General features: G+C 41.1%; 1 long non-coding RNA gene across 1 annotated transcript; it reads left to right on the top strand.

The window, feature by feature from the left end:
* Positions 1-14,071: 14,071 nt before the first annotated feature.
* On the top strand, positions 14,072-50,875 carry LOC141568439 (uncharacterized). Its single transcript, XR_012491553.2, has 3 exons — positions 14,072-14,172; positions 29,597-29,726; positions 50,630-50,875. It is a non-coding gene; the product is annotated as an uncharacterized LOC141568439 (long non-coding RNA).
* Positions 50,876-72,089: the final 21,214 nt, after the last annotated feature.

Here is a 72,089-nt window from a genome sequence, read left to right on the forward strand (position 1 = left end):
CACAAGACACTGTGGGTTGGGGGTTCCGGGTTGTGCTGGGAGTTGATTGGTCAGGGGTGAGGTAGGGGTAATAAATCATTTCTTCAGGTCTCGAGGACAGTTCTGAGATCTTTTCCAGAGTTCCTCTGTCAGGTTTCATGGGAAAGCAGCCAGGAGGTCATTCCACCTTAGGGCTTAGGAGCCAAAACACAACTTAGGTCAAGATGTTATCTTTAGCCTGTCAGAGATCTGAGCTTGTAATTATTAGTCAGGTCCAGGCTACGGTCTTCTGCTACCTGGGGTTGTTGATTATCTGGGGAAAAGCTAGGTCTCTGAGGGATATATATACAGAGGGTGCCAAAAAAATGTATATACATTTTAAGAAAGGAAAAAGTTATGCTGATGGTTACCACTTGGAGCACCTCTTGTTTTTTTGTTTTGTGTGTTTTTGTTTTTTAATTATTTTTTATTAGTTTCAGGTGTACACAACAATGCAGTAGTTAGACATTTCACCCCTCACAGAGTGATAACCCTCTCCCCCATTCTATTGCCCCTTGACATCGTATGTATCTATTACAATCCATTGACTCGATTCTATGCTATACCCCATATCCTGTGACTATATATATTATATCACAGTTGACATACAATATTACTCAACTTCAGCTTCCGGGAGCACCTCTTGTAATTGCAGAAGTCAAATGTGACTTGTATTCATCTTTTGTTTTCGGTATATATTGAGTATTACAATTTTAATACAGTTTTTTCCTGTCTTAAAATGTGTATACATTTTTTTGGCACCCTCGGTATATATAGAGAGATGATGCCTAGAGCGAGGACTTAAAGCTCAGTGTCATCCAAGTCACCAGGACCCTCTGTTTCATCACCTCTAATTTCATGTAGAGTGCTGTCCTAGATCATTCGGGCTGCTATAACAAAGTCACATGGACTGGGGGGCTTATCAACAACAGAACTTTATTTCTCACAGTTTTGGAGGCTGGAGATCTGAAATCAGGGCACCAGCACGACTGAGTTCTGCCAGGGGCCCTGGGCTTTCTTCCGGGTTGCAGGCTGCCCACTTATTGTGTCCTCACGTGGCAGAGAAAGGGCTCGAGGGCTCTCTGGGATCCCTTTTAGAAGGGCACTAATCCCATTCATGAGGGCTCCACCCTTCTGACCTGAATATCTCCCGAAGTCCCCACTGCCTAATACCATCACATTACGGGCTAGGACTTCTACACGTGAATTTTGGGGGACAAAACGTTCAGTCCATAGTTGGTGTGTTATAGTCTACATGTTGCCCCGTCTCAAGAATTCCTCTGTGGGGTCCATGGTTCATTCTCAGAGGGTTCGTGGGCTTTTGAAGTGGTAAAACAAGACTTTAAATGTGTGTTTTTCTGGCTTGTTTATCAAAGTGGTCCTTGACCCACTGACCCATCTGGCTGAGCTAAAAGACCTGGATGTAAATACATTGGCTCAGGAATGATAAATTTAAGTGTGTGTATGGGGGGAGGGTACAAACAATAAGAGAGATTGTCTGTTTGTAGATTCCTGTGGGACAGGAAGTTCATGTGGGAAGGAAATGCCTGTTACTGAAGTGAGTGGGTGATGGCTGAGAGAGTTGCTTCCTGGACTGTAAATGAGGAATTGTTCCAGACTGGGTTTCTTAGAGCCCTGCAGAGTTCTACAGAGGTACCCTGAGGCTCTCCTTCCATCACCTCTGACTTTCAGTAGAGCTGTCCCTCCTTTTATTTGGGGGAGGGGAGGAAAGGAGAAAGTTTCTGCTACTTTAAAAAAGTGGGGAGGAGGGGGGAGAATATTAGACCAATCCCAATTGAGGGACATTCTACAAAATACCTAATTAGCACTCCTGAAAATCTTCAAGGTTACCCCAAACAAGGGAAGTCTGAGAAATTGTCAGTCAAGAAGACAGTGAAGGAGACATGGCAACTGATATAATGGAGTATTCTGGATAGAATCCTGGAATAAAGAAAGGACAGGAGGTAAAAACAAAAGAAATCTGAATCAAGTGTGGACATGAGTTAATAATTCAATATTAGTTCATTAATTGTGACAAATATACTAACATAAGATGGGAACTCTATCTGCATGATTTTTCTAGAAATCTAAATCTACTCTAAAATTTAACTATTTACTAAAAATAAGGCGGGTGTGCTGCTGACTAATTGGTCTCTAAGATCATACCCAATGCTAAGATTCTGTGAACTGTTTGTGAAATTGGCCTGAGCTGAGGGCTGGCGTGAAAGGCAGATTTCCAGAAGTCTGAGTACGGAATCCAGGGGTGTGAGCAGCAGGGATGTGTGGAATATGATTTGAACTTGATCTTGGGGTCCTGCCCTTGCGTTTAACCAGATAGGAGGCTACTTTCAAGAACTGAGTCTGAGCATTATAGAACCAGAGACGTGACACACACTTTCATCTTTTTCTGTCTTTTTGTCATTGAACATCAACCAGCACCTCAAAAACAACTTTGTCCAAGACTGAGCTCAGCATCTTCCTGCCAGCCCCTCACCTCCGTACCGGCTCCTCTTCCCGTGTCCTCGTAAATGGCACTGCCTTTCCCCAATCGCCTGTGTGGCATCCAGCACGACATCCTAAATGCCTTCCTCTCTTGGCACCTCCCTCACTCAATCAGTCATAGCATCCTGAGTTTCCCCGCTCAGTATTGCTGGTGTCACACACCCTCTCCATCCTCACTACTGCTGTCTCAGCTCGGCCTCTGCCATTGCACTCTTGTGATAACAACCAGCGGTGTCAGGTTGCCAACCCTTCTAATCCAATCTTTTACAAAGAATTATGATGAAAGATTCCAGACAGATCAAAAGGTGCAGATACTAATGTCCTGAGCCCACCCCCAAGCATAAGAAACAAAATCATGCTGATAAGAGTAACCTCTTGTGTACCATGTATGGCTCGTTCCCCACCCTCCAGCTGCTACCTGTCCTGTTCTCATACATCTTGCTTTTGTCCTCAGAGTGGCCTACTTTGATTATCCAAGTGAAGACTGCAGTCGTCCATATCCCTCCCTCCAATACCTTGATCGCTTTTACTTTTGCTTGTTAAAAAAAATACTATTTTGTTACTTGATAACATGCTACAGAATTAATTTATTTATGACATCTGTTTTCGTTTGCTCGGGCTGCCATAACAAAATGCCACAGACTGGGTGGCTTAGGCAACAGAAGTCCATTTTCTCACAGTTCTGCAAGCTGAGACGTCGAAGATCAAGGTGTCCGCAGGTTTGCTTTTTCCTGAGACCTGGCTCCTTGGCTTGTAAATAGTGTGTTTCTCTGTGTCCTCACGTGGTCTTTCCTCTGCGCCCACACATCCCAGGTATCTCAGTGGGTCCCAATTTCCTCTTCTGATAAGGACCCCAGTCAGTTGGATCAGGGCCCACCCTAATGGCCTCATTTTAACTAATCACCCCTTTAAAGAACTTGCCACCAAATATAGTCCTATTCTAAAATACTTGGGGTTAAGGCCTCAACATGTGAATTTTGGAGAAACAGTTCAGCCCGTAACAATGTCTCTTGTTATTTTCTGACTTCCTTTACTACCACGTATGCCGAACGCTGTTTTCTTCATTGGTGAATCTTAAGCCCTGAGACCTGCTCTTCCACATAGTAAGCACTTGATAAATATTTGTTGGATTGAATTTTCACCTTGACTAGGACCTCCCAGACATTGCTAACTTGAAGCAACGATAGAAATTACCTTTATTGTCTTGCTGACTCCAGTGGAAGGGGTTTTAAAGTTGGCCATTAAATATGAGTGTTTGCTTCCGTATTTCGATAGGTGTACCTTTTATCAGATTAGGGAAGTTCTATTTCTAGTTTGCCAAGAATTTTTGTCATGAAAACATTTGCATTTTGTTGAGTGCTTTCTCTGCGTCAGCGGAGTGGGTTTTGCAGTTTTTGTCCTTTAATCTGTTAACATGGTGTTTCATAGAGCTAGAGATCCTTGTATTCCTGGGATAGCATTGCAGGGTTTCAATCAGGCGATTAACACGATCTGATTTATGTTTTGAAAAGCTCACTCTGGCTGCTACGTGGAGAATGCATTGTAGGGAGGCAGGAGTGAGAACAGGCTGATCAGCCAGGAGGCTATTTCGGTCATCTGGGCTGGAGATGATGGGAAAAGTGGAAATGGAGATAAGTGGGAGGATTAGGAATATATTTTTGAGATAAAATCAACAGAACTTGCTGATGGGTTAGATGTGGGGAGGAGGGAAAGGGGAGAATGGAGGATGACTATGTTTTGGTGCGAGCAAGTAGGTGGTCTGGATTTGCTTGCTGGAGACCATAGGGAGGCAGGAATCAAAGATTCACGGGCCTGTTAGACACCCCAGCAGAGATAATGAGCAGGCAGTTGCATGTGTGAGTGTGCAACTCAGGGGCAAGCCTAAGCTGAAGACATACCCTGTTTCCCCAAAAATAAGGCCTAGCCTGACAATCAGCTCTAATGCATCTTTTGGAGCAAAAATTAACATAAGACCCAGTCTGACATTATTATATTATTATATTATATTATATTATATTATATTATATTATATTATATTATATTATATTATATTTATTATATTATATTATAGACGAGGTCTTATATTATAGTAAAATAAGACTGGGTCTTATATTAATTTTTCCTCCAAAAGATGCATTAGAGCTGATTGTCCAGCTAGGTCTTATTTTCGGGGAAACACGGTAGATGGGGGAGGTATCAGCTTAGAGCTGGTATTCAAAGCCACAGCCATGGATGTAGTCACCAAGGGGGAGAGTGGCATAGAGAGGAGGGCCCAGGACCACGCTCAGGGCTTTCCAGCATTAGCCAGGCAGCGAGCCAAGGGCCAGCAAAGGAGACTGGACAACAGGAAGGCTGTGATGTGGGAGAACCCTGGAGAGGGGCGTGGTGAAGGCAGGAGTGGCCATCTGTGCCAATGCTATTGAGAGGTGAAGCAAGATGAGGGCAGGTAAGTGTCCGGAGGTCACCAATGGATTGTATTAAACAAACATTTCCAAATTGTATTATTCTGTTTGCTTAGTTATGTGAGAAGAAACACCAGGGACCATTTGTACATCATACTGAATAAATGGAACACATCCTCTATAAGATTTTCTGGGGGCAGGGAGGAGTGATTTTTCTAAATGCCACCTCCTCGAAAGAGCATCTCTAAATGTGCCTTTAGGTCAGTGATTCCCAGCATTTTTGTGGCTGTGACACACCACGTTCAGTTCCATGTAGCTTGACTCACAGAGTTATAAATGCAACAGTTTCTCCACACATTGAACTCATCTTATGCATAAAGCTCCCTAAAGGGCTGTGGAGTTCACAGAGAGGCAAAGTCTCACCTCTGCCCTGAAGGTCCATGTGAAAAAGTAAACTGAATTTAAATTGCCTCCATTGAGAGAGTTTCACGACACACCCTTTGAGATAACATTTATAAATAACATTGGGAATCCTTGCTGTCATGTCAAAACAATGGCTGGCACCGGTTTAAGGTATGCACACAGGTTACCAGAATCTGGGAAGACAGCTCTGCCTTAAGTGGGTGGCATTCAGGCTTCAAGTTTCTGCCTTTGGGATTTGAGTTTGGAGGAGAAAGTGGTGAGGGCCTCCTCTCGGCCATGCTCATTTAATTGTTCTGATTTCACAAGCCCTCCCTTTCTTAAACAGCCAAGATGATTCTCAGCAAAGGTAATTTTCTGCTTCTCTGGCTCAATTCAATTTATCTTTTTACAAGCAATTACAGTAGTCCCCCCTTATCCGTGGGGGATATGTTCTAAGACCCCCAGGGGATGCCTGAATCTGTAAATAGTACTGAACCCCATATACACTTTGTTTTTTCCTATACTACTTACATATACTTTATGGCTGCTCTTTGGCGTATCTGAATTGCCAGCATCACTACTCTTGCTGTCAGGCTTGTTGTAAGTAATAAGGGTTACTTGAACACAAGCACTGTCAACACTTCGACTGTCGGGTTGATAACCAAGATGGCGACTAAGTGACTAATGTGCGTGGACCGGGGGACGCGTATACAGGCACCTTGTTTTATTGTGCTTCGCAGATGTTGCGTTTTTTATAAATGGAAGGGAAAACCCTCCAAAAGCAAAATGACTGCTGCTCATTCATCGTGACGCTCACTTTTGTGTGGTGGCCTGAAAGCCAAACCGTGGCATCTCCAAGGCCTGCCTGTACAGCGTGGGTGAGTGGGCCAAGGAGTGATTCACGTCCTGGGTGGGATGCAGCGGGACAGCGTGAGATTTCATCGCACTACTCCGAATGGCATGCCATTGAAAACTTATGAATTGTGTATTTCTGGAATTTTCCATTTAATACTTTTGGGCCTTGGTTGACGGTGGGTAACTAAAACCACGGAAAACAAACCACAGACTACCATATTCCTCTTTAGAGTTCTTTTATGCCCGACTAATTGTGCCTTAGTTCAAGAGTTAAAGCTTCTCTATCCATTTAGGCAATGACAGTAATCTCTAATTAAAATACAGGCCAGACAAAAATGCACATTTTGGATAACACTGTCTCCTTAGCTTCCTAAGTATTTAAATTTCCACCAGTGGGGGAAAGTGGGGGATCCATTTTTATTTTAAGGCATTCTTGAGAAGGGTATATTTCCAATTAACTGAATATCAGAGGAATTGGAAACTAGCATGGCTAAAGGACTTAAATGGGCACGAAGAAAAATTTCCACTCCTCCTTTGAAACTAGTTGGTAGGCACATAAGTATCAGAAACACTATGGAGCTTGTATTTTTCCTTGTAAACCACACTACCTCTTTACTTCAACCCAGTAAGGCAATCTGGACTCCCCAACACGTGACCCAATTAGATCCTTTTACCCTGTGGACAGCTTTAGAGACGTTCCAGGTGTTATGGGGAAACAGCAGGCCCTGGTATGCTCTTTGTTTCCAGGAGAGAGACCCTTTGAAAGAGAATCATAAAATTTTAGAGCTCAAACAGTCTTAGAACACAGTCCCCCATAATTTTATAAACCAACAAATTCATTAATGGCAAATGCAGGATTTGAAAAGGTGATTTTTTTTTTTTTTTTGCTTTTTAAAAAAGATTTGTATTAAAAAATATACCTAGCATATAACATTATATCAGTATCAGGTGTACACCATAGTTGCTCAACATTTATAGACCTAAAGAAGTGACCACCGTAAGTCCAGCAACCATATTACACCGTACCAAACTATCACAATATTATTGACTATATTCCCTATGCTTTACTTTACATCCCCATGACTTACTTGTTGTATACCTGGAAAGTTGAACCTCTCATTTCCCTTCACCTTCCCCCCCTTTTTAATTTTTCAATGACAGTTAACATTCAATATTATTCTGTATTAATTTCAGGTGTACAGCATAGTGGTTAGACATTTATATAATTGACAAAGTGATCCCCCCGACTAGTCTGGTACCCACCTGGCACTATACATAGTTACTACCATATCATTGACTATATTCCCTATGCTTTACTTTACATCCCCATGACGGTTTTGTAACTACCAATTAGTACTTCTTAATCCCTTTACCTTTCTCACCCAGTCCCCAACCCCCTCCCATCTATCACATGATAAATCTTGTACCCATCTACAACATACACAGTTATTACAATATTATTGACTATATTCCCTGTGCTATACCCTACATCCCCATGACTACTTTGTAGCAACCAATTTGTACATCTTAATCTCTTCCTGTTTTTCACCCATCCCCTCCAACCCCCTTCTATCTGGCAATCATCAAAATGTCCTTTGTATCTATGGGTGTGTTTCTGTTTGTTTGTTTGTTTGTTCATTTTGTTTGAAAAGTTGATCATTTTATTCCCAGCCCATTGGTCTTTCTACCAGAGCAGTGGGTCTGCATTTCTTAGCTCATGGAAATCACCTGGGGGAGTTAAAGTCAAAAAACAAAAACACAGGAACTTCCCCAGAGATGGAGCTCTAATTGGTCTGGGCAGCAGTCTGGGCACTGGGATTTCTAAACACTCCTTTTCTTCATTCTGGGTAGTGGAGGGAAGGAAAAAGCAACATAATTGCAAGGATCATACTAAATATTTGCAAAGTATTTACTCCTAACCCATTGGACCTCACCTATCAGTGGGATAAATTCCTAGGTTAAAAGTGGCTTTTATTGAAATTCAACCCCGTACTTTCTTTTTGCTTTACAACATATACCAGTATTTTCTTCTTTAAGTAGAGGGCGCCTGGAACAGATTCCCACCTGGCTCCTGAGCTGGTGTATTCATTTGGTAAACAGAGAATGGTTTGCAGAAATTCAGAGGTTGTGGAAGCCAAAAGAATCATCTCATCTCCTAGGAACCAATTAGGATTCCTGAATGGCAAGACTCCCATTTAAAAGCAAAATCACAAGGCACTCCGAAGAGGCACACTTAGAATTACTCTGGAACTTTCCACTGAAGAAGTCAGGGAGGGAGGCTCCTGGCCAGTTTGGCATAAAGTTGGGCAGCAGTTTGATGCTAAAGCAAAGAGGAGAGGAGATGGGGTGACCACCAGAGCCCAATATCATGACGCAACCTGCGGCAGGCAGACACACAAACATGATGTATTGATTTTGGCAATGGTTTCCCATAATTTTTTTTATGTCAGAAGCCAGCCAAGTTGGAAAACCATTGGCCGCCTAGGTCTACAATTGAACTGACCGTTGGTGGGTCCAGTAGACTGCTGGCTCAATTCTGTTGCCTGGCATCTGTTTTGGGGGGTCTAGCTCTTGCTGAAAGCATGATAGAGCCATGAAACCTAAGCCCCCAGCTCACTAACCTTTCCCAACAAGCCAAGTAAACCATTCACCTGCCGAAGTTGAAAGTTTCCTCTGTTCAACTGAGTGGTGAGAAATAAAAAGAAACTCCCTCAACCTGCCCAACTGGTTCTGAGACTTGAAACTTGTCCAGCTCCTTTATATAATATATAACCTGGGATGTCAGTCCCAACTCCACTTTACTCTTGGTTCACAGGAGCACCCACACCCCACAACACACACCATCTCCCCAGATATATCGGCCTCTCCTTACCAAGTCCCAAAGATTTTAGGGTTGCACGTTTTTCTTCAGGATCCATAGGAAAGCAAATAATTTTAAAAGAAGCATTTTCTAGTAACAAAGCCTAGGGAAGAGTTGCCTACGTGAATGACAAGCATAGAAACAGCCAATTAAATGGTAAGTCCCTGTTGTCAGCAAGCTGAACCAGAAATGAGTGCGGGAGGAGGAAAAACAGCTGCAGCTCAATTAAACTCGGTACCTCAGGTGCCTCGGGAGGATTCTCACTCTGGTTTCTCTGAACAGATTTGCTTTCGTAGACATGTTAGGGGACTGCTGAACAGAAGCCCAGACTCTCGTGACTTCCTTCTTTATTGCTGTCGGTAACTGAACTGATAGATGCATATAAGCAAATGGAGAGGATGGAAGGGTCACAAGCCTCAGAAAACATGCTTTTCTTGGCATCTGGGTAGAAGGGATAGGGGACAGCTGGACCCTGCAACAAACCAGACTAAAGCAACTGTGCACAGCTCAACAGCGAGAGGAAAGGGAATTACAGAATTGGCACCCACTTCGGAAGTCTCTGGGAATCCAACTGATCTTTCAATTAATGAGTTTGGAGACTCCAGAATGCCTTGTTGTGACATGGGCTCTGAAGAGATGATGACATCAGGCAACCCTGGGTGATTCTGGTCAGACCCCTGCAATACTTCTCTTTGCCAGTTATTACCATGCTTGATCTTTGCCACATTTTTCCATATGGAGTGAATCTTCCAACTTCAGTTATGGATCAAAATATAGTCTTCATCTTAAATCAATAATGCCTATGGAGGATGTGTCCACTACCTAGGACTGTGCTGTGCTACAGCTGATCTGGTCCTGGAGTGTCTGCATCAGAATAACCTGAATTGCTTGTTTAAAACACCCCCAATCTAGAATCAAAATCTCCTCGTTTCCCTAAAATCGGCACCTTTTTTTAAAAAAATTAAAATAACTTAAATGAACCCTCATACACTGTCGGTGGGAATGCAGACTTGTGCAGCTGCTACAAAAGGCAGTGTGGAGGTTCCTCAAAAAATTAAGAATAGAATTACCATACGACCCAGCAATTCCTCTCCTGCATGTCTACCAAAAAATCTAAAAACATTTATCCATAAAGACATGTGTGCTCCAATGTTCATTGCAGCTTTGTTTACGGTGGCCAAGACATGGAAACAACCAACGTGTCCTTCGATAGATGACTGATAAAGAAGATGTGGTGTATATACACAATGGAATACTATGCTGCCATAAGAAAAGATGAAATACTGCCATCTGCAATAACATGGATGGATCTTGAGATTATTATGCTAAGTGAAATAAGTCAGACAGAAAAAGTAGAGAACCATATGAGTTCACTCATATGTGGGATATAAAACTGAAAGCAACAAATGAACATGGCAAAGAAACAAAAACTCACAGACACAGACAACAGTTTAGTGGTTACCAGAAGGTAAGGAGGGAGGGGGCACTAGAAGAGGGTGGTAAAGGGGGCCAAATATATGGCGATGGAAGGAGAACTAACTGTGTGGTGAGCACACAATGTGATACATAGATGATGCATTATAGAATTCTACGCTTGAAACCTATGTCATTTTACTAACTACTGTCACCCCAATAAACTTAATTTAAAAAAGAAAACAATTTAAATGATTTATCATGAATATGTTTAAACATATGCAACATTAGAGAGAATAGTGTAATAAACCCCACGTACCCACCATTCAGCTTTAATAATTACCCATATTCCATTATTCTTGTTTCAGTTCTACCCACGTATACCATTTTTTTGGAGGGAGTGGACTGGAATATATTAAAATGAATCTCAGATATCTTATCCTTTCACCCATCAGTTTCACCCAGTATGTTCATCTAACAGAAAAGGACTGTCTATTTCTTTTTTAACCATCATGCCATCATCACACTCAAATTAACTATAATTTCTTAATATTATCAAATTCCGTTAATATTATCAGCTTTCCATAGTAGTCTCAAAATTTCTTTTTGCATTCCACACATTGTGTGTGTTTGGTTGGCATGTCTTTACTTTTTTTAGATACAAGGAAACTGGCATATCCTATATTCCAGTGAGGCCTACGCACTAAATGTCAGGGCAATGAAGACTCCAGTTTTGTTCCACCGATTATAGCATATTCATATGAAGGGGTTGTCGGGACATGGGACATGACTGAGCATCGAATATATGGAACCATGAATAACTATAGTAAGTTGAATACCAGCTTTTAGAAGACACTGTATCTATACAAAAGACAAATGAGAAGGAAAACTGCAAGTAAATATATTCAGTGAGATTCATGGCCATTTTCTGTTCATCTGAGTTGTCATCTATGCTGCTTTTAGTTTTGGGTTTCCTGTAGAGCAGTAAAGCTGTTGAATTTTGCTCTGGAAATTGAACCAAGAGAGGCAGAATTTGTTTCCTTTTATTTCCCTCTGAGAAATGTTGCAGATGATCGTGTTCCACGAATAGTAGTTACTTCCACAGTAACAGTCACCGTTGTTGGGTTCTGTGTCGCACAGTGTGTGTGAAACCATCGGTGTCACCAAAAACAAACCTCACCGTAGGTCTCACGGTTGCCAACACATGAGTGTGCTGAGAGTCAGACTCCCCCAAACATCATGAAGCAACCTCTCTTAGAAGAGAATGTTGCTTTCATCAGGCCTTTCTTTCCTTCATCCACACACCTGACGAGCAGCTCGTGTCCAGAACTGCAGAATTCTTCTTAAAATACACAGCCAGTGCTGAATCTTCGCTGTCAAATGTCTCCTCCAAACGCACACTTTCTAAGGCTTCCTATGGACTTACTAAGATGAGACTGGCCCCTACTTGATCTATCTGTACCCTCCATCTTCCTCCCACACGTGCTGCATCTGTCATCATGTCCCTGTTGCAAAGACCACAGAGAAGCAGTGGAGTCAAGCGTGACTCCAACAGTTTTGACCTAAGCAAATGAAGGATGGCGTTGTCACTAACTTAGATGGAGAAGGATGCCTCAGAAGCAGGTTTCAGGGGGGAACGAATGAGGGTGGTCAGAGCAGGAGTTCAGTTTTGACCATTTTATTTTGAAACCTCTATTATGTATACATGTGGAGATGTCAAGTAAATAGTTGAATATGAGACTCTTGAGTTCCTGGAAGAGGTCGGGGCTGGAGATATGTGTGTGGTAGTTGTCAGCAGATAGACAGTATTTGAAGCCATGAAACCAGATGTCATGACCAAAGGAGTTAGGATAAATGGAAAAGAGAGAAGGAAAAGGAACTAAATTCTAAAAAATTTTTGAAAATGGAAGAGGTAGGGGAGATGAGAAGGAATAAGCAATTAGTATGTTTTTATTAGAATTCATTTGCTTCTCAGGTACTCTACATAATTTTTCCCCCAGATAATTATCTATTTATTTATAGTGACTGGAAAAATAATCGAGACCACTTTGAAAAAGATATGTTTTCTACGTTTCTCTTTTCCATCACTTCAGTGACACTCTAAGAAATACCTTAGTCACATGGATTAATACTTATAAGAAAGAAAAGTGTACAAAACTATTTTAATTTTTCTTTTTTGTTTTTTAAACATTCAACTTATTTAAAATAAAAAAACAACCATTTATCCATTTCTCCCATCCCCCACTAGTGTGTTCTTTGTATCTGTGAGCTTAATTTTTTTACGTGTATGTTTTTAAATTCCACATATAAGACAGATCATACAGTATTTCTCTTTCTGACTTATTTCACTTAGCATAATGCTCTCGAGGTCCAGCCATATTGTTTCAAATGGCAAGATTTCCTTTTTAATGGCTGAATAATATTCCTGTGTGTGTGTGTGTGTGTGTGTGTGTGTGTGTGTGTGTGTACAATTTACAATTTCATTATTCATTCATCCATCGATGGACAATTAGATTGTTTCCATATCTTAGCTATTGTAAATAATTCTGCTATGAATATAGGGGTGCATATATCTTTTCAAATTTGTGTTTTTATTTTCTTTCGATAAACATCCAGGAGTGGAATTGCTGGATCACATGGTAATTCCATTTTAAGTTCTTTGAGCTACAGCCATGCTGTTTTGTATAATGGCTGCACTAATTTACATTCCCACCAACAGTGCACAAAGGTCCCTTTTCTCCACATCCTTGTGGAGACTACAAATGGGACTACATCAAACTAAAAAGCTTCTGCACAAGAAAGGAAACCATCAACAACATGAAAAAGCAACCTACTGAAAGAGAGAAACTATTTGCAAATCATGTATATGATATGGGGTTGATACAAAAAACATATAAAGAACTCATACAACTCAACAGCAAAAAAAACACACACATACACACACAAAAACACACACCAAACAATCCAATTAAGACATGGGCAGAAGATCTAAATAGACATTTTTCCAAAGAAGACATATAGATGGACAACAGGTGCATGAAAAATGCTACATGACTATTATGGCAATGCACATCGAAAACTCAATGAGCTATCACCTCACACCTGTTAGAATAGCTACTATTAAAAAGACAAGAAATAACAAGTGTTGGTGAACATGTGGAGGAAAGGGAACCCTTGTGGACTGTTTGTGGGAACGTAAATTGGTGCAGCCACTATGGAAAACGTATATCAAACACCCATATAGTACTCAGCCATAATAACACTACAGGCTATCTAAGATTTCTTGTTGTGTAAGTTTGTCCTCAGGATACTGTATTTTAAAGTCACTTAAAATAATTCTTCTCTTTATGTTTATAGCATCAACTTAATATACAGCTAGATTTATTTGTTCCTGATTTTTTCAATCAACTTTTTACTTTAGAACACTTTTAGATTTACAGAAAAATTGTAAAGATAGTACAAAGAGTTCCTATATACCCCACATCCAGTTTCCTTTTACTGAGATCTTAAATTAATGTGGTGCTTTTGTCACAATGAATGAACCCATATTGACACAGTAGGAACATCCACACTTTATTCCAACTTCTTTAGTTTTCACTTAACGTCCTTTCTCTGTTCCAGGATCCCATTCCGGACACCAATTACTATAGACATCATCTATCCTGCAGCATCTCTTGGCTGTGACGGTTTCTCAGACTTCCCTTGCTTGTGATGACCTTGGTACGTTTGAAAAGTACTGGTCAGGTATTTCATAGCATGCCCCTCAATTGCGATTTGTCTGATATTTTTCTCACGTTGAGACGGGGATTATGTAATTTGGGACAAAAGACCACAGAGGTAAAGTGCCATTCTCATCACATCATATCAAAGGTACATTCTATTAACATGACTCACCACTGTTAATGGTGATGTTGATCACTTGGCTGAGGTGATGTTTGTCAGGTTTCTCCACAGTACAATTACCCTTTTTTCCCTCCCTTCCATATTGTATTCCCTGGAAGGAAGTCACTATGCACAGCCCACACTTAAGGAGTGGCGGGTTACGTTCTGTCTCCTTCAGGGTGGATATCTACGTGAACTATCTGGAATTCTTTTGCTGGGGTCATTGGCCTCTTCTCCCGATTGATTGATTCAGTCATTTTATATCAACATGGATGCACAGACGTTTATTTTATATCTTGAATTATAATTCATTCTACTTATTTGATTGCTCTAATTGGTTCAGTTTTGGACATTGGGAGCTTTTTAGTTGGCTTTTGTGTCCTTTTGACATGACCCCACAATTTTTTTTGAGCACTTCCTTTCTTTCTGGCACTACAAGATGCTCCAGGCTTATCCTGTATATTTTCGGCTCCTGTCCTAGAATTGAACATTTCTCTAAGGGGCCCTTGTTCCTTCTGTTGGAGAATGGTATTAGAAACCAAGATTTCAGTGTTTGGTGTGCCTGTGGTGATTGGGGTGTTATTGCTTCCAGGCCCTCTCAGCTGACAGACCAAGGAAATACATGCTAACTTGTATCTGTATACTGACCTGTATTTGCCTACATACCTGTAAATATTTCTGTGTGTAACCATTTGTATCCATATTGTCCAATGCAATTTAGCTAACATTAAGCTAAACATGACTTCATACTAATGCCTCCAACTCGAATTCACTGCCCCGTGGATCATTCTGGCCTCCTCCTCTCACTTATCTGTAACCTCCCATTCCAACAGGGAGAAATCTGGCTCCCATCTAGTCACTTAATTGTTAAATTCCACTATATATGTATACCTTTCTAGTTTGTTTCTAATGTTTTCTTTTGGTTTAATTTTGGTTTTGAATTTTGTAAACTCCTTGGTTCCCAGTCAAAACTATAAAGCAAGGGACATTCAGAGAGATCTGTCTTCATTCCCATTTCCTCCCCACTGACTTCTCCCCATCACAGATAATGACTTTTATTAGTTTTTTAGTTTACTCTTCTATTGTTTCCTTTTGAAAAAATAAGCAAATACGTAGTTGCATTCCTATCTTTCTTACACAAATGGTAGAACACTGTACACATTTTTCTTTGCTTTGTTCACTTAATGGACCATCCAAAGCCATCTGTAGCAATCCCTCCTCATTCCCACACAGTATTCTTTTATGGGGATGCGCCATGTCTATTCAACCAGGCTTCTATTGATTGGCACGGGTTTTTGGTTATTTTTTTTTTCAGTCTTTTGCATTTACGAATAGTACTGCAAAGAGTAGCTTTGAACATACAGCATTTCAGATTTTTGCCAGTGTATCGTTAGGATAGATTCCCAAAAGTGGAATTACTGGGTCAAAAGGAATGCACATGTAATATTGCTAGACACTGCCAAATTCCCTTCTGTGGGAGTTACATTGTTTTGCACTCCCACTAGCAATGTAGCAGAGATCCTCTTTCTCTACAGCCTTGTCGTGGGGATATGTTGTCACACTTTAAAAGTTTTGTCTGACAGGTGATAAATAGTAACTCAGTGAGGCTTTGCATGTCTGTTATTATAATGAGGTCCAGCATCTTTTCATACATTTAAATGTTGTTTACATTTCTTATTCTGTGGACTGTCTGTGGATAGCTTTCTGTACTAAAGTTGGAGAGCCACTGCGCTGGTGAACACAAGAACAGTTTGAAACACAGACTGGACTTATCCTGGAAGGAACTTACAGGGGCTTCCCCAAGGGACATGCCCCAAATGGCAATAGCGAAACAAATAGCACAGGTTCAAGTTTTAAAGTCCTTAATGTGGATTAAATGTTTTGGGAGTTCAGAGACTAGGGATAACTGTGAAATACTCAGGGAAGGCTTCCCAGAGGAGGAGGAGTTTGCGCTGGGATAGGAAAGATGTCTGGGGTGGCATAAGAAGAGGCGAGGAGGGCAGGGGGACATGCCGAACATGGGTTGAGAGCAGACTATATGCCTGGAGCTAGAGGATGCAGTATGCTTAACTGTTAGGATTGTGGGCTCTGGAGTCAGACCGTCTGGGTTCCAATCACAGCCTCACCATTTGTTAGCGATTTCTGATTCTTCATCTGTAAAATGGTGGTAAGAATAATTATATCTACCTCAAAAGTTGTTGGGAGGATTAAATGATGTAACTCTTAGCACAATTAATGTCCCCAAAAATATTATCTGTTATTACAAAGCAGAGAGGACCACCTGACTGGAGTCAAATGTTCCATTGGGTTGGGGGTCGGGGGAGGCTTGGTTGAAAAATATACGCAAGATCAGGTAATAGAGGACATCGAACTCTATGCTTAGGAGTTTAGATTTAATCTAAAAGGCAAGAAAGAGGCGTTGAAGGGAGTTTTTAAAGCATGAGAATGACAAAGCGAAAGCTTCTTTCTTCTGTGTGTAACCAGAATGTTGAAGGGGGAGAACTTCAAATGTAACCAGAGAAAAACTTGATTTTGAACTTACACTGTGTCTTAAAAATGGGGCAAGTTCTTCCCTTGTTCACCCTGAGTCTTTTTAAATCAGTTTTAATTCAATAATTAAATAATTAGCCTATTAATTATTGGTCCAATATGGAGAAGGAGGGGTGTAGTTTCTCTTTTGCTCACCTACTACTCTCACCTCTCCTCATCTTTCTAGCTAAGAGGGATTTCTGGCCTCTCTATGGTTGAAGGGGACAGGGGATGACAGCTAAAGGAAGCAGGGAAGTCCTTAATTGACTAGACTGTTTCCCCGAAAATAAGACCTAGTCGGACAGTCAGCTTTAATGCATCTTCTGGAGCAAAAATTAATATAAGGCCCGATATTATATTATATTATATTATATTATATTATATTATATTATATTATATTATATTATATTATATTATATTATATTATAGACCTGGTCTTACAGTAAAATAAGACCGGGTCTTATATTAATTTTGCTCCAAAAGATGCATTTGCTCCTAGCCGATTGTCTGGCTAGGTCTTATTTTCGGGGAAACACAGTAGTACTATCTTAATAGGGCTCCACTGTCTGGGGACCTATTTTTAAAGCTGACCCTCTCCTGGGCCTCTTTGTGGGTTCTTGGGAGGCTACCATGGGAAGGTTCAACAGCATTTCCTGTGACAGGTGATATGCTCTTCCCCAATGACACCCTCCTCCACCTGTTTCCTAGCAGCCCTCTCTACACAGACTTCCAGGTGGTTCTCTTGGGCAGGACTCAAAATGGCTCCAAGCCAGCCCTCATCCCCACACGTTCCATGTGCGTTCCATGAGAAATAGCCTCCCGTTCTTTGCCCCCACACACTCTGCATGGGCAGACTGCCCAATGCAGCCCCGTGATCCTCAGAACAAGTAGCCAGCCCGTCTTTACCTTTTAGGTTTTCCAGGCAGGAGTCAGACACCCGTCTGTGGTGTCCCCCTAACTCTGGTGTCAGACATCAAGCTTGCCCAATGATCCTTTCTCTTGGCCTGGGGTGAAAGGGGAAGCAGCCCTCCCTCCACCCTTGGAAGGAATGGGATTCACAGCCAGGTCACACATTGTCCTTTGCACAGATCTCTCAATCTCCATTCTCAACTCGTACATATTAAAGATAGGGGCTGGGGCGGCCGGATGACTCAGTTGGTTAGAGCGAGATTCCCACATGGGCCAGTGAGCTGCGCCCTCCACAACTAGATTAAAGGACAATAACTTGGAGCTGATGAGCCCTGGAGAAACACACTGTTCCCCAATATTCCCCAGTAACACTTATTTAAAAAAAAAAGATAGGGGCAAAAGGTTACGGATCTTCTTGGCTACTATCTTTGAAGTTTTTGCATGGTACGGTAGTATTTTTAAGAACTGTTGTCTCCTTGCCTTGGCAAAAACTGAGATAGAAGAATCCACTTTTTATCATCTATTCCATATATTTCCCCAGGGCAGTGCCTAGCCCTTAGTGATTGATAACTGGTGCATTAGGAAGATGGATCTAGCTGAAATTTGCATGATAGATTGAGATGAGGTAGAAGGAAGATTAGTTTGAATCTGCAGTGATCCAGAAAAAAGAAAGAACTTGAGTAAATTATGGATATTTCGCTCAGAGGAGACAAAACTTAGAAGGGCATAGTAGTTCTCCTCAACATAAATAAAGCAAAGGACTGTCATGTAGGAAAGACTTAATTCATTTTGTTAGAAGGAGAAGAATTAGGATGAACGAGTAGATTTTCAGGGGAACAAATTTGGATAAGTCTTTTCTAACATCAGCGGAATGATAGCCTGTCCCTGCAGTGAGTGTCTCATTATTAGGACTGTACAATTAGATAGTTGATTCTCTCCACCCACCAACCTATCCCACCCCAGACTTCCCCGTCTCAGGAAATGACATCACTGTCCACACATTGCTTGAGCCAAAACCTAAGAGTCATCCTTGAGTCCTCCCTTTCCTTTATCCCTGTATCCAATCCATCAACAAGTCCTATCATTTGTGCCTCCAAAATATTTTTAGCGTATATTTGCCCACTTGTCTCCACATACACTGCCCTCACCCAGTCTAGGTCACCACGGTCTGTCAGCGAGGCTCCTGCCACTGCCTCCTAATTACTCTCCCTCTCATAAGCCTCACAGTACATTCTCCACACAGTAAGCAGCCACAGTGTTCTTATAAAAAAGCAAAACAAATCACCTTCCTGCCTTGCTTAGAATCCTCCTCTGGTTTCACCTTGAACTTAGAATCACGCTCCAACTCCTCAGGCCAGCCTAAAAGGTCTCATACGGCCTGGCCACGCCTGCCTCTCCAAACTCATCTTTTTCTGGCCTTCCTCTTAGCTCACCACACTCACACCACACCAGCCTTTTTTGTGTTTCCCAAAGAGCCAGGTTCATTCCCAAGGGCCTTCACAACAGATGTCCCCTGCCTGGCGACCCCTGAAGCTTAGCATGATCGTCTCCCTCTGTTCGTCTGTGCCTGAATGAAAATGTCACCTTTTCAGAGATGACTTCCCTGACCATTCAATTTGGAGAAGAATTCCGTCCTCCCTTCTCTGCCATGACTTTCTGTATTACAGTGTGTTTTGTTTCCTGTCTACCAGTTATCACTATGTGAAATGACTTCATTTCTTTACTTATTTATAGTCTCTCTGCCTGACTACAATATACACTTTATGACAGCAGGCATTGAGCCTTCTTTGTCCAGCAGTATATTCCCCGTATATATAATAGGAACACAGTAAATATTTGTTAAATGAATGAATGATTGAAGCATCTTGGCCAGGGACATTAGAGAGGATTGCAGTCATAGGAGGAAGGGGAGGCTAGACCTCTGAGGTCACTTCCAAGTCTGTGTCCTAGGTGGATGTGTTGCTAGGAATGAGGAAGAAGGAAACATCTGTGGCTTGCTTGAAGGACAAAATTGACGAGACACAGTGTATGTGGAGCATAAGAACAGGGCACAGTAAAAATTAGCTCCATGCTTGGGAGCATGGGGGACTCAAGAATAGTAATACTGATAGATATTTGGAAACTGAAAAGGGATTTAAGAAAAATATGGGGCCGGCCCGGTTGCTCAGGTGGTTGGAGTGCTGCCATGCTGTGCTCCTAATGCCGAGGTCGCAGGTTCGATTCCCACATGGGCCAGTGAGCTGCGCCGGCTCTCCCTGGAGCTGGGCTGCTGTGAGCAGCCAGAGGTTGGCATGAGCTGCTGTGGGTTGCTGTGGGCTGCTGCAGGCTGCTGTGGGCTTCCATGGGCTGCTGTGTGCTGCTGTGGGCAACCATGTGCCGCTATGAGGGGCTGGTGGCCAGCATGAGTGGCCGGCAGCCGGCGAGAGCTCCCGTGAGCTTCAGCCAATGACGAGCGACCGACTGCCTCAGCCGGGGGAGCTCAAGGCTCATAACACCAGCATCGGCCAGGGAGCTGTGTCCTACACAACTAGACTGAGAAACAACGGCTTGAACCGGAGTGGGGGGGGGGTCGGCAGAACAAAGGGGAAAAAATATGGTAAAACACATAATCATTAAATTTTTACCACCTTAACCATTATAAAATTACAGTTCAGGGGATTAAGTACATTCACATTATTGTGCTATCATCACCACCATCTTTTCACTTTGCAAAGTGAAACTGTACCCATTAAACACCAACTCCCCATTTTTCCCTCTCCCATCCCCTGGCAATCACCATTCTACTTTCTCTGTCTGAATCAGACTATGTTAGATAGCTAATATAAGTGAAATCATATAGTATTTGTTCTTTTGTGACTGGCTTATTTCACTTAGCATAATGTCCTCAGTGTCCATCCATGGTGTAGCATTTGTCATAATTTTCTTCCTTTTTAAAGCCAAATAATATTCCATTGTATGTATATACCATATTTCGTTTATCCATTCGTCCATCAATGGGAAATAACTTGGGTTGCTTCCACCTCTTGGCTAATGTGAATAATGCTGCTGTGAGTGTACAAATATTTTTTCAAGTCCCTCCTTTTAATTCTTCTGGGTATTTACCCAGGAGTGGAATTGCTGGGCCATATGGTAATTTTACTTTTAATTGTTTTGAGAAACCTGAGAAGATATTTTTATAGGAAAAATTTTGAGCTTATTTTTAGACATGACGATTTTAGGTTGGAATTATGACAACAGAGTCTGGGAGAGAAGTTTGGGCCAAAGGTGTGGTTGAAAATCATATGCCAAGAGTTGGGAGGCCCTGCTAATTGGGATTGTTGACGATGGGAAAGTAGATAAGCTCCTAAGGAGGTGACTCGGCCAAAACGATGAGCCAAAGCTGAGTGTCAGTCAGTGCCCGTGACGAGGGACCAAGAGAAGGAGAAAGAGCTGCAGAGAAGATAAAGATTATAGTGATCAGAGAGGTGGGAAGAGAGTCACGGGAGATCAGGCTTCTGCAAATGAAGAACACGAGTTTTAAATGAGAGGTAGAGGCAAAATAAGGAAAAAGCTTTTACAGGTCACACACACGTGCACTCAAAGAACAGGGTGAAAATCATAGGTGATCTTAAAGGGAAATTTCAATAACATGACAGAATAAAATCATATGGCAAGAGATTAAGGAATGAATAGCTACAATATAGAAGAACAGATAAAGAAAGTTCCATGCATTTAAAGATATAGATAGAAGAAGAGATATAGGGAAAAGACTGGACCAGCTGCATCACAAGGCAGTTTATGGTTTACAAGATTGGAAACCTGTGCATTTTTAAGAAGAGTAGGAAGGAGACTGGGGTTCGGTGTGGGAGATCCTTCTGGAATGGTAAAAAATGTGGTCCATAACTTAGGTTACTTTCAGAAACAAGAAGGGTTTCCCACCAGAACCAGGACATTGCTGCTGCCCAAATCCCCTGTTCTTGTCCCAAAGCACCTTTCTCCTGTTCCTCGGAAAAATGTTCCAAACCTTCTCTCGTGTCCTGACATCCTCTTCCCCAGCTACCCCTCGTTCTTAGCACATGACTTTGCTTCTTACTTCACGATGGAGAATGAGGGCCTTAGACTCTTCCACTCAACTCACTCCTTCCTGCTCCCACACCGCCCCCCCCCCCCAGAGTCACCACGGTGTCTGTGGATGGGGGCTCTCCCTCCCATTTGGGCTCAAGCCACTCCTGCCTCTCCATTTCATGGCCCTGGCATTCACACCTCTGTCATCGTCTTCATTCAAGGCCACCCAACCCCTGTGACAACAGGGTGAAATATAAATGAGTTAATATATTAATAAACTAAAAATAAGGTAAATCTCACCATCTCCCCGCCAAAACCCCCAGCCTTTAAAAATATAAATCACACCGTATAAGTTTCCTACCTAAAATATTTCTGTAGCCTCCATCTAGACTGGAAGCTAGTCTCCTTATCATGACCTATAAAGCCCCACACACTCTGGCCCCAGCTGCACCACCGGGCTCCTGCCCACACCCACCTTCCCACACACTGGCAGCACTGCCGCCACACCAGCCTCCCTGCTGTTCCTCCAACTAGTCAGACTTGGTCCAGCCTGAGGGCCTTAGCCCTTGAAGTTTCCTCTGCTTGGTGCGCTGACACCCACATCTTCCCTCCTTTCAGGTCTCTGCTCAGATGTCCCCTCCTCAGAGAGGCAGGGCCCAGCTACATAATTTGCAGGGCTCAGTGCACCGTGAAAATGCAAGGCAGTGCCCCTTGTTCAAAGAGCAGGAAGAAAGGCTTGTCCCTTCCGTCTGTGGTCTTTCTTGACCTGTCATAGTATGTTTACTTTGCCATTTAATGTCACACTCCTTTGGGCACAATGCTGCCCCTGGGTTAACATTCACAGATGCTCTCACCCTATGCCCACCCCGACTCTCCCTGTGCTTGCTCCCTGGCTCCCACGGGGGAGCGGTGGCTGCATTTGCTTGGGGCCTGCGGGAGAGGGCAGCCAAGAACCCAACGGAGGTGGGATCACAGGAGAGCTGAGGCTTCCAGCCCGTAGCACATGCTCCATTGTCCCATCAGACTTCCCTTACAAATCACAACTCAGAAATGTAATTAAAAATTTTAAGATGGTGACAGCAGAGGATTAAACCCCTAGCACAGAGTCCCCATTTGAGTGTGGTGGCTTGTGCAACAGTGTGGTCACATATTCATGAAGCTGTCCCTACAGAGGGGACTTTCCTGACCACTATAACCTAATAGGTTCTCTCTATCCTTATTCTTATTTTTCTCCATTACCTGAGTCCACTTTATTTTCTTATAGCACTTGTAACTACCTTGGGTCATATTTGTATATCATCCATCTCTCCTACTAAGTGCAAGCTTCGTGAGGACAAGAACCTTGTCTGCCAGGAATGTAGTAGATGCTCATTAAATAGTCGTTGAATGAATGAATGAATGAATGAATGAATGAAAAGTTCACAGAATCAATTTACACATTTGGCCCTCCAGTCACACATTGCATCACCTCATAAAACCATCGTGCTTTTTTTTTTTTTAAATAACATTCATCATGACATATTTTGCTACACTTGAGAATTTTTAAATTTTCAGATCTAAAATATGTTGCTTCTTTGCCAGGTCCTCTTTCCCATCTTTCAAAAGGAGATTAAATACTGAACTACTTACCCAAGTGAGGAAACAGTAAGAAAGACGATCATATTATGTTCCATTTCTTGAGCACTGACAGTACCTCAGCAGACAAGCCAAGAAGAATAATTTCCTCTCTTGTTCGTGTCCCCTGGCATCACCTTATTCGTTTTGGCTCTGTCCACACTGGAGCCAGGGGTCAGGGTCAGACCCTGGAAGGCTCACCCTGCAGGAATCCAGCCACAGTCCCATAGCCACACATCTCCATGACAACACTTACTGGTCTAGATAGGATCACAACTCCTCATTCATGTTTCTCATTCATGGCTCCCAGCTCTATCGGAAGCTTTGAGAGAGAGACCATACTATCTTTTACCTCCCAATGTAGCTAACTCCCAATGTTCCTCAAGTAGCTCACTCCTTTGGTTCTCAGCTTGAATATCACTTCCTCAGGGAAGCCTTCCTAGAACGCTCAGAGCAGACCCTCATGCTTTCTCTTATCACCTGCACAACTCTTACCAATTTCCACGATTTCAATGAATTACTTAATTGTGTGATTTGTTTCATAAGTGTCTCCCTTACCAGGCTGTAAGCTCCATGAGGGAAAGTGCTCTAGACTGAATGTTTGTGTTTCCTGAAATTTTTCTGGTTGAAATCCCAGCCCCAGTGTGATGATAAAAGAGGGGGGACCTTTGGGAAGTGATTCGGTCATGAGGGTGGTGGCCTCTTGAATGTTATTAGTGTCCTTATACAAGGGACTTTGGAGAGCTCCCTTCAGCCATGTGAGGATACAACGAGAAGACAACCATCTATGAACCAGGAAGCGGGTTCTCAGGAGGCACCGAATCTGCTGGCACCTTGATCTTGAACTTCCCAGCCTCCAGAACTATGAGAAATAAATGTCTGTTGTTTATAAGCCACCCAGTCTGTGGTCTTTTTGTGATAGCAGCCGGCATGGACTAAGACAGAAGGGATTATCTTACTCATCACTGTGTCCCCAGCACCTAGCCTACTCACTGCCTGACAGAGACGAGGCAGTCGGTAAACGTTCGATGGATGACCATGGGTCCTGTGGTGCCTAGTGGTGGTGTTTGATAGACATTCTATAGGCGTTTGTTGAATTATACTGAAAACATTTTTTTTCTCTCTCCCCAATTATGACTTGTTTAGAATGAGATTTGTCAAAATAAAAGACAGCTTGGATAACTGGCTGGAGGGAACTGTCCAGAGTCTCTTTTATAAGGACACTAATCCCATTCATGAGGGCTCCATTGTCATGACTGACTCACTTCCCAAAAGTTCCAGCTCCTTCACCATCACATTGGGGGTGGGATTTCTCAAAAAATGGTCTTTCCTAACTGGAAGACCAGGCTACTAAACCAGGTGGCAGTAATAAAAGAGGACGACATCGTGGGAAACGTGCAAAGCTCAGGATTGGCTCAAGTGAGGGCTGTTTTCCTTGTGTTATTCATACCATCGCAGACCCTCCTTTCTCTGCTTCCAAGCACAGCCGCTTGTGCTCTGTATTCAAACCTATTATCTAAGGCCAAGCTTTGTATCCCTCAAATTCATTATGTTCCAGCTTTTTATTTGATATTCCATTTGATATTAAATGTTCCATTTGATGTTCCATTTGATATTAAAAGTAATTAGAGGCAGACTTCTGAGACCAAAAAGCCCCCTAATTCCTTTATGGTTTTTCCTATCAGAATACAGACTCTAGAGGTGAGGATTCAAATGAGACAGAAGGTTGCAAATTGTATTGAGAGGGAGGATAAATCATTCTTTGTCAAGGCAGTGATCTTCCTGTCACAGGCTGAATCAATAGTGACAAATGGCGAAACCAGAAACAAATGCTTTCTTTGCTCCAGTGTCCAGGCCTCGTGGTAAATCCCAGTAGAAGATTTATCTATTTTTGGTGATTGTTATTTCTGCAGGTCTTTTGTGTTTTAATCTATTGATTCTGCATTTAGTAATACGGCACTGATAAATAATGTATGTCAACAATATTCAGGGCAGCGCTTAATGTTTTTCTGAAGTGTTTGGTAATTTTTTTGTGTGTGTTTTAATATAAGCTAAGCAGGTGTTGTCTACCAGTCATAAAGTCTGAGGGTATTGGCCCCTCAGGCCAAATGGCAAAGCGGCTGCTGTCACTATTGTCTCTGTGTCTCGTGTGCTGCCACCCCTCCTTTCCTTGTCTTCACCTTCGTCACACCTTCCCTAGTGTGATATTAATCACAGTGTGCCTTGCCAAGTGGCTTTGTGGAGAAACCACACTCTATGAAACGTAATTTATGGCCTTAATACTGTTCACCGCATGACATCCTTTACACCAGTGTGTGTGTGTGTGTGTGTGTGTGTGCGCGCGCGTGCGCGCACGCAAAACAACTTATTTTCATTTGAGTTTCCATTTTATCAAGGTGAAATGAATCATTCTCCTCATCAAATGCAATGTTATCCTGTTTTTCCCCCTAAGACATATAACCAAGTTTCCTTCCCTCTAAAAGTCTCATTTAACAAGTCTCCCTCTGATTCAGTATCCAGATCCTGGAGCCACCCTGACAGGCTCGAGGACCTGGAGATGGCGGTGGTGGGCGATGAGAGAGATGGAAACTGAGCTCAGATCCTCCTATGACGAAAACTGAAAGACTTCAGTAAACATCGTTAGTCTTGCTTTGGCTACTCCCCACGGTGACAGCAGAGTCAGATGACAATAAGAATGTAATGTCATTTGGGTTGGAACACATCTGAAATGAAAAGCGTTGATGTAAAAACAGATGATGCTAAAGTCAGATTCAGGAATCAAACCCAGGTTTAAACAACTGTCCTGCCGACTGTAACGGACTCAAGCTGCAGCACGCTCTTTGCTCCTACTAGCCTTTGAGCTCTGGGAAGGAGCAGGCTGTTTATGGCCAACTCTTTAAAGCCTAGCACAGGGCCTGGTATGCAAGGTAGAAACCACATGTTTACTGATGAGAGGATAAGTACCTTGGAAGGGTTTCCTTGAAGATTCGGCCTTTCCTTTCCTTTTTCCTCATTAATGAAAGTCTTATTATGGAGAATTTAGAAAATACAGAAAAATAGATAGACTAGTATAATGTACACCAATTCATACATCCACCTGTGGCTAAGCCTAACCAATCACCATGTTATGCTCTGCCCGCTCATATTGTTTTGAAGCAAATACAGATGTCATATGACTTCATCTCTAAATATTTTGGTTTGAATCTCTGAAAGATCAGGGCTCATTTTTTTCTTTTTTTTAAACATAGCCACAATAACATCATTGCATCTAAAAACAACTCTCTATAATTCGTTAAGGGCATCAACTATCTAGCCAATGTTCACATTTGTAGTATTTCACGGAAGTCACAGGTTTTTATAGTTTGAATCAAGATCCAGTTAAGCACACATCGCAACTGGTTGATGTGTCTCTCCGATCTTGTTTCATTTATAGGTTTCTGTCCGTTTCTTTTCTTTTTAACTCTCAATTTTCAGATAATTGTGGATTTGCGTGCAGTTATAAGAAGTAATGCAGAGATCCCTATACCTTAAACCCAGTTTTTCTCAATGTTAATTCTTGCACAATTATACTACAATATCACAACCAGGAAATTGACATGGACAAAATTAATCTACCAACCTTACTCAGATTTCACCAGTTTTGCATGCAGTCATTTGTGTGTGCATGTGTGTTTGTGTGTGTGTGTGTGTGTGTATTTTGTTCTGTGCATTTTTATCACATGTAGATTTACCACCGCCACAGTTAAGATACAGGATGGTTTCATCACAAAGATCACCTGTGCTACCTCTCTCCTTCCCCCCTCTTCTCCCTAACCTATGGCAACCATTCATTTTCTTGTCTCTATAATTTTGTCATTTCAACAATGCCATATAAATGGAATCTGGCGGTAGGTAATCTAATGGGATTGGCTTTTTCCACTCAGCATGATTCCCTGGAGATCCATCCAAGTGGTTGTGTGTATCCATAGTTGGCACTTTTTGTTGCTGAGTAGTAGTCCATGGAATGGATGCACCACCATTTCTTTAACCATTCACACGCTGAAGGACATTTGGGTTATTTCCGGCTTTTGTCAACTACAAGTAAAGCTCCTGTGAATGCTTACATATAGGTTTTTGTGTAAAGTTATTACTTCTCTAGGATAAATGCTCAAGAGTGCAGATGTTGGGTTGTTTGGTAAGCACATGTTTTGTAGGAAACTGCCATACACCTTTCCAAATGGCTGTACCACTTTACATTCTCACCGGTAATGTAGAAGAAATCCAGTTTCTCTGCCTCTGCACCAGCATTCAGTGTTATCACTGAGGAGTTTCTTTTTTTAAAGCCACTTTGATAGTTGCGTAGTGGTGACTTGTAGCTCTTTAAAATTTTTAATGTTAGTACAAAAACTCATTTTTTGTCATAGTATAAAAGCTTATTGTGAAAAACATAGAAACCAAGACAATTATAAAATTATACAAAGCAAATTAAAAATCACCCATAATTTCTCCACTCAGATGTAACTACAGTTAACATTGGTGTATATTCTTCTGGGGTTTTTTTTGTTGTTGTTTTTTATAAATATCTGTCTACTATCTATATTTTATAAAATTGGAAACATAACAGAATTTTGCATCTTACTATTTTTCATAAGGTTATGTGAGAAATATTTTCTTATGTATCCTATGAAATAGTCTTTGAAAACATGTTTTGTTTCGTTTTTTTAAAAACACGTTTTTAATGGCTGTATGATATTTTAATATGTGGCTGTATAATTTACATTTACGTTATTTTCAAATTTTTGATATTATAAATATTTATTTGAATGTCATCCTTATATATGGACTTTTACACATTTCTAGTTAATTCTTTGTAATAAATGACTAGAACTGAGATTACTAGGACAAAATATATAAAACACTTTAAAGACTTTCAGTACATACCGTATATATACATTTCCAAAGTGGTTTCCAGAAAGATTATATTTCATACTCACCAGAGTCCCTATCTTATTAGGCCCTCAACAACACTGAAAATTGTGTTTTTATCTTTGCCAAGTTGATAGAGGGAAAAAATATCTCATTGTTTTAATTTGTATCCCTTTGATAATAAGTTAAGTTGAAATATGTTCATAAATGTTATTGATTATTCATTGTTTCTTCTTTACTTACTTGTAGAGAAGAAATATTTTCTATTGTTTGCCTGTTTTTCTATTTTTATGTTCTATGTTTATGTTTATGTTTTTCTATTGTTATGTTCATACTTTCCTTATTATTTGAAAAATATTTGTATATTATGGGTAGTAATAATTTCTTTCTGTATTTGTTGAAAATATTTTTCCCTGTTAATCAGTTCCCTTTTATTTTTGGCTGTGGGATTTTTTTTTTTTTTTTTTTTGCTATTCATTTCTTCATTCTGTAAACATATATTGGATCTAGTTTATATACCAAAGAGTGTGATTTAATGGAATTTTTAAAAAATTGAACATCAAAAAAAAAAAAAATTGAACATCAGATTCTATGTCCTCAAGGAATTCAGAGTTTAGTAAGAAACATACACATGTAAATAAGTGTTTGCATTATGCCACTTTGATAAGCGTGTCGGTGAGGAAAATACGTGGAACTCTGGCGTCTTAGAAGAGGTGATATTTAAGTTGGGTCAGAAAGGAAGAGTAGAAACTGGCTAGGTACAGAGGTGGAAAGGAGATCCCAGGTAGAGCGAGTGTGTGTATAAAGGAGAGTGGTCATGAAGGTACACGGTGTTTGCAGAATGGCGTGTGGGAACGGTGTTGATGGAGCACAGATGGGAAGTGAGATAATGAATACTCCTCTTGTTTCTGAAAATATCGAAACTAAAGAAACTGGGGCAACACAGTAAGTGATTGTACATCAAGAATATAGACAGAGTCCGTGTTTTTTGTCTGTGGTGTAACAACTATGAGGATGGTCTATTACTCAAGAACAACCCACTCTTGCATTCACCCCCACACCCCACCTTGGCCAAGGAGGACCAAGGCTGAGGAACCCAAGAGATCGAGCTAAAATCATAGCAATGGATCTGCTGCATGGCCTTCCGTTTCTCTTACATGGTTAAACATTTGGGACAGACTGGGAAGGGGAGATGGACTCTGGCTATGGTTTCTTCTCTACTCTTGTCCCTGCTCTTGACCATGCATCTCATTGGACTCAGGGTGAAGACCCAAGAAGTTGCTGAACTTCAGCGATGCAATGAATGACAGGCACACGTGTTCCCAGTGACAGCCGAAGACTGAGCTGAGCTGTCTCAGTCTTCATTCCACGGTGAAGCATTATGGAGACAGGTAGGACATCTGCGGTTGTGTGGCATTGTACAACTTTCCTTGCTTGTTTGTTATCTCCTTCCTGTTCAGACCTTATAACTCAAAAAGGTAGACTGTTACCAGGATGCCAGCACCTCCTCTTCCTTCTAAAATTAGTCCCTTGATAAATCAAGCTGTAGTAGGTTCACAATTGAGGAAATTGGTGTATGGCCAAACACCAAGGGAATATTCAAAGTATAAAATGTATACAGTGTCTGTCTCTTCTTGTCATTCATCTTTGTCCTCTGCACTCAACAATGCCAGTGCTGACAGCAGCCATGACACAAACGAAGAGAGCCAGGAAAGGAGAGGGTAGAGTGGGAACTCCATGCTCATTTCACTGGAGTAATTCACAGCAATTCAGGTGTTACAATCCACCACCCCTCCCTGACACACCTGTCCTTTGCATCCTTTTACAACCTCAAGGACTCAGCCAATTCACTGTCTTTGAAGTTCAATCGTGTTTAAGTTTAATTTTAAGGTGTACTTTGCATGCTTTTTAGACATCCAGGTAGCTGTAACCATAAATCCTGGTGACTTTTTCCTACAGCCGTTGTCACACATTGATAGACTGGCTCATAAATAGGTAGGGCCAAGTGGTATTTATCTGATTCTGACATAGTTTGTATGTACGTCCCTTGGGAGCCTGGAACTCAGCGTCCTCGTCAGTGATGGGGGCAGGGGGAAAACTTCACAGTCTCTAAACTTGCCCCTGGCTCTAACCATCTCCAGTACCTGTGACTCTCAGTGAGGGCTTGTGGCTGGCATTTGTTGGCAACACAATGCTACCTACCGCACAAAAGTCTCCCAGGAATACCTGCTTGGGCTCCTTCACTTTAAACGAGACTAAAAATCACATACCTGGTAGTCCCAGGCCTTTCTCCTTTCCAGTGAGTTATGTTTTCAGAGAGCTTTCATTCTCAGGAATTTAATATCCGGATATCAGTTGCAAGACAGTGGAACAGAAAGACAGCTGCACTGAGATCTGGGATTTAGAAAATAATCTAGGGTCTTTTTTTTTTTTTTTTTTTAAACTTGAGTTTCCCCCTGAAATAACCTTGGCAGAAAACAGAGTCTCCTCCCCTGAAATTGCTGTTTCCTAGTGGAAATGAGCACATAAGATTCTCCAGTGAAAACATCGAAAGTAAATAGAATAACCCCCAGAGCTCTGAGCTGAAAACAATAATCCAACATGTTGGTGCTTCAGAAGCTTCTGAGAAAGACAACCTGGGCTGAAGGAGGAAGAGAAATAGGATGAAAATAATTGTAAGAAGTCAGGGAGAAGCTGGTACTTCCTACCAGTTATTTCAGCTTCTCCTCACAGCATCCTAAGAGAGAGGAATGATCCCGGTTTCACAGAGGAAGACACCAACGTTCCAAGAAGTAAAGTAGCTGGCTCAGCTTCACACAGCTAGAAAAGTGTTGAGATCAAGCTGGGACTAGGCCTAACCAGTGCCATAGCTTCTTTCCATTCCTCTCCAGTATCTGTTTGACAACACCACACACAAAACTCTGATCTGAGGAAAGGGGTGGAGACTCACTATGAATTCTTGGATCCATTTTTCTTTTTCTTTAGATTTCCTGATTTTATTTATTTATTTATTTATTTTGTCCTGATGGAGACAAATTATTTTCTCTGAACAAAATTCTGAAAAGCACTAGAAGAGGGTCCCGTCATTTTCCTCCCCCCACGGCAGTGGCTGAGTAATGTCAGGGAAAGTTACCCATCAAAACCAAATCACCTTCATTTGCCCCAAGCTATGATTTATTAAATCTTGACTTCAACCCATGGATATTTATGATCTTTTTTTTTTCCATCTTCAAAGCACTTTACAAGTATTAACTAATTAAACCTCAGCAACACCCTTGATTAACTCCTTTTTATAGATGTGGGAAAAGAGGCGAGGAAATAATAATTTAAAAAATGCTCTTGGCCATGACGGCATCAGCATTCCAAAGTAGGAATAGAATTTGAAATTTCCTGTCTCCACCTTTCATGAAACCAACAGCCTGGTTTCCTACCTTGATGCCTTAGTGGAAGGAGACGATTTGGCCCCCTCCTTCCTTACATTCCTATAATAATAGAGCTTTCTCAAAAGTGCCTATCATTTCCCAGTGTTCTTTACTATTCATTCTGTATGGCACTGAGCCATAACTTTATTCACTTCTTAAATTAAAGGAGTTATTGGAAAAAGTGAACGAAATGCCCCCTTCTTATAGTTCCTCTCAGCTCTCTTGCATTTCCCCCTTGGAGTCTATTCTTAGACATCCTGTCCGTTCAGGCATCCAAGGTAAGCCAGCTTTATCTGGCAATATCCCCAAAGATTTCTTCTTTCCATATGTCCAGACAGAAAGCTAAGCAGTAATTCAAAGACAAAAAGGGGTCAGCAATAACCGTTTTCACAGCTACCAGACAGAAGCTCATTGTCAGTTTCCTCTTCAACACAATTTCCCTTTTTTTTTAAATGTTGGAGGAATCACTTGAAATTTGAGATTTATGGACAACTGTTCCAGCCGGGTGAAATTCTTGCTGATGGGTATCAGACTGTGATTAGTAGTCTGCGTTTGAAATTAAAGGAGAAAAACCTGTCTCTGAATTTATACTGGAGCCGTGGAAGGTTGGCAGCGATGAGGTGGGCATTGGACTGCCTAAGCTGAACAAACACTTGGCAGAAACGAAATAAGCTTTAAGGACCCCTTCTTTAAGAATGTACTGTTCTTTGCTAGAATCGATCGCTTTGGTGTATTTCAAGTAGGATTATCATTGTGGCAATAAGAATCTTACATCAGAAGCCAGTCCTGGAATTTGGTGGTGCTTAAAGTTTGTGTGACTGACCCCCGTTCTCTCCCCCTGCAGCCCTCCGCCCCATCTAAATCAGAGTTCGCAAGTTCAGTAGAATAACATAGGATTTGGCATAGAAACCTAGAACTGAGTTTTGGTTCTGCTACCTACTAGTTGTGACCAATGAACCTTGCTGATCTGTAGTTTCCTCACTCCAATCATAAAAATTACCTCACGTAATTGTTGGGAAAATAAAATGCAAATATTTTCCGCACTGTAAAATTTTATATCAGATTTAGTCCTTAATGAGAACGGCCCACGTTTATCGAGCTTGTACCATGTGTCAGACACTGTATGTGAGGGGTGCTTTCTATGTACATTATCTCCCAAGAACCCTAGGAAATAAGCACTATAATTCTATTTATCTTACAGAGAAGGAAATTGAGACCTAAAATCACCCATCTAATAATGGACGTGACCAGGATTCAAAACCTGGCTGGCTAGATCTATGCACTTGACCACCACACAATATGGCCTTTAATCTCCAATTGCCTGCTGGACATTTCTTTTCAGGTGTCCTGCAGTTCTTTCCAATATAACCAGTCTCAAACAAAATTCACTATCTGCTCTCAAAGTACAGCCTTTGCACTTTTTTAAAGTCCCTGGCTTGAAATCTCTGGGTTATCTCTGTCTTTTCCTTTCTGGCTGAGGAGTCACCGGTGGCCATTTAATTCCATCCTCAAGCCAGCACCCCGCCCTTTCCTTCTAATCCCTTTCTTCATTGCCCTGCGTGAGGCCTCCCCTCAAACCTGGATTGTGTAATAGCTTCCTAACTTGTTTTTCTAACTTTCGTGCAGTCTGCACGCCACCTGCTAATTAATCCTAAAATACCATTTTCTATGGGTGCTCCCTTAGTCATTCATTCAATGACTATTTATCCACCCAGTGGATAAATACCTGCTGTAAGCCAAGCCCTGTGCTGCAAATTGGGAATGCGGAGAGCCACAAATATATCAAGCAGCTCACAGGCGAACAGTGTTGTTTAATATGTAAACAAACCATCACAACTACGTATGAAATGCGCTAAAGATAGGCCTCAAGGATTCTGGGATTCAGAGAAGAGCATCGACAACCACTTTGAGAAATCGGGAGGCCTTAAAGTGACCCTTGAGCTGATTCTTGAAGTATGGTAGAAAACAGAAGCTCTCTACGCAGAGAAAGGGCTTTTGAGGAACAGAGAACATCACGTTGAAAGGCCCAGAGGCATGTACGGTATGGGTGAGGTCCAGTGAGGTGAGAGAGCAAAATCTGTGGGAAAGAACCCCAAGGGAGGAGGCAGGAAAAGTAGGCAGCATCAGACTAGAAGGACCTTGTCATGTAAAGAAGATGAAAATCAATCCTACAAGATACGCAGGGGCCATGGCAGCTTTGTAAGCAAGGAAGTGACATGGTGAGATTTGTGTTTTAGAAAATTAACATTGGCAGCAGCACGTGAATAAATTGCAGTTGGAGACACCTGAGGAAAAGGCACCAACCGTCTGCAGCAAATCTCAATGCCTACCCCACCCAAACAACAGAAATGACAACGGTAGCAATCACCCCAACGACTCATTTTTCAACTCTGTATTCTCTATCTTACTCTAGTCTCTCAAAGTAAAAACCTCAGTCATCCCTAGTTCCTCATTCTCTCCTCGCTCATCACCTCCAGTGATCTGTCTACCAAGTCCAATTATTTATTCTCTTCAGCATACCTCAAATCAACAGACTGCTCTATCATTAGCCAGCCTTTGCTCAGGCCTTTAAATTTGCTGCAGACGGTTGAAGTTAAAGGCACTTGTAGGGCCTTGACGAGAAGAGGTTGAGTAGCAGGTAAATATTTCTGTGTATTTTTCAGTGCCTGGCACCTAGTGGGTACTTAACAAATGTTTGTGGAGAAATGAAATGAGGACCATACAGAGTGGGCACAAGTGGATTAAATCCGCCTGTAAAACCATGTCCTTCTATTCAGAGGCGAACAATACAATATGTCCTTATTGTCAGAGACGATGTGAGATTGCACAAAAGACACACCGAGGGTCCTCAAGTAGATCAGTCCGTGGCCTGGTTGGCACCGATACTCTGCCGTCTCTGACAGATGTCATCGGAGGGGCAGCGTGAGTGGGGAGCCTCAGACTGCAGTTCTCGGATGTGACACTGATGTATGACCACGTGAACATTGCACATGGCTTATGAGGTTTCCCTCAAGGACAATGAGAACTACGGATTTTGAGGCCAATAAATATAGACTTCACGTAAATATTTTAAGTGAGACATGGATGTTTAGTACATTTGGTTTTTTTCCCCTAAGAAATATGAAATACGTACATCCTGACACATGGTAACCCGTTCCATATGTATAATCTTTTTCTGATCTCTTATGAATAGCATTCTCAATTAATCCCAGGAAACTGGGGGTGAGGTTGGGGGAAAGGATGGAGAGAGAAAAGAAGGGAGAGAGAGAGAGAGAAGCAAACGCCCAAGAGACAGAGACTGGAGAAATGGCCTGAGCCACCTCACAGATCGAGCCCATGCAGCTTAAGTCAGTAGGTCTGAGTGATGTCCTGGGACATGGAATTTTAAATATTAGTGGACACATTTCAGTAGTACAGCAAAAAGCCATTAATTTCTTTGGCATCTTCAGTACTTCATTGAGGTTAAGTGTTTTCAAGTTAATAGAAAATTTTCAAGACAAGAATATTTTATGCCTGCATAACTCTAGTTAAAAACACGGTATTTGGTAACATTTATAAAAGGTATAGACTACATTCACACAGGTCTCACAAATGCTATTGAAAAGATGATAATGCACCTTTCTTACATTGGTTACTTTTTTTACTTTTAGATTCTCATCACTGTAGCAATACCATGTCCAAGGACACATTTTGACCCATGATAGAAATGGCATTCAATGTGATTATATGGATTTATTTTCCATGGTGATACAGAAAGGAAGAAATAACATGTGCTTACAGTACAGTGGGCATTCAGTACATTTTATTGAATTGATTCAAACGTGGAATTCAGTTTATCTAGAAATACTTGGTTTGCTTCAGAATATTATAAGGCTTCTCCTCCCCCGTTCTTCTCCTAAAATCAAAATTACAGGCTACAGTTAGATGTTATCCTCTAGCAGAATTCCCCCATTCTATAGATGTAAAATCTGAGAAGGGATGCATAGTTAGTACTCTCTTTGTTGCAAGTGATAGAAAATCTAGTACAAATTGGCTTAAGCAAAAATGGGATTTATAGTCTTCTGTAAATGAAACGTCCAGGAGGGTAAGCAGAGTTTCAGATGTGGCTGGATTTAGATCTCAAGCAATGGTCCTCCTTTAATGGTTGTGGGCCACCATTGCACAAGGTAGAACATGTCATCAGTAGCCCTTACTTTTCGTCAAAGCAGAAATGCCTGCCTCAATCCCAGGAGGCTTACATTTCACTGGCTCTAGCAGGGTCACGTGCACACCCTTGCAGCTAGAACGTGCTGTGGCTTAACCTAGGTCACATGCCTGACCCAAGGAGCCAATGTGGGAGCCCGTGTTTCACTCCAAGCACACCGGCTGTGTGCAGAGGAAGGGTGGGTGCCTGGAACTGAGATACAATACCATAAGAAGGGACAGTGAGTCCTGGGTGGGGGAGGGGTGAGGGAGAACAATAAGTGGCCTTGCTACTATTTGTAGTATTTAAATGAAAGTTTAAAACAACGTCTGACTCCCATTAGGTAAAATCTCCCATTTCAAGGAGGAGTCCCAGTAGGAAAAAAAAAAAAGTATATATATATATATATATATATATATATATATATATATATATATATATGGTTTGTAATTATTGAAGGACAGCTAAATTAACCTGGAGTGTTTCCCCATTTGTGTTTTCTTCTGCCCTTCCGTTCTTCCCCATCTACCATCAGCGTCAACTCAACCCTCTGCAGTATGTTCTTCAGAACAAAGTATTTAACAAATACTTCTCTCTGGTGCCTGTGAAGAGGCGAATGGAGTCTCAGCTTCCCCAGCGAATTGGAAACATTTTTATCTACATCCCCACCTCCACCATCCACAATCTTGACAATTTTGGTGTGGCCTTAATCTAAGAATACAACTCCTTTCTCACCCTGCCTGCGTTTTTCTGTTTGGGAAAGTTGCCAGGTATTGACAGTTGTTTATTTTGGATGTTGGGCCAGAACCATGTGGAAGTCAGAGGCTTTAGTACTGTCTCTCTGCTCTGAATACATCCATTGCTTTTGTTTCTCATCATTATTTTGAGTCCTGCAGGCTCTTCTAGCTTTAATTCCCCATTCATTTCCTTGCCATAAATATAGATTATGCAGCCATATTCCTCAACTGTAACCCCCAGACTTCACTTAACCACTTGGTTACATCCATTGGCCAGATGAATCTGTGTTCTTCAAAAAACTGCTGAAAATGCCTGTGTAATCGTGCATGTTAACTGTGAGGAGGAGGAACTGGTGCTTGCAACACACGGTATGATGTTCGTGTTGTTCCCAGGAGGATGGCATATTCTTGCTGCCCAGAAATCTCGCTCCTGCCATTCAGGTATTTTCACTCCCTCCACGTGAAGGTTCTGTTGCCACACTTTTTAAAAATTGACATGAACCCCACGTCTATTCTCATTTATCCAAAATCAACTGAAATGAATGAATGGGCTTTCTGGATTTGCCACAAGTTAATCACATTCTTTTATCACGTAGCAAAAGGCTTTCTTCTATCTTGCCTTTGCTGGAAACCCAGAGAAGAGGACAAAAATGTGTGCCACTGTCTTTATAAATTTTCATTTAAGTTGCATCAATTATCTATTGCTTCAACAAACCACCCCGGCACTTGGTGGCTTAAAACATCATCTAATATATTTGTTCATTTTTCTGAAGGTCAACAGTTAGGCTGCTGGTCTCTTCTGGGACTTGTTTTGCCTGGGTCATTCATGTGGGTATAAACATCTGGCAACTCAGGTGGGGTCTGATAGTCTAAGATGGCCGCAATCACGTGTATGGGGGTTGGTGCTGGCTACTGGCTAAGTCGTTGCCTCTAGCAGGCTCGCTTGGTTTTCATAAAGTGCTGGAAGAGTTCACAGCAACAAGAGAGATTCTAGCCTCATGTTCATGCCTACTTCAATCATCTGCTTGTGTCAATTTTGCTAATGTTCCATTGGCCCAAGCAAAGCATATGACCCAGCCCAGAGTCAGTGTGCGTGTTGGGAGGCACTGGGGGGCACTACCCAAAGGTGCAATTGCAGGGAAGTGGGATCCATTGAAAGTCATTGCTGTCAAAATCTATCACATACTTGAAACATCTACCTCTTTTTTTTTAACTGAGAAATGAGATTTACTTTGGAAGGTCACAGGGCAAACCTAGTATCAGGAAAAAAGATCCAGAGCAGAGATATGATTCTCTCATAGAAGGACCATGGTCTGTGCATTGACACATTGCCCTAGTTGTAAAACCAGAGTCTAGACCTTTACATGGGGCCTGCCTCGATATTTAATATGCTACTGCATTTAAGACCCTTCCAAAGGACTTCTAGTAGAGGGCAAGGTTATTTGTGGGGTTAGATAAATCAGGTTGGTCACCCCAGTCCTCATAAGTAGAAAGAAAACAAGGGGACTCTGACAGTTAAGAGGAACCAGCATTTCCTGAGCACTTACTTGCACCCACTCTTCATGGTTTATTTTCTTTCAACCTTGAACAACTCTGTGAGGTGGTAGTAATCTTACTTCCATTTGACCAAAGAGGAAACTGAGCTTTTGAAAGCTAAACTTACCCAACTCGCACACCTAAAAACAGAAGGGCCGGGACTTGAACCCTGTCTGTTTATAGCGCCTCAGTTATTACACACCAACTCATGCTGCTTATTCCATTACATGGGACAAACTGATGGGGTCTGTGAAAGGATGTTTCTCCCAGTCCCAATCATCCAAACGTAACGTACTGTTTTGTGCCATTCCTTCTTGATACAGTTTCCTTCCCCGGGGCTTCAAAACCATAAACAGGGAATCCGGGCAGACTAGTGGGAGGGCGATGGCTTCCATAGTTCTTACAGCATAAGACGTGGATGATGGGGTTGACTGCTTCCTAATTGAGCTCTGGGACCCTAGCCCCATTAAATTTCTCCTGCGGACAGCACTTTCAGGTTGCTGCAACTGCTGCTTAGAGAAGTCAAACCTATTTCTCACTTTACCCAGCTTTACCCATATGGCGATATCCCTTATGTTTCGCAGCAAAATAGCTGCTGAACCCAGCCTATCTGGTCTTAAGGGTGTAAATAATCTTCTCTTCATGCCAGCGTCTTCCCACCAAACAGCATAATTGAAGCTCAGAGATTTAGAATGACTGCCCTCCAACACATCTTAATCATGGAATTATTCCAATAATACCAATCGGTACAGATGATGATGAGAATGTAATGAGGGATGAGCAATGCTGTTCTGGAATTAAGTCAATCTCTCCCATAAACATTTTTAAAAAGTCAGAGCCATATAAGTAACTTGAGTCCCTGTACTTCTGTGCTCTGTTCTCAAGTGCCCACCTCCACCTCCAGGAAACTTGGCTTCCATTCTTTCATCTTTCCTCCAACTCATCTTGAACATCACCCAGGTATTAAATGAGGCTTTTACAAAATGAGGCCCCATAGATTTTTTGTTGTTGTTGTCCAGTCATATATATTTTTTGGCAAAGAAGAGCAAAGAAGCACGTGTCAGACAGGTATTCTTATACCTGCCTTTGCAGAGGGATTGATTTAGTGGAAGAGAAGACCATGTTTAGCTAATGTGGAAGGAGAATAAATGTATTAGCTGGTATTCAGTGGAGCATGATATACATAGCATGTAAATTGTATAGAACTGTAGTGCAGAAATCCCAGAGCTTTCTGGCAGTGAGTGGGTCTCATTTATAGCTATTTCCAGAAACTAAAACGTTCTGTAACAATAATTGAAAGGTTTATTTTCCACTTGATAATTTGGTAGAAAACACAAAATAGGTTAGAGTCTTTTTTTTTTGTTTAAGTAAGCCTCTTGACTTTTTTAAAAAATTGTGATTTAAAAAACAATGCACTATTTTTTTTCTAATTCTGCACTGCAGATGTACACAAATCATCTACCTCAGTTTCCCAGATGTCAGTTCATATTTATGTATTTATAAAACTTGCTGTTTTCCAAAGTGGAAGACAGCTTAGAAAAATCAATTATTTAATGAGTTTCAATATTCAGATATGTGGTTGTTGGCTTCGAATATAAATTTGAAGGCACATTTAAAATTTAACCATAGCTCAATGCAAATTAATATCCACATGGGCAATGTGTAGTCAGATGAAAAGGGATGAAAAGAATGACTTCAGAGCAGATAGGAAGAGAGTCTGTTTCACCGTGAAGCCTGTTGTTCTGACTCCGTGACATAATGAAGGTCCATGGCAGGAAGAAGGCCTTGATTTTGATGCCAAATTCACACTTTAAAGTCCTTCTCAGAAGAACAAATAGGGAAGAGGGTATCTGGCATTCCATTCAACTAGGATTTGCAAGGCATGGAATGTTTACAAGCTACTCTCAGAAATTGTAGATGAAACAGACATAGTCTTTGGCCTCAAGATGTGAACTGTCTAGTGTGGTAGATAAACATCTACAAAACAGGAGGCAAAATGTGCAGTAAGTTTGGGCCTTGAGAGAGGAGATGGTTGTGCAACATTGTGAATGCACTAAATGCCACGGAATTGTGCCCTTTAGAATGGTTAATTTTATACTATGCAAATTTGCCTCCGTTTTTTGAAAAAATGTGCAGTAAGGAGGCACAAAAGGAGAAAGGAGGAACCCTATGTCCTTGTGAACCTTTGCCCATCATATCTGGAAAAAAGAAGGCTAATGCTTGGAAAGGAGTGAGGCATTTGGGGGCCTGAGATACCTATGTGAGTTTCTCAACCCTCTCTTGTTCTACTAGTGGACATCTGGCATTTTAAAGACTGTCATTCTTTGGCCATTCTGGGTTAGGACACAAGTCCTGGGAAGAACAATTTTACTGAAAATGCATTTGCCTAACTGGTGCCAGCTGGGTGCCGTGAAGGCTCATCTGACAGTGTAGTGGAGGAAAGAGCATTAGATTTGCAAACCTACTCTACCCCTACTCACTGTGTGGCCGTGGGCAAGTTAATTACCTCTCTAAGATTCTGTTTCCTCACTAGCAAATTGGGGATCATAAAAACAACCTCAAACGGTTTTGGAAAAGATTATTACTAAGTGTCTTGCACAGAGGAGACACTAATAAATGTTAATAGCCTTCCTTCCATCTCCCAGTCCCCTCACCTCGCCCCTCTGACTTGGCTTGAATGTCTCATCATAGAAGTCATTTCTTATGATATAGAAACAATACTGGCCTGAGAAATTACCCTCATTGGGTTACAGTTATGCTGTTATTGGAATGAGGGCCTAAGAAAGAAATGGAGGTCTGTGGGTCTGGGGCCAGAAACCAAGGAAGAAAGACCCCCTTTTCTAGACCTTCTTTTTTCTTTTCTTTTCTTTTCTTTTCTTTTCTTTTCTTTTCTTTTCTTTTCTTTTCTTTTCTTTTCTTTTCTTAACACAGTGAGGAATGTCGGAAGCGTTATCATAGAACCAAAGAATGTTAGAATTGACTATTAAAGATCATTTAATCTTACCCTTTCATGTTATAGCTGAGGAACTGTGGCCCCTGAGAGGAAGGGGTTGTCCTATTTACCATTCCTCTTTACTATCTCTTTACTTGGTTCCTGTTAGGGAATGTGCTGGATGTTCTCCATTTGCCCCTTTAGATTCACTATCTTCTACTCTCCTCCCTGGCCTGGAAAGCTCACCTGTGTGGATTACATTAATGGGCTCCCTTGCCCTCTGGTTTCCAGTTGTGTTTGGCTAATGGGAAGCATGAGAAGTAGATCAAAGAGCTGAAGGGGTGTGAGGTCAGAATATTTATATCTTGGGATCCCTCCTTACCAGGTCACCACAGGTTACATGTGACCCGCTAACAAATGGCCATAGCTTCAGCTGGGCAGCGTTCTCCAGTACAGCTCTTCTCTCTGGGTCTGATACATATTCCTTCTCTTGCCAATTCATGCCTCGAGTTGGAAAATAATAGCAGGTCCCTATGTTGCCACCCTGGGTGACCCTTGTTAGTTTCCCTACACCCTGAGCATACCTTTGTAAATAATACTACTTTAAATATTCCTCAGATAGACAGTTTGAATATGTCACTGGCAGAGAACTCCTTTCTCCTGACTTTGTATTTTCTTGAGTCTGTAAACCAAACCCAGCCTGCTGCCTGTTTTTGTACAGCCCATGAGTGAAGAATGGTTTTTAACATTTTTTAAGTGGTTGAAAATAAATAAAAAGAAGAATATTTTGTGATACGTGAAAACTCAAATTTCAGAGCCCATGAATAATATTCTATTGGAACACAGCCATATTCATTATGTATTGCCTATGGCTGCTTTCACATTATCATGGCAGAACTGAATAGTTGCAGTGAAGACCAAGTGTCCTGCAAAATGTAAAATATTTACTCTCTGGCTCTTTACAACAAAAATGCATGACCCCTGCCCTAGATATCTGGCCTTTCGCTTGACCCTTTACTCCCTCCTGGTTGACAGCTAAATCTCTTGATTGAGTAGAACCAAATTATTAAAGACTGTAAAATTTCATGCCCTGTCAATCAATTTTGACTAAGAACTGCAAGGCAAACAAAGCTTTATTTGTGGGTCTTTAGGAATTGCAATTCAGAAACACAGACCTAGGTAGAAACCTCAACCACGTTCCAAGGGGGAAAGAAAGGGACAAAGTTTATAAAGGAATTGCAATTCAGAAACACAAACCTAGGTAGAAACCTCAACTGTGTTCCAAGGGGGAAAGAAAGGGACAAAGAGGAGAGCTTCCAAAGGGATTACACAAGTTGTTTTAAAAGAGCTGTGATTAGTGCTGATAAACAAACATATACTGTGCTATACGTGATTAATTACTTATGTCTATTGCTAGGTGAAAATTTTGTTTTTTAATAGTAAGTTCAGTGATGTAGAACTAGTTCCAGGAACTTGTCAGGATGTGATCATTGTGGTTTAGCCCAGTTTAACAGTTCAGTTTTATATGGACAAGGGTATATTAGCTCAGCTTCCTGGAGGCCTCCTGGCTCCATTTTAGATTGTTCTCTTGACAATATCAACCCCATTTTGCTGTTTTTCTTTTATACCCCTTTCCTTTCTTCTCTGTCCTAGACCAGAGTGACTGTATCTACTCTTCAGGCCCTGCCTTGCTCTCAGAAAGGCTGTCCGAAGGCCTAGACTGGGAGAGGGAGAATAGCCAGATCCAGAGAGTTTGAGAAAGCTCTTTGACAGCAGATTTAAACACGCATTCTCTGATGGGCTCTTTCTGTTTGATCCATGTGTGTAGCTTTCAATTGATTCTGAACTCAGGAGGGAAGAGGGTATGATTTATTGACGTCCTGGAACTCCAGCAATTCCTTACTCCCCAGTCTCAGTCTCTTAGTCTGAACTCTCTTCATCTCTCAGCTGAGTCACTAAAGCATCCTCCCATCTGGCCTACCTGCCTCCAGCATCACCTCCCTCCAATCCAGAACCAGTAATGTGACCCTTCTAAAACACAAATCTGACCTTATTTCTTCTCTCCTATGAATATTGATTTCATGCCTCTCTCTACCTACAGCCCTGGATAGGGTCTTCCTACAATGACTCTAGGTGTGGGCAAGTGACTTGCTTTGGCCAAGGGGATAATAACAAACTGGACACAAGCACAGACTTAAAAAAGCCCTTGCATGTTGCCTCCTTTCTTGAACTTCTGCTGGTGCCTCAGGCACATGCCCACAATAGCCCACAATAGCTTTGCCCCTCACTCCCCAGTATGTCCACATCACCCTGATGCACCAGCTGCGCCTTTGCAATCTGTTTACTTTCCTCCACCATTAACAATCTTTCCTTCCTCATTTGTCTGGAAAATTTCTGTTTCTTAGGGATGCTGTAAGTGCATCCTCCGTTATTTAATCTTCAATGTGCGTTAACAACCCGTTCTCTGGGAGACTTCTCCTTCCCCTCTCCTGCCCCCAATTCTGTTCCCACTTACACACTAAAGTTTATGAATGATGAAAGTTTAAGAGCGTTCTTTTTAAAACTTAATGTCTGTTTCCCATGTTTTCCCTGGAGAATCAGCTCTTCCCACCTGCTCTCAGAGCCCCTCTGCAGGCAGCTGTCATAATCCTTAGCAATCACGGCATCATAATTGTTGAATCTGTGTGTAAAACCTCCACACAAGGTGGGAGCCCCTTGAGGTTAAGGCCTGAAGTGCTGTTTATCTTTGTATCACCAGCACTCAGGGCAGGGCCTGGCATCAGTATGAGCTGACACTCGACTCGAGTTGAAATTGTCGCCTTGTGTGTTTTGGAGCGCATAGGTGACCTGTGGGAATGAGATACAGGGCTGGTTTCAGTGGAAAAGTGATGGCCCAAGGAAACAATTTGAAGAGGGCAAACTCCAGTGGTGGAGCCCCAGCAGAGGAAAAGGGTGAACCGGCAACCGAGTCCACTTAGGAATTCAACCAGCCATGTCCCCCAGAACTTGAAAAGCAAAGTGAAACCAAAAAAGCCCAAACCCACACAATGTGAAGCACAGGAAGACACTACACAGCCTCTTCTGGAGGGTTTTGTGTGCTGCAACACAGGAGATGAATAAAGAAGTACACAAGTAATCAGAGATAAGAAAAATCCTATGAAAGCCACAAAAAACCTCAGAGCCGGGCAGAGATGGGGCCGTTTACAGAATGCAAGAGGGAGAAAGAAGATAAGAGCTAAAGCTGAGACTGACACGAAGATGGGTGTGCGAGGAGCCCTGACAAATCAGAAGAAAAACATTTCTCAGAGATTATATAAAGGAACAGAAATGAACAGGGAAGTAAAGAGCGCTCCAGAGAGGCCGGGGGGGGGATCATTTAGTTTCACAAAAAGTACTCTGTAGGAAACACAAATGAATTCTTTCCTCCATGCTGCATTCGCACAGGTACTATTGTGGGATCCTTCCAGGTACCTCTTGTCCCAGATACCAGATTTCCAATAAAGGGCTCTGTTGCAGGCATTGTTAGTTAATTATACGTACAATGAATGGTTGCTGAGTACCAACTGGAACAGGAAGCTTTGAAAATGTCACCCTAAGTTATACAAGTCATAAAATTAATTAATTTTATGGGAATTAATTTACCCAGGCAGAGGGTGTTTATAAACAATTCCAGGACCCAACACAGGGCCTGGCACACGTGTAAGAGGGAACAGCTGGAAAGGAGTCAGTGAATCATCGTGTAGCTCTTTTACCTTCTCTAAAGCATCCAACCCATTTTGATTTGTAAGAATAGCACTTCCAGAAATAGCCAGGATGTCTTTAGAAGGCTGTACTAAACTGGCCATGAGGGGCAGGAAGTGGAAAGTGAGGAGGGAGAGGAATTGAGATGTTTAGAGAAGGAGAAAAAGTCCATGTTCCTTGCAGGCCGCATTCGCCAATTTCAAGGAGACAATTTTCGATATGAATGTATAACACAACCAACTCACTCATGGAGATTCAAAGAAAGGAAAGTAAAGGAGGCAGGTAAAGCTCAGAGCCAGGAAGCGTGGAAGTGAGCTTAGACTCAGAATTCACAGTGAGATAAGTCTAAAAGAACACGAAATCGCTGTCAGTTTCTTGTAGCAGAGCCAGCTTCCTGCTTTTTTAATGGCTTGTATCATCAACTTGGGAAATGTGGAGATTTGAAACAGGTGATGACTCAATTACCTCAGTGAGATAGAAATGCCCAGACTCCATGAAGACATCAGGAAACAGTGACAACAAAAAGATACTGTCGGGTGTCTTACGGAAAGTAGGTTGAGTAAATCTCCTGATATGAGTCTCCTAGACTGAGTTACGGGTCACCACCCTCCCCCAACCCCCAGCAGGGCATTACTGCAGCTTGTCACACAGGTCATGACAGATACCCCACTGTCCCCAGGTGTATGAATAAAAATATAAAAAGAGAGTGGGGGAACATAGAGGGGGAAAGGGGTCCCTTGGGTAACCAGGCAAGGCAACCAAGGACAAGCAAGGAAGGAAGGAATGCAATAGAAGAACTCTGAGTGTAGAGAATTGGGGCTTCCACCACATGGGCTGTGGAAAGAAAACCCTTCATCTTATGAGAGTCATTTGTTAACTCCTGCCTTTAAAGTTGGTCTGCAATCTCCCCAGTCAGCCCCTACAAAAAAGCTCTCAAGTAATTCAGGGAGCTGAAAAAAGAACATGAACACTATAGGACAATAATTTTAGAATAAGAAAGCACCGACAGAGAGAGAAGCCATCTTTTGATACTGAGTCACACCGTTTGTGCCTTTGACACAGTATGATAGATAAAACTATACGAGTTGTATTACTACATATATGACTATTATTACTATATGAAGTGTATAAGCACACACGTACGGGAGTATGCAGGCACTCTGCAGGCCTTGCCTGGTTCCTAACTCTGCTGCTGGTCTCTATTCAGAGAGCCATTTGGATCCCTACCTACGAGCCCTTACCCTCATTATTATGACAAGTCCTGACCTCAGACAGTAGACATTTCTGGCGCTGCAACCCAGCCTCAGGGAGGAAACTGCCAGGCAATCCAACTCTATATCCAGCTCTGGCCTTGTGCCCCCATTTGGATACCTAGCTTTCTGTAGTATTTAAAATACCCCCCTCATCTCCTTGTGCCCCCGGATTGTTTCTACCTCAGGAGCCCTTTGCCTGAGACCATGTTTGGATAACCTGGCTGCTATTCCAGCTTTTCTAGGACTGGGAGCTAACAAGCCCATTCACCTCATTCTTTCTGAACCCCAAATAGGCCCGGAGTGTGAGGCTAGATGGTCCTCAGCAACAAGGATGGAGCCAATATTGTGTTTCCCCAAAATAAGACCTAGCCGGACAATCAGCTCTAATGCGTCTTTTGGAGCAAAAATTAATATAAGACCTGGTCTTATACAATATAAGACACGGTCTTCTATTGTAGTAAAATAAGACTGGCATTATATTATATTAATTATATTATATTATACCAGGTCTTATAGTAAAATAAGACCGGGTCTTATATTACTTTTGTTCCAAAAGATGCATTAGAGCTGAAGGTCCGGCTAGGTCTTATTTTCAGGGAAACATAGTAAGGAGGCAGAATGAAGCCAACAGTTGCCAGACACTCCCCTTTCCAGTGAGCAAATCCTGGACAGAAGAAGCAAGGATGAGTGTGGAGAGAGAAGCTGGGTGGCCCACTCAGCGTCTTAGGCCTTGTTTCAGAAGTCACAGTGGGTGCAGGGTGAAGAGAAATACAGGGAAGCTAGTTAGGGAGGTGGCCATTCTTTACTCACAAGCACCACTACGTCAGACAGCAGGCTGGGTCTCAGAGACAAGACCTAGTCTCAGAGAATGGGTCTGGCAAGGGCTATACAGAGTGTCAGTCGAGGGGGTTCTTGTTCTAGAAAGACAAGCTAAAATCCTAGGCTGCACAACGAAGAACCAAGAAGCTCTGTAGATCAGGAAATGCCTCATGGAGAGGAAAGAGCAGACAGACCCGTAAGAATGTCAGGTACGGTCGTCTCACAGACTTTCCCCCCTGCTTCCAACCTTGACCTTTTCCAGTCGGCCCTGTCAGATCGGATTTTCTAAAACACAGCTTTCGTCAGGTCACTCGCTGTTCAGGCTCTTAGTCAAATGCTTGCTTCTAACCAGGTATTTGTGTCTTCAGCTGCCCAACCTTGCAGCTGTCACACATCCCCCAGGACAGAACAGTGTGGTGCTGCTGAAGCCAAGTTTGGGAGTGTAGTGCAGAGAGGTTTCTGAGGCGAGAATTGAAAATAGATGGTTGTATTTTGTGCCTGGGAGGCTGTTGGAGATTTTTGATGAAGCTTTTTTTCTGCGGTTTTGAGAAGGGGTGACAGACGTGAGGCACTGATTGGAAAGAAGATAGTAAGAGTGAGATTTTGATCAGCTGATGAGAAGACAATTGATGTTTCCTTTGGTGAAGTTACATTTGATCAACGAATTTTTTTTCACACCCTAATTTGTCTGCCCAATAGTCACTCATTTATTTTATGCACGTTTGTTGAGTCCTTCCTATGAGCCAGGCCCTGTATAAGATGATAACGACACGGTGGTGGATGAGATATACGTGGCTCTGCCGTCAGGCAATTACAAAGGAAGGGAGAGAGGGGAAGGACACTGTATTACAGAAACACAAGCAAGGGATGTCTAACCTTGACTTTGGGAATCCCAACATCTCAACCGCCATTGTTCTCTCTAGCCAGATTAGTTCCCTCCCATTTCTCTGGGTGTGTCCTACTTGTTCTTGACTTCAGGTCTGGGATTTTTACCCAGTTTACTCAGGGCATATTAATTCTCTAAGGTTTATATTGTGTGTCAAATTCCTCCTGAAGAGATTTCTAGTGAAGATGGTATGTAAGTTAACACTGTTTGGTCCACACCCTGTTCCAGGGCTCCAAACACACCACCATGCTCGACAAAAGCATTTCAAAAGAAACCCAAACACCAATGGCCCTGTTCCAAAACAAAATAAATCAAGAACAGGTAGATATAAAAATAACTAATTGGAAATCCTGGGGGTAGAGGGAGGACAAACAAGCATTGAAATAAAAATCATAATGAATAGGATAAACTCTAGCCTGGACATAGTTGAACCGCTAATTAAAGAATTAGAAAATAGTATTGAGAAACTTACCCAGAATGTGGCACTGGAATGAGAGATTGTTAAAACTCCGAAATGTCAGGTAGAAAACAGATAGCATGTCTCCAGCGTGGCTCTAATAGGAATTCCTGAGAAAGAGAATGAGAGAGGCAGATAAGACATATTTGATACTTTTCTGGACTCCAAGACAGATAAAAGTGTACAACTAGGCCTGGGCGGGATAAATGGTTTGAATGCCTTACTTGACCTAGGTTCTTACTACATACACGACGTCATCTCCCGTTGCTTTCTTCCTCTCTCCCTTTGCTTTCGCCATGCTGGCCTCCTTGTTAAGCCTTGAACAAAACAAGCCCACGCCTACCTTAGAGCTTCTGTGTTTGCTCTTCCTCTGAAATGCATTCCCCCAAGATAATCTGTATGGCTCACTCCCTTCAGATTTCTCTTCAAATGTTCCTTATCAGTGAGACCTTTCCCGATAGAAGCACATACATATTTGCTTAGGAAATGAAGGACTGAATGGGTGGGTGAATGAATGCTATCCTTTCTCCACCTGGCCACCTTACCCACCCATATGTACCTGGTACTTAGCACAGTGTTGGGTACATGGATACCTGTCCAATTTAGTTTTGATCAAGTCTGTGCAAGCCCTGTCTACATCCTAAAAGCTGGCGTCATTATATGTGCATATAAATTAATATTTAGCGACAGATAAGCTCAATCTATTTTCCCTAAAGGTTTATCACCCTTTGCAATGGAATCATTAACTCCTGGAAAGTTTAAAGGGGCCTTAGAGCTCATTAGCTTCAACTTCCACATTTTACATGTGAAAAATTGAGGCCGAGAGAGAAGTGGACACACAGCCAAGCAGTTTAACAGAGTCAGGACTAGAAATCAGCCTTTTGATGCTGAGTCCGGTGTCTTTCTTACCACACTACGTGTTTTCTTTATTCTACTTGCACTCACAGAGAAACTGGGTCATAAATAATCCTATGCCTCCAACACACATCTTCTTAACCTCTATGTACATATGCAGTTTTTCTAGGTAACAATAGATTACCCTACCTGGTTTGGAGAAGTTGAGGCTTCCAGGTGCCACGTCATTAAAAATGTAATTTTAACCTGTTTTGATTTCTACACCTTCTTGTCATTAAGAACCTATAATTAAAATAATGAGAAGAATCTTGCCTGTTTATCAGTCTACGTTTCAATAAAGCATTTTAAAATTCACAGTCCAAAGCTGTTACCTTATTATTTAAGCATGAGTTCTATTATATAAATTGTCACCACAATACTGCCACCCAGTTATTTATAGAAAAAAATCTGTTAGCTTTTCCTTGTAAACCAATGTCACTCGATGCTGAAGTTATTGAAGAAATTATAGGGAGACGCAAGATGGGTGGGTTTGCATCCCTCCGTGGATCTAGGCTCTGGAAGACTTCCAAAGCCTCTTTTGGAGGCAGTGTCGTCAAGAGCGTTGAGAAGGAACAGTTTTGCAGCAGCAGTGGATTTCATGGTGCTAAATTTTGGGTGTCATGCATACATATATATACACACAGACATATGCATGTGGCATAGTGACGAGGAGACTTTTTTAAGCTGCTATAATTCAGGCAGGCTACCTTCCAATGATACAATGAGGCTTGAAACACTAAAAAGCAAGGAAAATGATAACCTCTCTAAGTGATTTCTTGTGTAAGTACTCTGCTCTGTTTACTGTAAGCCTGCACCTTAGCCTCCCAGAAGCCTTGGGCTACAGCATTTCGGTGGGACTCCTCCCTTTGCATTTCCCACAGAGCTGACCTCTGCCTAACCTAGGAAGATCTGGGCTGGAAAGCCACAGACACAGGGTTTAGAACTGATGCCATATATTCAGTTCATAACCCTGCTAATCCCACGAAAGGCACACTTCCCTAGGGCCCTATAAACAATGAACTTATTTCCAGAAACAGGATGCTTATGCAACTAATAAGAATAAAGCCCAAGTCTGAAGAAATAATAAACACCAATATTTTTTAAACTAGTATGAGATAAACGTCTCAGCTGGGATTTAGAAATATATTTTTTAAATTATAAGCCTTTTTTTTTGTGGTCCCGGATAAGAAGCTTTAGGACAAGTGTGTGGACTTGGTGGACACATGATGGAAAACATGGGACATTCAACATACCTTGCTGTGGCTAAATTGCACCCCCGCCCTCCACGTACACACCTATTAGCTACATCCTTATGTAACCTCCTCCCTTTGAGTGTGAGCAGGACTGTTCTAAGTGATGGAATACAGCAAAGATGGTGGAATGTCACTATTGTGATTATGTTATATAAGATTGTGACTTCCATCTTGCCCGCAGACTCTCTCTGTGGACTCTCTCCCTAAATGGCTTCAACCGAGTACGTTGCCACCTGGAGAGGCTCACGTGGCAAGGCACTGAGGGCAGCCCGTGGTTGACAGAGGCCCTCAGTCCAACAACCTGTAAGGAGCTGAATGCTGCCAACAACCACATGAGCTGGGAAGCAGACCCTCCCCAGAGGAGCCTCAGAGAAGACCCTATTCCCGGCTGACTCAGTTGCCATTTTGTGGGAGACTTTAACGTGGAGCCGCCTGGTAAGTCATGCCCAGAATCCTGACTCACAGATAATGTGTGTGTTGTTTTAAGCCATTAAGTTTGTGGTAATGCTGTGCGGCAAGAGATAATTATCACACTCCTCGATGATAAAAAGGGTCACATTCCAAAGAAAGAAGAAGAAGTCGTGGAAAATTGAAAAGAGCACGGGGTTAGATAACATAGAGCCATGGGTTTGAGTCCCTGGTAGGCCATTTGGTGTCTGTGACATCTGGGATTAGTTCCATCTCTTCTCCAAACCTCAGTTTCCACATCTCTAATATGAAGATCATAGTTTCTACCTCAGGGTGCTATCTGCAGGAGTAAACCAGATATAGTATTTAGCAGCATGTCTGGCAGATACAAAATGTTTCATAAATGCTATCTATCACCACAGACTTCACTTACTGGAATAGTTACAACTTTCACTTGGGGGGGCCTTTTAACATGATATAATAGCTGGCCAGGTTGGTTTTGCTAGCTTTTTTTGTTCCCTCCAGTCAAGACTTTATATTCCAGGAGACTGAGTGACCTTCTATTCAGTCCTGAAAAGGTTTTATTTTCATGAATATTACGAATATTCTCTTCTCGGTATGCAACACAATTATCTAATTCCTTTTTGTCTGAAGCAAAACTAGGGAAATAATAGGAGTGATGAGGTATGAAGAATCCTTTTTCAAATAAGGAAACAGATGACATTCCCTCAGTGATATGACTAGCTGACCTCAGCCTGGGTACACGAGGCTCTGCGTGAGGGAGAGACTTCATTAGCTGGCGGAGAGCCCTAAGCTGTCAGTCACAAATTTCCAACCGGCTTCTCCTTTCTTTGTTGGCGTTAACATATTAGAAATTGTGAAATTTTTATTCTCCACTTAACTGATGTGAGTAAATGCAATAGTAAGACACTTCAGTCTATAATACAAAGGTTTCTTAGACTCTGGGCAGGCTACACCCATCAGTTAAAAAGAAACTCTAATTTTGTTTCGGTGCCCTGCCTTTGTGACTCAAAATCAGTGGAGCTTTATATTTATGTCAGGTTTGGAAAGTCAGGAAAAAGGATCTGTTTTACAATCGTGTGATGGATATCTGCTCAACAAGAAAGCTGAGTTGACCCTTTCTCAAGGAGAAGCCGTCCTTTTCCTTCATTAAGTGTGATACTAAGGTGCTGTTTTCTAGTTCTCCTCTTTCCTACCACCCATATCCTCCTCTTGCTTCTCCATGATTTCTTACAAAAAAACAGAAATGTATTCCTGCCATCACTTGTGTATATACTGATGATTGGAAGACCTGGGTTCAAATCTTGGCTCTGCAACTTAGTAGTTCTGTGCTCTCGGGCAACACATGTTATCTTGGAAGGTATAATAAATAACACGCTCAAAGGATGCAATGAGATGAGATATGTGCAAAGGCCAAATTCAATAATTTGTTCTCGTTTCATACACTACGTTACAGAATCCATTTCAGGAAAAAAAATCTTAATGCTTTTCTTTTTTTGGATGTGCTAAATTTTCCTCGTGTCTTGGCAATCAGCTATCTAGTACAATGTTTAGAGATGTCTACTCTGTTGTGAGGTATATCATAAGTCAGAAGAGTTGCTGATGATTCCCTTTTAATGGAGAAAATAGTACCTAGCTTTTAATTGAGCACTTGCTATTGGCAAGTACTTCCTGTGTATTCAATCATTCAACCCTCACAATGAGTCCATGAAGAAACTGAAGCCCAGAGAGCTTAGATAACTAGCTAAGGGCCACACAGCTTGATGGAGTTAGGGATCCAACCCAGTTATCTAAACTCAGAGTCCCCACGACAGCTGCCCATGCAGCGCTGCCATATGCCTCGTGCAAGGGTTCGTTTCTTGGGTGCTAAGCCTCTAAGCCAGTAGGACCAAGGAAACGGGGAACCAAACGTTTTGCAAGAGGGACATTAGATGCAGACAGGGTTGGTGGTGCAGACGCTTTCACACCTTGGTACCCAGAGAAATGTGTTCTGACTGTGGGGGAAAGATCGCCACATATTAGTCCCTGATTGGCATATACAGCAAGAAAGTACTTGCAGGAAACATAATGGTGACCTCTTTGATCTTGCAGACTAACTGAAACCTTCAAAAGTGAGTGAGTTCTTAGTAGCAACTAGTAACTTTAACTCCTACTTATTGTAAATATATTCTTAGGTGAACTATATGATCAATTATAAGAGGAACGGTTGAAATGGCATTGCCGCTGAATACCTTTACCCTCCACCAGCTTCTGAAAAATTACATAACCCATTTGGGCAGCATCATAAATAAGCAGCTTTCTATAGTTTTATGTTCTTATTTTTTGTTAGAGTCACTGTGATCCATGAGCCTTCCAAAGCCCATGCTATCCAAAGCATCAGTAATAAATCATAAGTATTTATAGCACTTAATCATGAGGCAGTCAAAGACTAAAGAAGTGTTATATTATTCGGCAACTCATTAAGCACCCAGCATGCTTACAATCCAGTGATGAGGTCTGTGAATGGTTTCTTCCATCGCCAGTTGTCTTGCCTCTCGTCTACAGGGAGAGGAAAAAAAAAAAATCCTTAATACTCACATATGTTTGCTTCAAATGGAGCAGGTGTGGACCAAAGTCAATTAGACAACACTGTTCCTGATGTCCTGGAAATGTATGTATAATTGAACCGAACAACAACAAAATGCATCCCCCTCGTCCTCCCATTACAGAGGAAAGAAGGGAAAGACAGGAGGTGGAGTGGGAGGTAGGAGGGAGGCAGAGAAACAATTACTGAACCCTCCTGTGAGCTAGGCAATAACAGTTGGAACATCACGTTTACATTATTAATGACTCTATTTCGTTTCCATTCCTGTATTCCTTTTGTTGTATTATTTCTGAAGGCAAACTATCTGATATGTTACTCAGTGCACGGGAAGAACTAACAATAAGATCCATTCAAATGTGGAGTGGGGCTCATTTAAGCGATAAGATTCTCATCACTGGCGGTGTTCAAGCAGAGGCCCCTCGGTCAGGGATATTGAAGAGGGGATTTCCTGTCAGAAAAGATGACCAGGATCACTTCTTTATCAGTCAAAGGTGCAAACCTCCCTTTCCTTGTCTGCAAAAGAGGTTTACAAGCTAGAATGCCCACTTTCCTAGACTCACTAGAAGATAGGAGCGGCCACGTGACCCAGTTCTGGCCAATGAGATGTTAGCAGAAGCCTCTGGGGAGGAGATAAGGGAGGCTTTTAAGAAAAGGTTTTAAAAGAGACAGACTCATTGGAACTCTTATACACCGCTGGAGGGATTGTACAATAGTGCAGGCACTTTGGAAAATAGTTTGGCAGTTCCTCGAAAAGCTAAAACATAGAGTTACCATATATCTCTATGTAACTTAGCAATTCCACGCCTAGAAATACACTCAAGAGAATTGAAAACATAGGTTCGCATAAAAACTCATACACAAATATTTATAGCAGCATTATTTATAATAGCCAAAAAGTAGAAACAACCCAGATGTCCATATACCAATGTGTTATATCCATACAATGGAATATTATTCAGACATAAAAAGGAATGAAGTACTAATACTTCCATTCAATGGATGGACCTTGAAAACATTATGCTAAGTGAAGGAAACCAGACACAAAAGGCCGCATAGTGTATGGTTCCATTTGTAGTAAATGTCCAAAATAGGCATAGAAATAGAAAGTAGGTAGTGGTTGCCAGGGGCTAAGGGAAGGGATGGGGGGATGGGGACTGGCTGCTAATTGCTATGAGTTTCTTTTTGGAATGATTGACATGTTCTGGAATTACATAGTGATGATGGTTGCACAACCTTATCAATATACTAAAAAACACTGAATTATACACCTTAAAGGGGTGAATAGTATGGTCTGTGAATTACATCTCAAAAAGAGAAAAAGAGATGGACTTACTTAGTGAGTCTACCAGTAAGTCCTCTTCACCCATCCCTTCTCTCCCTTTCTGAGATATAAATTGGAGGCGTGAAGTACGGTAGCTATGATGTGATAATGAAGCCATTTGCTAAAAAGGATGAACGGAAGTTGTCAGGGCCCACTAAACCTCTTACTTGTTTCAACTGTTGTCAAGTTTTCTGCGGCTGATAGCTGAATGCAAGCCTTACTAATATACCTCCCCACTTTACGACTCTTATGAAAAGCCAATTACTGTTAAAATCGAAAAGAATGCAGTTATGAAATGCAATATCTAGAGAAATGTAGAAAAAATAGTCCTTCAGAAGGTGCAACTTAAAGAGGATTTCCCATTTTATAGAGATATTTAGTACTTGCGCTGTAACAAGAAGTGGTTTCAAGCGTCAGGTTATGAAGCTGCATTATGACACAAAGTAATGGAAGGTGAAATATGTGTTTAAGGCATCTTCAAGGAAAACACAATAAATATGAATAACTGCCATTATAACTATTCCATTTAAAAACATTCAATGCAGTCAAAGATGAAGAGTCTATTTTTGGATTGTTTCCAAAATGCCTGAAAGGAAAACTCTTGATGGTGGGTCCTAGTTATGTCTCTAGATAAGACTGAAGACTTTGAAAAACTACAATTTGTGAAGTAATAAATAGCCATAATTTGAGTATAAGGGGAGCCATTATGAGTGAAGACAGTAGAAAATAGGCTGACATTTATAATCTTCTCTGAGATATTAGCATGTTCCAGTGCCATTTTAAACCAAACTTTCTGTAATCTATACTCATTAATTCACCACCTAGTTTCACATGTTTTTATTGAATAGACAGACATCTTAATATCTCTCTGTTACTGATTTTCTGATCTGTCCCAAGCTCATAAAATTCTGGGGTTCTGAATTTTAAAATGATTGGCAAAATGAACGTACTGTGCTTAGATTTCCTTCAATTGGCTTTAGCAAACTGAAATAAAGTTTGATTCCTATGCACCCTCATTGTCAGAAATAGTTCACGTGAAAAGAAGGTGTCCCAATAGCCTAGACTCATCAGAAATATTAAACTATGAAAGATTTTCTTCAGAGACTGAAAAATTAGATTAACCACATAGTTGCCTGAGCAAATAATTGACAATTATGAATTCAAATACCACAGACAGACCAACACAGTTATTTATCCCCTTCATTAAAATTTGAGGAAGAAAGAGGAGACAGAATATGATAATTTGGTTAATATCCCCCAAATCTCTTCTTTGTTTTGCCTCTAAAGACCCGATCTTAATGTTTGTTTTTATGGTAGTGTAGACGGCTTACAATTCGGAAATCTAGACTGTTCTTCACAGGTCACGTTTTGAGTGAATTACATCTCAAAAAAGAGAAACAGAGATGGACTTAGTGAGTCTACCAGTAAGACCTCTTCACCCATCCCTTCACCCAATGTGCTTCAGCTCTACTTGCTTGGTTTCAAATTCAATAGGTGTGTCACCCCCAGGTCTACAGAGAGCAAACAAGAATGTGGGTGAAAGCCCTTTGAAAAGTCTAAGAAATTATACAAGTTTAAGGAATTATGATGATGATGGCATTATAAGTGATATTTTATATCTAATTATTCTGTTAATCTTATGTTCTTCCTACCACTGTGGGTGCGTCAACTCTAAAACTACGCTGTTCTCCAACTTCTTTGGATAAATGTTCAGCAAAGGGGCCACATTTGAAATAAAACTGTAAAACTGTGGATCACAATTTTTCAGGGACTAAAAATAATTTTCTAAAAGCCTACAGTTTCTACACTTATTACTTCCTTCTACTGAAATGATGTGTCAGCTCATTATACTAAACTGTAGCTTGCTTGTTGGCTACAGGTTGTGTGCGCAGTTATTTGACAGGGCTCCTCAAAGGCCAGGTGAGGATATTATCAACTCAGGTGCTGGTTTCATTATGCCCTGGTTGGTTTTCTACAGCAGATGCGAAGAAGAGAGAAAAACTGCATCAGAAGCAGAAGAGCAGCATTCACCATTTCTGGAAACATACGAGAGCTTCTTTCCTCAGTATACGTAGACAGCATGTGGAATTCTTCCAAGGCTTGAAACACTGTTTCGAGAGGACAAAAGAAAATAAATATGTTTAGCTCTAAAGGAGCTTTTGCTGATGAAAATAATCACGATTATTAACCCATTGCGTCAAAAATGTATTGTGAAGAGTTGCTCAGCTGGAACACTGACTATTCTCCACCCCACTGACCTTTTCAGAAACTTCATCTTGTAGTTAAATTTCGCGTTCATCCCCCATAGCAAAACCTCCACCACTTTCAAGGGCTCCGTTGTGAAGGGCTAAGTTTATAAATATACACAGATGAGGTAACAGGAAAGTCATTAGATGCACATCTAAATGCTACCGCTACCTTAAAATAGCAGTGCATTTCTCTTGCATACTCTTTAGTGAGTGTGATGTGTTACCTAATTATTTATTCATTTTTGCGTGATTTGTTTTTAGCTTTTCTAAGAAGCACTGTTGTTGTAAAGAAGGCTTCTCTGGGAACTCGGCATGTGTTTCACATCCATGGAAAGCCAATAACTTGCAGTTTGTGGCAGGAGTCGCGCTCTGATACCTGTGGGACTTGACAGTTTCTGTGTCCTCCAGACCTTCCACTGTCTAATCCTCCAATCAACCTGAGTGATTCTAAGAGGGGCAGATTCATTCCTCCTACTGCAGATTTCATGGCCCTCAGGCTGAAAGGTCACGAACATTGTATTAACATCAAGGAGAATGGCTACTTTCGTGATGAGTTGAATTTTAATATTTTAAAGACGTTACCCTAATATTATGAAGATGTAGGGCCACATTAAGGGAACAACTGTTAATGAACTTCCGAGAGGAACTGAATCTTTAGAAGAAAAGGTCACCTTTAGCAAATGACTTCCATGTTCTTTCTTTCTTTTTTTATTAGTTATGGGATGGTATTATGCTTGTGTTTGTCATGAAAAAAAAAAAATGTTTTCCTCCCCCTTATTAAATCCTAAAGAATTAGTCAACCCTTCTTTCCTCACAGAGCTATTAGTACACATCTAAAGCTTATAAGCGTAGGACATGGAAAGTGATTTCCTAATACGCTAACTTCAAAGGAACTCTAACATTTCAGAATGTAAGATCCAACCCACTGATAATCCACCAACACACCATTTAGTGGCCTGTTCAGGTTTTGTTTTGATAGGTCGTTAGAAAGCAGCCAAGTAGCATCCAGAGAAACACATTCCTGTATGCTATTACTCTTAATATTTCTCCCTGTGAAGGTGTCATGTTTTATAACATTGACAGCCCAGTGAACCTACTATTTTCATTTATGTCTGCCAGCATTTATTATCTTTATTTCACTTTCTGGCTCCCCTAGGACCACAGCGTGGAGATTTAGAGCATTCCTTCAGGCCAAGGAGGACTCTAGTCACAAATCTTGCTGGGTGGAAGAGACGATATGAGCCCCTTTCTCCCTTACCTTGTATTCTTTCTTACTCCTTGAAAGAAGAAAGAATGGCAGAACAGGTAGCAAAACCCAACAGCTGCTACAAATCCCATTTTCTTTTTTATTTTTTAATTTTTTTTAAATTTTATTTTATTAAATTTATTGGGGTGACAATTGTTAGTAAAATTATATAGATTTCAGGTGTACAATTCTGTATTACATCATCTATAAATCCCATTGTGTGTTCATCACCCAGAGTCAGTTCTCCTTCCATCACCATATATTCGATCCCCCTTACCCTCATCTCCCACCCCCCACCCCACACCCCACAAATCCCATTTTCAATATGCAGGCAGCTGGGATGGAAGGAATGGTGATGCCAGCTTCACAGGCACGAGTACACCTCTGTCATCTTGCTAAAGAGTCATGAGCAATGACGCAGTTGTAGTGTCTCTATGGCCGTGCCCCATCTGGGCCACACACCCTTTAAGGTATGTGTGCGTGGACAAGAGTTTGCGTGGCAGGTGTGAAAGAGTCCTTCTTTCCTATCCTGCACGGAAGACCATCTAACAGCTTAGCTCTCATATATATGTAAAATCTCCTAACAGGAAAATCTCATCCATTAGATTGTTCAAAGTTTCTTTCTTTACACAGAAACCTCTATGACAAATTATTTTTCAAAGCTCAGTGTCAGAAAAGGTTTGTCCTTAACAATTGGCCTGTTTGCTGAAGAAGTTGTATAATGCACTGTCATTTTCTCTTCGCTTTGGTTACTAGGAAGCTAAAATTTTGCATGCAAACACTCTCACTTTCTTCTTCCATATGTTGGCTAAAATATAATTGTCACCTCTTTCCCCTTCCGGCCTTTAGTCCTACTAAATCAGATAGACCCAAATGCCATTTGAAAGGAAGATTTGCAAAGTCTATGATATTAGATTGGTGCAAAAGTAACTGCGGTTTAAAAGGTGAAAAGTAATTGCAAAAGCTGCAATTACTTTTGCACCAGCCTAATAAACCAATGACAAATAACGATAATCATATGAAATGTTCTGATACTTGATCTGTGTGGTTTTGCAGTACAGACATCTTACCTTTTTCATAATTCCTGCCCTATGTCCTCCCTACCTCCCACCCCAGACCTCTTTTATTTTTTAAAACAACAAATCAGAAGGGGAAGCAATGCCTTCATTGGTTCATAGAAGTCAGAGCACCAGTTACTTAGAAGGAAATTCTGAGAGAACCACTTGATAACAAAGGGATGTTTCCTTTTCTGCCTTCTTTTTTTCATTTTAATTTACTAGATAGAAAACACATTTGCCTCATTAAAGTTGGTATTAACCAAGTTACAGACGATTTTTCTGTGCTTGAATTCGGATTCTTCTCAAAATTGGGCATTTGTGGGCTGTCTTAAATATCATGTCCATAAAGCTTTGATTATCAGGGACTTTCTAGATTTAAAAATTCTGATTCTTCCCAAGGGAAAAAGGTCCCAGAAATTCTAATAATTTGGTGCCCACAATATATCTCACACAATATCTCTTATACTTGGTCACAGGATAAAAATCTCAGGTCAAACTATATATCCTGGTTTGGAGTTTAGAGAATGTGGCCACCAGAACTCCACGTTTTAAAAGAGGCATAATGAGAGGAGTTTGGAGAATAGAAATTGCAGTAAGAAATGGCTATGTCTCTCGGCATGGCCTCCTATATTAGTAATGAAATCTGGGCATTCATAATTATTGACTCTTAATATTTTCTTACCAAGACCATTACTAGATAATGACCACATTCTTCCCCAGACATATTAATAGAAGTCTAGGAAGGAAGGAAGTCTAGAATCCCACATAAGAAAGGTATTTTATAATGATAATAATCTTCTCTGTGCTATCCATTCATAATTAGTCTACTCACAATTATGATGTTGAAATAATTTGTTCTAGTAATATATCTCTACATCTCATGATTTCCATTTTATAGGTGGAAAAAAACAGAAGCTTGGAGATGTCCGGTGGTTGGTGAAGTTTTACAAGCCTTTCCAGTGCTCTGCCTTGCCTATGTAAACAAGTACCCAGTGGCATTTGTATTATCATTCGCTACGCAGCCTGTAAAGGTTAGCTAGATTAATCTGCCTTAAGCAATACACAAGCACTGAGTAAGCACGGGTGTGTATTCATAAACGAACAGTCACATACCAAATAGCTATTAGCCTAAGTATGTTTGAAGAAGGGTGCTCTAGGAAGAATTTTTAAAGCCAAGCGCCAGAAGTAAAGGCTTTTATGCAGCAGTCTTAATATTCTGCAAAACTATTTAACATTGATTAAGTCACAATAACATATCACTAAAAACGCAGAAGAAACTAATAATTTTGCAGTGATGGCTACTGCCTACATGAAGAACCCAGGAAATTGTTGAGGCAAACAGTGAACATTGTTTTAGGATTTCCATGTGCTCATTACTATGTCTACACAAAGAACACAAAATAACAGGTTTGGGAATTTTGTTTGTTTGTTTAAGTTGTCTGAATAATTATCTCTAAGTTAATTTTTGTATATATTTTTATATGTATATAAGATAGATGGAGAATTGAAAATTATTTGAAGAATTTCAATTAAAAAATCCATTCCTCATAATTGGTCCTAATAATACCACTTTTTTTTTTCCAAAATAAAAGTCCAATTTCATTAGTGCAGGAAAAGGGGAAAGGAAAACCTGTTTTCTGGAAAGTCAGCAGTGGTGGCTTTGGCTCACCTAAATATCAATGAAATATACTGTCCACTACTTGCTATCCCCTTGTTCTTGCTCATCATTTTCAAGATCTTGAACCTATTGTTAAGTGAGAAACCCTCCCCTTTATTCAAAAGGTTCCTTTGAAGCATTTCTGCTTTTGCTCAGCTCTGTTGTTATTCCAATGCCCGCGTTCTCATGAGAGAATATTAGGATTGTTTGCATTTTGCATTCCAGGGGTTTGCATGGTACAGGTGAAGGTCTTGTTACATTTGTTTGTTTGGTTGGTTGGTTGGTTTGGTTGGGGATTTTTTGTTTTGTTTTATTTTGCTTTTGATAGTTAAGACTGGGTTGTATCTTATACAAACATTCTTCTCATTTTCATTAAGAGAAATGTTATTGACTATTCAGGCATGGAATTCCTTCAAGTCTCAAATGTATGACCTGTTTGCATCTTCAGAAGCCAGAGAGCTGAATCAGCCTCTCTCAGCTGGTGAGTTCCTTGTTTCCATTACTCTTGGCCTAGGTGTATTACTGGGAGCAAGATCTTCATCTTCAGATTTCAAACACTGGGTCCTTAATCCCACATTATCGTTTATTAAAATGATCAAGATTAAGAAAAGATGAAATAGTACCATTTGCGACAACATGGATGGATCTTGAGATTATAATGCCAAGCGAAATAAGTCAGACAGAAAAAGTAGAGAGCCATATGATTTCACTGATATGTGGTATATAAAACTGAAAACAACCAAAGAACAAGACAAACAAATGAAGAAACAAAAACTCATAGACACAGACAATCGTTTAGTGGTTACCAAGGGGGAAGGGAGAAGGGGGTGGTAGATGAGGGTAAAAGGGATCAAATATATGGTGATGGAAAGAGAACTGACTCTGGGTGGTGAACACACAATGTGATATATAGATTACAGAATTGTACACCTGAAATCTATATAGCTTTATTAACAGTTGCCACCCCAATAAACTTTAATTTTAAAAAAAATATCAAGATGACTTTATGAAGCAAGTACTGAGTTACCTTGTGGATATTGCCAATGGTATAAACTTTTTCTCTAGAGGGAAATATTAGTATTACCCTTGGGACCTTGGAACAAACATTTTTTTTTTTTCCTTCACAAAGTGAGGATGGCCTCTATACGCGAGCTCCCAAACAAGAGTAGGTTTTAAGGGAACTGCTGAGTGTTTTTATGTTTAGGTAACAGAAAGAGATATTCGAGAAGTAGAAAACAAGCTTCACACCCATGAGGGATTTATTAACTTGATGGGACATAGACAACATAAATGTGTTAAGTGAACAATTACATATGAAATCATAGAAACTCCAGAAGCAAGGAAGCACCTGAGGAATCCTCCAAAACAGGGATCAGCAAATTTTTTTCTGTAAATGGTCAAACAGTAAATATTTTAGGTTTTGCGTGCCACATAGTGTTTGTTGCAATCATTCAACTCTGCTGTTCTAGGTAAAAGGAGCCATAGAAAATAATGCATGTGATTGTGTTCCAATAAAACTTTATTTATAAAAACAGGCAGTGGACCAGATCTGGCTGGACCAGATGTGGGCCATAGATTGCTGAGCCCTGTTCTAGACCAAACTCCTCCCAATGCAGAAAACTTTTGTGGCACCCAGACCATTCCATACTTGGACAGCTCTGATACCTGGAGGTTTTCCTTATACAAAGCTGCACTGTGTCTCTCTGAAACTCTCCTCCACTGTTACCACCAGCACCTGCAACCTGGACCATGGTGGGAGCCTTCTGACTGGTCTCCCTGGCACTACGTTGGCCCTTCCTACAATCTATTCTCTGCCCAGCAGCCAGCCACTTGAGTAATTCATAGAAAATGGAAGTCAAATCATGTCATTCTCCAGCTCAAGGCCCTCTGATGGTTTCCTATAATATTTAGAATAAGTCAAGGTGCCCTAAATACCTGGTTCATGACTGTGTCTCCAACCTTATTTCCTAGTACTCATTACTCGAGTCACACTAGCCTCTCGATATTTTCTAAATGTGCTATATGCATTCCCATCCCAGGGCCTTTACACTTGGGTTGACTTCTGCCTGAAATTTCTTCTCCCACCTGCAGGGCTTGCCTCCCTCCTTTCATGCAGTTCTGCTCAAATGTATCATCTCAAAGGCCTTCTCCCACTGCTTTATCAGTCATGTTCCGTGCTTTATTTTATTTTTTTTAACCTCTGTTTTATTTTATTTCAGAGCACCTAGCACTATTAACATCATATTAAAAGTATGTGTGTGTGATTCCTTTTATCATTTGCTTCCCCATTGCATGTCAGTTTTACATGAGAAGGAATTTATGTGTCTTGTTCACTATTGTATCCCCAGTGCTTAGACCAGTGACTGGTATATAGCAGGTACTCACTAAATATTTGTTGAATGCATGATGAATGTAGCTTTGTCCGCTGCAGTTTCCAAAAATACATGTGACCCACATAGACATATGAAGGCAAGCTCTGCATTCCCCCTAAATCTCCTAATATCCAGGGCTATGTGGCTTTTACATCTATGACATTTTGCATTATTCCCTTAGGCCCAACTACTGATCTTGCTTAAGTTTTGACCTTGACTTTTGCCTGCATTTGCCCAACAGATTAGCTGAATCTGCCTCTGGCCATTCTAGGTACCCACTATCTCACATCCACTTTGATTTGGGGGAACTTTATCCCCTGAGGTTTGTCCAGGCACTTGTGAAAGGGAATCAAACACCTAGTATGTGCACAACTGTAATTCCTTTTGACTGCGCAGTATCTGAACCCCTTCTTGTGTTTGAGGAATTCCCCACTTTGTGAGAAAGAGCCGTCAATTCATCACAGAATCTGAAATTTCCATATATTCACTTTCCCTGTCGGCCTGACAGCAAAGGTGCTGTTACAGGATCTGGCTTCACCAGTCAGATACTCTAGAGCCAAACTGCAGCAGAAACCAGTGAGGCTAAGAAGCAGTGATTGCCCCAAATCCATTCTGGTGACACTGTGTGATGAGGGCAGCTATGAAAATCTATTTCAGAGGTAGCAAAGCCAGAGATTCTGGTGTGCACCCAGCAATTACCTTACTGCATGATTTACTTGTGGATTATGTTTATTGTGCCACAGGAGCAGGTGTCGTTGTTTTATTCACTTGTGTGTCCCAAGCATCTAGAGAAGGGCCCAGCACATAGTAGGACCTCAATAAATATTTACGAATGAATGCACACTAAGATGACATTTTTTTTTCTTATAAAAATTGGGAGCCATGGTTTAATTATATCCAGGATTTATACATACACATACATATATACATAATTACATTACGTCCTACAGAAGCAAATTTTTAACTAGTAGAAAACCTTAGACTAGAAAAATAAAAACTATTTTTCCTTTAGAACAAAACTGTAGTTCTGTATATTGAAAACATAGTGACAGAAAACTTCTAGAGTTTGGGGTGAAATGACAGGTAATAGGGTTAATTACCTTTCATCTCTTTAACTAATAAGTCTAATAGCTCACGTGTATTAGTGCAAATATGGGAAATAAATATTTACACATTGGTGGTGAGATTGTAAATGGCCTCAAACATCTTATAGATCTCAAATTCAATACAGTTTCACCTCTAGGAATTTATACTACACATTTTCACCAAGATATTAATTCACAGGTGGTCATTGCAGTATTATTTGCAAGAGCAAAATATTGAAAATAACCTAAATGTTAATCAATGGGGGACTGGTTAAATAAATTATTATATGTTCAAAGAGTAGAGCTATGTCCATTGACATGGAAAAGTTTTCAAGACCCAGAATAGTTCTGCTATAAATAGTACCTGGTACTGGTTTGCAAAGACTTTAAGTAAAAAAAAAAAAAAATTGAGAAAGTTATTTACAGCAGTTGCTCTGGGGATGCAGGGAAATATGGGATTGGCAGAAAGAGGGAGTTTTTTGCTTTTTAATTTTATACCCTTTTATACTATTTCACTTTTTTTTGTATGCACATCTTATTCATGTCTTTAAAAACAAAGAAAATTAGGTGAGATATCATTTTTCCTAATCAACTTAGCAAAGTGGTTTGGTTTTATTCTTTTTTAAAATAATTTTTTAATTTTTAAATGACAATTGACATACAATATTATATTAGTTTCAGATGTACAGCTTAGTGATTAGACAATTGTATAACTTACAAAGTGATCACCCTGATAAATCTAGTATCCATCTGACACCATACATAGTTTTAACAGTATTATTGCCTATATTCCCTATGTTGTAGTTTACGTCCCATGACTATTTTGTAACTACTAATTTGTACTTCTTAATCCCTTCACCTTCTTTACCCATCCCACCAAACCCTGCCCCCCAAATCCAGCAACCATCAAAATGTTCTCTGTATCTACGAGTTTTTCTGTTTGTTTATTCATTTATTTTGTTTTTCAGATTTTACATATAAGTGAAATTACATGGTATTTGTCTTTCGGTCTGACTTATTTCACTCAGCGTAATATCCTCTAGGTCCACCCATGTTGTTGCAAATGGCAAGATTTCATTCTTTCTTATGACTGATCAATGTTCCATTGTACATATGTACCACCTCTTCTTTATCCATTCATCCACTGATGGACATCCAGGTTGCCTCTATCTGTTGGCATTTGTAAACAATGCTGCAATGAACATATGAATGCACATGTCCATTAGAAGTAGTGTTTTGGGTTTCCTCTGATAAATACCCAGAAGTGGGATTACTGGGTCCTTCTTTGTCTTTTGTTATAGCCTTTGTTTTAAAGGGTATTTTGTCTGGTATAACTATTGCTAGCTCAGTTTTTTTTTTTCAAATTTCGTGAAATATCCTTTTCATTTCTTTACTTTCAGTCTGTGTCTGTCTTTGGATCTGAAGTGAGTCTCTGAAGTAGGCAGCATATGTAAGTGTCTTGTTTTCTTATCCATTCAGCCATCCTATGTCTTTTGATTTGAGCATTTAATCCATTAACATTTAAAGGAATTGTTTGATAGAGATGTAATTATTGCCATTTTATTATTCATCCTTATGTTCTTCCCCTCCCCCTCTTTCTTCTTAAAGAAGTCCTTCTAACATTCCTTGTAATACTAGTTTGGTGGTGATGAACTGAGTTAGTTTTTTCTTGTCTAGGAAGCTCTTTATCTGTCCCTCAATTCTAAATGATAGCTTCGCAGGGTAGAATAATCTTGGTTATAGGTCCTTTCTTTTCATCACTTTGAATATTCTGTGCCAATCCCTTTGGGCCTACAAAGTTTCTGTTGAGAAATCAGCTGACAGTCTCATGGAAGCTCCCTTGTAGGTAACTAACTGCTTTTCTCTTTCTGCTTTAAAGGTTTTCTCTCTGTCTTTAACCTTTGGCATTTTAATTTTGACGTGTGTTGGTGCGGGCCTCTTTGGGTTCATCTTATTTGGGACTTTCTGTGCTTCCTGGGCTTGTATGTCTACTTACTTCACCAGGTTTGGGAAGTTTTCTGTCATTATTTCTTCAAATAGGTTTTCAATTCCTTGCTCTCTTTCTTCTCCTTCTGGTACCCTTATGACTCGATGTTGTCCCTGAGGCCCCTTAATCCACCTTCATTTTTTGGATTCTTTTCTCGTTTGCTGTTATGATTGGGTGTTTTCTGCTACCTTATCTTCCATATCACTGATTCAATCCTCTGCTTCATTTGATCTACTGTTGATTCCCTCTAATCTAGTCTTCATTTCAGTTATTGTATTCTTCATTTCTGACTGGTTCTTTTTATGTTTCCTGTCTCTTTGTAGAAGTTCTCACTGAGATCATTGAACATCCATATAGCCAGTGTTTTGAACTCTGCATCTGGTTGATTGTTTGTCTCCATTTTGTTTAGTTCTTTTTCTAGAGCTTTGTTCTGTTCTTTCATTTGGGACATGCTTCTTTGTCTCCTCATTTTGGCTGCCTTCCTGTGTTTGTCTCTATGTATTAAATAGAGTTGCTGTGTCTCCCAGTCTTGCTAGGGTGGCCTTTTGTAGTAGGTGTTATGTGGGGCCCAGTGATGCAGTCTCCTTGGTCTCCTGAGCTGGGTGCTCCAGTTGTGTCCCTTGTGTGGGTTGTGTTTGCCCTCCTGTTGTAGTTAAGCCTTGACTGCTGTTGGCACATCAGTGGGAGGGATTGACCCTCGGTCTAATTGGCTGTGACTACAGTGGAGGAACTGCTATACTGTGGCTGACCCTATGGAGCAGGATTCACTTTAGCAGGGTTCTGGTGCCTGCCCAGTCTTCCCTTTGGGTATTTCATTTGTGGAGGTGCTTGGGTGGTGCTCTGGTGTGGTCTGAAGCTGGCCACTGGATGTGTTGGTTCTAGGATCTCTTGCGAGGGGCTCTGGTGCAGGCCAAGGCCAGCTGTTCTGATTGGGTCCTGCCCAGGGCCACTTGGTAAGAGCTACAAAATGATCTGCAGATGGTAGTTACTTGTGCTTGGCTTGCAGTTGCCTGGGAAAGGCTAAGCTATGAACCAAGGCCGGCTGCTGCTAGTGTTGGGGTTAAGGCTACTTAACAAGAGATATGGGGCATGCTGAGGCCAGATGCTGCTTGTTTGGAGTTTGTGAATCTTTGAGAGAGTTTAGAAAAGTCTGCAGCATGAGCCAAAAGCTTCCAGAATCTACTGGAAGTGACTTTGGTGGGTCCAGGTCTCAGGGAATCACCAGGTTGGGGAGAATGAATGGTGTTAGCCAGGTTTATGGTGACTCAGATATGGTGCCCAACTGTGTCTGCACACTGGGTGAGGGGAGAGCTCAACAAAGGAACAACGACTTCTGCCAGCACTTTTGTCTGGGAGAAAGCTTCCCTTCCAGCCCTTGCCCTGTAGCAGACAATTCATTTCCTCCCCGTATTTCCCTGGCACCTGTTGAGCTGTTGTCCTGGCTCTGGAGCTCGGTGTAATGAGTCTGTCAGCGAGTAAATTTATGTGCAGGCCCTTTAAAAGGAAAGTCTGGGACTACAGCCACTCTTTGTCTCCCTCAGCCACAATCTCCACTGGTTTTCACAGCCAGAAGTTATGGGGACTTCTCTTCCCAGCATTGGAACTGTGGGGAGGCTGGTGTAGGGATGGGACCCTTCACTCCCCAGGGGGGACCTCTGCAGTTGAAATATCCCGCCTAAATTTTAACAGCCACATGTGGATGTGGGACCAGCTGTTCTGCATCTCTTCTCCTCCTACCAGTCTCAACATAGCTTCTTCTGTATATCTTTAGTTATAGGACTTCTGTTCAGCTAGGCTTCAGGCAGTTCTCTGTGATGGTTGCTCTGTAGTTTAGTTGTAATTTTGATGTGGTCATGGAAGGAGGCAAGCATAGCATTTACCTACTCCACCATCTTGAATGGTATCTGTTTATTCTTTATTAATGATAATACTCTGTGCAGGAAAAGATGTGAAATGGACACCCCTACATTACTAGTAGCATTGTAAATTGTTGCCATCCTTTTGGGAAACATTTGATAATATGTAGCAAAAGGCTTAAAATGTTTGTATCTTTTAACACTAATAAAATTTTTTAGACATTTAATTTAAGGGAATCTGTCCCACATATGCAAAGTGCTTATATATAAAAGTATCAGTCAAATTATTATTTTAAATGTCCCCAAATTGGAAATAACTTAAATACCCAATAATATACTAACTAAAGCACATCCACAGAAAGTTAATATCTAATTAAAGTGTTATATATATATATATATACATATACATATATATATATATATATATATATATATATATATAGTTTTTGTTACAAAATACACATGTGTAAGGTATAATGCTAAGAGAAAAAAATAGATGCACAGTTAGACACAATTTACAGAATTATTACAACCATATTAAAAGATATTTCTAGAAAAAAATACTAACAACAAAATGTCATTAATGGGTGGCAGAATTTTTTCCTACCCCAGTTTTCTATATTTTCCAATTTTTCAATAACAAGCATTTATTATTTTATAATGGAAAATATGACTATTTTATGAAGAAAGCAAAGAGGCAGATTTGGTATGATTTGTTCACAGTCAACCTATTCTGACATTAAATTAATCTACCATTTTAATTTCTAAATTAAGTATTCACTTACCATTTCTGAAAATTGACCTGAGCATTTCGCCAAAGATCAATCATCAAACTTGTCAATTTTTATTACCAAAGACACTAATTAGCTATCACCAAGTGCTGCTAATTTTGTCTTCTAAATATTTATTCACATCACCACTCTTTTCCTCACCCTTTCTCCCCATTATTGACCTTTATCCTGAAACATGCTTAGCTTTATTTATTTATTTTATTTTATTTTATTGGGGAATGGAGACAGGACTTTATTGGGGAACAGTGTGTACTTCCAGGACTTTTCCAAGTCAAGTTGTTGTCCTTTCAATCTTAGTTGTGGAGGGCGTAGCTCAGCTCCAGGTCCAGCTGCTGTCTCCAGCTGCAGGGGGCACAGCCCACTATCCCTTGTTGGAGTCAAACCGGCAACCTTGTGGTTGAGAGGACGCACTCCAACCAACTGAGCCATCTGGGAGGCAGCTCAGCTCAAGGTGCCGTGTTCAATCTTAGTTGTGGGGGGCACAGCCCACATCTCTTGCGGGAGTTGAGGAGTCAAACTGGCAACCTTGTGGTTGAGAGCCCGCGCTCCAACCAACTGAGCCATCTGGCACTGGTCCATGTGGGAATTGAACTAGCAACCTTTGGCGTTAGGAGCACGGAGCTCCAACCACCTGAGTCACTGGGACGGCCATCTTAGCTTTATTCCTGTTTCCCTCCATTTCGTCCTTCAACTCTGCCACGAAAGTAATCTTTTTACAACACTGATCTACTACATGATTTATTTGCTTAAGCCCCTCCATCACTCCCATGGCTCCAGAGTCATAAAAGTTCAAGTTCCTTGGTGAGCCTACAAGGTTCTCTTGACCTGACCCCTGTCTGCATCTCCCCACATCACTTCCAGCTCTAAGAATACAGACGTGCTCATAGTTCCCTGAGCTTACACTGCCACTTCACACCTCCTTGACTTTGTTCATACTATTGCTTCAGTCTGAAACCCTCTTCACCTGCTAATGCTCCATCTCCCTCAAATGTCAGCTGTGACATCAGCTCCTCCAGGGAGACTTCTCTGACCCACAAGTCTGGGAGCCCCCCATCCCACCCCAACCTGCTACACACACTTCACTCAAGAGCTTCAAAATTGCTTCCTAAAAGTAAACAGATAGATACCACTTGTTATGTTTTCAAAGAGCTTTCATATATAACAACACATCTAACCCTCCATAATAACCCTGTGAAATAGGCAAGAAAGACATAACCCCATTTTGTGGAGAAGAAATGCAAGATTCAAAGACAATAGACTTGGTCGTAGTCACACAGCTCATAGGGTGGAGACAGGGCTGGTACCCCTAATGCAGTGCTGACCCCCATGCAATGCTCTCTTCTTGTTCAACCTTGCTTCCTGCTAAGATTAGAGAGCTGATCCTGGAGAAGCTGAAGGGTTAGGAGGGAGAAGGAGGATCTAGCTGATGGAGAGTCTTGAGAACTCATTCAAGGAGTTATTTTGGGTAGTTGGCCATCATTTACTGAGTCCCCACTCTGTTCCAGATTTGGTGCTACCCCCTTAATGCACATAGCCTTGTATAGTGGTTAAGAGCCAGACTTCAGAGCTCATGCCTGGCTTAAACCCCAGCTCTGCTACGTCATGTAGTCCTCAAAACATTCACATTTTACACATGAAAAAACCGAGACCCAAAGAGGTTAAGTTTCTCAAGGCCACCTGGTAAATAGTAGAGAGTCCAAGTTTGTCTGATGCTGAAGCCTACGCCCTTTCCACTACTCAGAAGAGCCTGGTGGTTAAGGACGAGGTTGGGCTTTGAGGTCATAAAGTCATTGGTTCACACTTTCTGGTGATGAGATCTTGAGTGAGTTGCTTAACCTTCTCAGTAGTAGTTTCTGTATCTCAAAATGGTAGAAACTAGCTCCTAGTACTACTGTGCATGTAAAAGAGAACGATGTCTGGCACCTAGGAAGTGATCGTGTGTGTAAATTATGCCACTGAGTTGCTGAGGACGTGAAGGATGTAACAAAAAGGCTGTTTGTGGAAACTCTTCTCAGCAGCTGTGTAGAGGACTGGGGGAAAGGTAGGCAAGTGGCTGTTGTAACAGCCTAGATATGAAAGGGTGAGAAGGCGGCCCAGGAGGCTGGCTTTGGCAGGAATGCAGGGGAAAACGAAAACAGTGAACTCACAGGCGCATGAGTAGAAATTGTGAATGTGGCTGCTAGATGCTTTAGAGTTATACATATTCTATGTCTTCTATTTTCTCCTGTTCTATTCTATAGAGAATATGTATTTTTAGAGTGCAATCTATTTCATCAAGCATTTTAACACTTTATTTTTAAGTGCTAGTCAGGAAACCTCAGTAACGACAATGATTTCTTTGTCAACTTCATTGTATGTTCCAGGCCTTGAACTTTTAATCTATGGTATTGATGAGATTAATATGAATTTTGGATAGTTTCAACCTGACTGAAGAAGGGAGGATCTTTACTAATTCAGTCAAGACTTTAAAACTCATTGAACGCATTATAAGGACAATGAACCAGAAATCCATGTCTGTCAAGTGGAATCATGGTTTAACAAAAATTCTGTCAAACACACTATTCTTGGTATATAGGGGGAAAATAGTGCCCAGTTATTTGTTAAGAATTGTTGGCTAAAAGCATTATACACCATCATAGGCTGGTCTCTGCCCTCCTTCCTTCTTGAAGGTCAGGAATCATTTTATGGGAGTTTAGATAAGACCACAGGTTAGGTATCTCAGGAAAAATTGAGGGGTATATATTGTTTTCACTGAAGCAGGACAAGAATTGTTAAAGGCTTGGCTTAAATTGTTTTCTTCTCCCAACATGTAAAGTCTCAAGATGAATCAGGTAATAAGGCCTCTTCATTAAGATGACATAAGTAATATGTTATCTGGTCCATTTAGTATGAAAAATGATTATTACCTAGACTAGGAGGGAAGAAAACACGTGTAGGGAACATTTGAAATAGGGAATTTGTTGTAACCAGACCAATGAAACCCTGTTCTTAAGGGGTATCTTGTTA

Source organism: Rhinolophus sinicus, chromosome 7 (genome assembly GCF_057876585.1).
Source record: "Rhinolophus sinicus isolate RSI-liver-muscle chromosome 7, RSI-T2T, whole genome shotgun sequence".
Classification (NCBI taxonomy): Eukaryota; Metazoa; Chordata; class Mammalia; order Chiroptera; family Rhinolophidae; genus Rhinolophus; species Rhinolophus sinicus.